General features: G+C 39.1%; 2 non-coding genes across 2 annotated transcripts; both read left to right on the top strand.

Annotated features, from left to right (window-relative positions):
• Nucleotides 1-25,005: 25,005 nt before the first annotated feature.
• LOC141597581 (small nucleolar RNA R71) lies at nt 25,006-25,112 on the top strand. Its single transcript, XR_012522809.1, has one exon. It is a non-coding gene; the product is annotated as a small nucleolar RNA R71 (small nucleolar RNA).
• A 25,380-nt stretch (nt 25,113-50,492) lies between these two features.
• On the top strand, nt 50,493-50,599 carry LOC141597584 (small nucleolar RNA R71). The gene has a single exon (XR_012522812.1). It is a non-coding gene; the product is annotated as a small nucleolar RNA R71 (small nucleolar RNA).
• Nucleotides 50,600-72,089: the final 21,490 nt, after the last annotated feature.

The following is a 72,089-nucleotide window of genomic DNA, read 5'->3' as shown; positions in this document are numbered from 1 at the left end:
CACTGCATTAGCATTTCAATAAACTCAGGTGGGAATTTGAGCTCCTCTAATAGCTGCCCTACAAACTCCCACTCCACTGTGTCATAAGCTTTCTGCAAATCTATCTTGAACAAACATCTTGGGGAGGCATGAGGTCTTTCATACAATCTTATCAAATCCTGGCAGATTAGAATATTCTCCTGAATGCTTCTTTGTTGAATGAAAGCACCTTGATTTTGTCCCACTAATTGTGGACACATCGCAAGCCTGGTACATAGAATTTTGGATATGACCTTATACACTACATTACAGCAGGCTATAGGTCGAAATTGAAGTACACTCTTTGGTCTATCACCCTTAGGAATTAAGGTTAAGGTAGTAGAGTTGAGCTGCTTAAGAAGCTGCCTATTCTGAAAGAAGTCCTGAACAGCTCTTATAACATCTCCTCCAACCTCTCCCCAAGCATCTTTGAAGAACTTACTAGTGTAGCCATCTGGTCCAGGTGATTTTATATCAGGAATGCTAAACATTGCCTCCTTTACCTCCTCTCCTGTAACAGGTCTCCTCAAGCTAGCCCAGTGAGCATCATTACATACAGGGCCTTTGTTGATAATACTCCTATGAATCTTCTTTATATCCTGGCTTGTTCCCAGCAAACTCTGATAGTATTCAAGGAATGCTTCCTGAACTTGCTCTTGGGTGTCACATAACTTACCCCTCATATCTTCTACCATGACCACCTTATTCATACTCCTCCTTTTCTTCAGCAAGCAATGAAAATAAGAGCTGTTGACATCCCCATCCTTAATCCATTCATGCTTGGATTTCTGAGACAAAAAGCTTTCCTTGGCCCTGGTTAACTCCTGTAATTGCAGTGAGGCTTCATATTCTTCAGAGATAAGCTGCATATTTGTTGGATCTTTATTAATTACCTCTTGCATATCCTCCACCTGCTTCTGCAAAATATTAGCAGAATTCTCAATGTCACTGTATCCCTCCTTGTTCAACCTCTTTAACTCAGGTTTCAACTGCTTCAAATTCTTAGCCAGTCTGAACATAGGTGTGCCAGGCCTACTTTTATCCCAATTCTCCCTCACAATGGGTAAAAACTTCTTAGATCCACCCCACATATTGTAATACTTGAAGCATCTCTTACTTTGGCCTTGATTAGAGCTTTTAAGAATACATGGTGTATGATCAAACATCCCCTCAGGGAGGAATTGTGCGTACACATCAGTGAAGCTGTCACACCAGGCCTTATTCACCAGAAATCTATCAAGCTTGCTATAAATCCTATCTTGAGGCTTCTGTTTGTTATTCCATGTAAACAATGCCCCTATATAGATAATATCCATCACCCCACAAATCGGACACACATCTTCTAAAAGGCTCCATCTCACTAGAGGGAGTACTCCCACCTACTCTCTCTGAAGCAGACAGAACACAATTAAAATCCCCTGCAACTGCCCATGGACCTGATACAGCACAAGCTACCCGTCTCAAGTTATCCCACAAAGGCTCTCTATCATGCATCCCATTAAAAGCATAAACCATAGTGAACCAAAAAGTCCTCCTATCCTCCAGAGAATCCACTTTCATATGGATATACTGAGCATTATACTCCAACACGTTCACCCTAAAGAGATTAGGCTTCCAAACTACCCAAATGCGTCCACCAGAATGATAGCCATTATTTGTTGTGATACACCAATTAGAAAAAGTACTTGCAGCCTTTGTGAAGGCCTTATTCTTTATTTTGGTCTCTAGTAAACCAAACAAACCTATATTTTGAAGTTGCAAAAAAAAATTAACATCTCGTTGTTTTCCTACTCTATTCATCCCTCTAATGTTCCAAAAACCAATCCTATCCATTAGACAAATTAGGGTTAACCTCATCACCATTTTCTCCACTTCTTTTCTTTGGCGGGGAAGTTGCTACCTCTTTGTAGGAAAAAGCTCCAAAAGTATCAGCACTATAGCCAGCTTGAACCACCTCTCTCGTGTGCTTCTTTACCAGTCGTTTCAGAGGAGTTTGATGTCCTACAGGGGATCTTCCTTCCACCTGCACAGGCTTATTAATGCTCTGAAAGGCTGGTTTATCTGGTACAGGTGCAGGAATAGCCAAAGATTTATTCACCGGTCTCCAAACCTTTTTTACAGGCTGCTGAATTAACTTCTTTTGTTCTCCTTTCCTGCACTGCTCCTTTTCATGGCCCATTCCTTGACATATCGTGCATTTAACAGGCCTCCATTCATACTCAATATCCACCTGCACTACCCCTCCGTTCTCATCTTTAAATGATATGTTAGCAGGTAGTTGCTGATCAACCATCAATTCCACCATTACCCGAGCATACCCTAACTGCACGTTCCTCCGTGGCCACATCACACTTGACATATTTACCAACAATATTAGTAATCTTCGATAAACTCTTGCCCCAAAACTTAATTGGTAATTTATGAATTTTGATCCATGCTGGGACAGATTTCACATCGTCCTTTTTCATTTCCAAATCTTTCTCCCATGCTTTTACTATCATCGGTTTATTGTCAAATAAATAATGACCTGATGCAAGAACCTTTTCTTTCATTTCCATTGTTTTGAACCTAACCAAGAAAATCCCGTTTGGCATAAAAGAGATTTTGTCAATGTTGAATTTTGTCCATATCCTCCTTATGAAGCCCTCAACTATCTCCCAAGGAGGATTGGCTCCTAGGATAAAACATATCACTGCCTGCTTCCAATAATCAATTTCGTCTGCAACATCCTCAGGCTGAATTTGCAACAATTCCTCAGTCTCTGTTTTATCGTCCTTTTCACTCTCTTCACTCCTCTGTTCCAGACTATCACTAACATATTCTTCCTCCTCCTCACTTTCAACAATTTCCTCCTCTGTTTCATCCTCCTCTTCAGTCTCTACGACCAATTCAGGGATTCCCACAATATCATGAACGTTTTTGGTTCTCCTTTCCTCTTCAACATTTGGTCCAGTGGACACGGCATTAGGGTTGCTACTATCCATTATTTCTTCTTCCTCAACTTCTGTTTCAGCACTTTTAGTCTTAACAGGAATGCTTCTTCCTCTTAGGTTCATCTCTCGCTGCTTCTGTTGGCTAGATTTCCTAGCCATCAGTTTGAAAAACTATGGCGGCACGGGTGTTAATCGCTCATTCTCTCTCTATCTCTAGGTTTTTCTTTTTTCTCTTTATCTTTATGAATATGGTTTCTACTTTTAGCGATTTATTTGAAGTTTAATGGCTTATTTTTGTAATTTTTGGTCCTTTTATGAACAATTTTATAAATAAAGGTTAATTATGGTCAAATTATTAGTGAAGACTATATTTTGAGTCCTAAGAGGTTAGGGTAATTAACTTATGCATAAATATGAGTTTATGTATTTTTGTGATTATAAAATGTTGAAATCACGCAAATCCGTAAAAACCGAGTAATATACGATATTGGCTAATTAAAAAGGCGATTTAGCATAAAATATTGAGCATGTTCATACATATTATAATGCTGCATTTTCTTTATGATTGTCATAATTTTAATTTATGTAATTTTGAATTATGTAATTTTACTTAGTATGGCCTTAGTTTTTAATTGGTATTTCCCGAAATGTATGGGAATATCGATTCGGTTGTAATTTTTATTGTGATCTCGTATCACCGTTTTGTAATTTAATAGATTTATTTTATTTTAGTTACAAATGTATAATAGGAAATTATGTAATTTATTATGTAATTTTATTCATTCCGGAGTTCCTAAAGACAGATTTCTTCAAGAATGGCGATACATAAAGACGGTGTTACCTCGAGATGCGTGCCACAACCGAAGTTCAAGGGACCAATGGAGTTGGTTTCCGAATATGTAATAGATTAATAGTTTTTCTATTTTAGGAAAGGCCATACTAGGATTTATTTATCTTTATGCTTGCATTTTATTTTATGTCACATGCATCGCTAAATCGCCATAACTAAACATGCATTGTTATTTTATCGAGTTAATCGACCGTGTCAATTCGAATTATCGTAGTTCACCGCTTTAGTTCACTTAAAACGTGATAGATAATAAATTGACATGACCTCTCGCTAAAACAATTAATTGAGACATAGCCTTACCAAATAGTAGAAACCATGAAAACCTATTTCGCGAGGGAGTGCACTCGGCTACCCCGGGGTACAAACCTTGTTACGTAGGGGAAGTGGGTGATAAATGTCTAATCCACCGAATTCATGTTGATGAGGGTTTCATCGGCTACCCCGTGCCTAAATTAATATGGGTTTGGATAATGGACACATTTATTCGAAATTTGGATTGAACTCAACAAAAGTAATTGATAAGGGTTTCATCGGCTACCCCGTGCCCTTGTTGATGTGTTTTGGGCTATAGATAAATATTAGAGTAATTTTATCGACCAAGAGTTCTAAAAGTAGAATCGATTAAAAAGTTAATCCACCGAGTTATATTGATGAGGGTTTCATCGGCTACCCCGTGCCTAAATTGATATGAATTTGGGTCTTGGAATCATTTATTATAGTTGGGTAGAGGTCACTATATAAATGTTCATATCTTGTTAAATTTGCAAGTATGATTTAAAAAGACAAATGTTAATATTTCCTTTCCTCCATATTTGTAGTGCATTACAATGAATCCATCAAATGCTACCGCACCGATAACTATTGAGTCATATCACCATGTTCTTGACGACATATGCTCCAACAATAATTTCGATACAACTAGAGAACTTCATTTCGGGATAGGTTCGGATGGAAACCTTAATTTCATCACCACTTCTAAACCACCCACTACTACTAGACCTCGTGTGAGTCCGTCTCAGGAAGACTACCTCACACAATCTATAGGGTCTTTGTCTCTGGAAGATAAAGATGCCAAAGTTAGTGGGAGCTCTAGCAATCAAGTTCTTGCTTCAAAGGGCAAGAGGTTCAAGAAGAAGGGAAATAAAATCAAGAACTTCAAGCAAGTTAATGATGAGTGCCATTATTGCTATGGCATGGGACATTGGCTAAGGAATTGCCCTATGTATTTGCGAAATATAAGGGAGGGACTCATTACTCCAAAAGGTACAATTCCTAAAGAAATTTATGTTATTGATATAAATTATACTTCCACTACGACATGGGTACTAGATACCGGTTGTGGTTCTCACCTTTGTAATCATTTACAGGGTTTAAGAGATGTGGAGAAGCTTAGCAAGGGAGATGTGGATCTTCGACTTGGAAATGGAGCTCGGGTAGCGGCCGAATCCAAAGGAACTTATGTTCTAGCTTTGCCAAACGATTTTGAGTTGTATTTGCATAATTGTTTTTATGTTCCTACGCTCTCTAAAAACATTATTTCAATCGCCATGCTAGACATGGACGGTTTTTGTTTTGTCATTAAGCACAATCGTTGTACTATTTCTAGGAATGATTTGGTTATTGGCCAAGCTTCTTCCATTAATGGCATTTACATTTTAGAGACCTCAAATCCAACAAATGATATTTATAACATTCAATCGAAGAAACTCAAATCAAGTGACCCAAGTGAAGCGTTCATTTGGCATTGTCGATTAGGTCACATAAACGAGAATCGCATAAAAAGATTAATTTCAACTAATGTGATTACACCATTTGATTATCAATCATTTGGTACATGCGAATATTGCCTACTTGGCAAAATGACTCGTAATCCTTTTAGCGGTAAAGGGACACGAGCTAGTGAGCTATTGGGACTCATACACACCGATGTATGCGGACCAATGAGTATCACCGCTCGTGGTAATTATGACTACTTTATAACCTTCACCGATGACTTGAGTAGATATGGGTATATCTATTTAATGAAACACAAGAGTGAAGCCTTTGAGAAATTCAAGGAATTCCAAAACGAAGTAGAGAACCAATTGAACAAAAGGATTAAGGCACTACGATCCGATCGTGGTGGTGAATACCTTAGTCTTGAATTTGATTCACACTTGAAAGGTTGTGGCATTATATCACAACTTTCTCCACCCGGAACACCACAACTAAATGGTGTTGCCGAAAGGAGAAATCGAACCCTACTTGATATGGTTCGATCCATGATGAGTCAAACCGAGTTACCGAACTCGTTTTGGGGATTTGCAATCCAAACTGCAATTCTATCTTTGAATAATAGTCCCACTAAAGCCACCGAAAAGACTCCATTTGAGACATGGAAAGGAAGAGTTCCTAATCTATCCTATATGAAAATTTGGGGATGTGATGCTTACGTCAAGGCTAAACCCGACAATAAGCTTGCCCCAAGATCCGAAAAATGCATTTTTGTAGGTTATCCCTTGACCTCTCGAGGTTACTACTTCTACAAACCTCAAGAAAACAAAGTGTTTGTGTCTAGTGAGGCTGTCTTCTTAGAAAGTCAATTTATTTCTAAGAGACAGAGTGGGAGAAATTTTGAACTTGACGAAGTTCAAGAGCCACAAACCGAGATAGAGACGCAAGAAGATGTTCCTTCGTCGTCTAACGCGGTTGTACCTCCTCCACTAAGAAGGACGGGCCGAGTTATTCGCCATCCCGATCGATATGTGGGACTTATCGAGGAAGATGGAACACTCGATGTGTTGCTTATGGAAAGTGACGAGCCCGCCACCTACAAAGCCGCAATCTCTAGTCCTAATTCCACCTTATGGCTTGAAGCCATGAAGTCCGAAATGGATTCTATGCTTGAAAACCAAGTTTGGGACTTGGTAGATTTGCCTAAAGGGGCAAGACCCCTTCAATGCAAATGGATATTCAAAGTCAAGAATGGCATAGAAGGACATGATGATGTCTACAAAGCTAGGCTAGTGGCAAAAGGATTTACCCAAGTCCAAGGTCTCCATTATGATGAGACATTTGCCCCCGTAGCCATGCTAAGATCCATACGGATTTTGTTAGCGATCGCCGCATTTCATGATTATGAAATATGGCAAATGGATGTCAAAACCGCTTTTCTAAATGGGCATTTAGAAGAGGAGGTGTACATGATACAACCCGAAGGTTTTGTTGATTATGAAAATCCTAACAAAGTGTGCAAGCTTAAGAGATCCATTTATGGTCTTAAGCAAGCATCTAGAAGTTGGAATCATCGATTCAATCATGTTATAAAGGAAAATGGTTTCACTCGAAATGTTGAGGAACCATGTTTATATATGAAATTCAGTGGGAGCAATGTTGTGTTCCTAATCTTGTATGTCGATGACATACTGCTCATTGGAAATGATATTCCAATGTTGTCTTCTGTTAAGAAGTGGTTAGGTAACCACTTCCAAATGAAGGATTTAGGAGAGGCACAACGCATATTAGGTATCCGGATCTATAGAGATAGACCCAAGAGGATATTGGCACTAAGTCAAGAGTCTTATGTTGATAAGATTCTTCGACGATTCAGCATGGACAAATCCAAAAGGGGTTTGGTACCTATGGTAACCGGAACGATATTGAGCAGGACTCAATGTCCCTCCGAACCCCATGATGTTGAACGCATGAAGTTGATCCCTTACGCTTCCGCTGTTGGATCAATCATGTATGCCATGATATGTACACGTCTCGATGTCTCGTATGCCTTGAGCATGACGAGTAGATATCAAGGAAATCCGGTGAGAGTCACTTTGGATTCTTTGTCAAGAACATCCTTAAGTACTTGAGAAGAACTAAGGACTCTATCCTTGTGTTTGGAGGAGACACTGAGTTGCGTGTTACAGGATACACGGACTCAAGTTTTCAAACAGATAGAGATGACATGAAATCACAAGCTGGTTTTGTTTTCATGCTCAATGGTGGTGCCGTAAGCTGGAGAAGCTTCAAGGAAGTCAGAATCACGGATTCAACAACGGAGGTGAGTACATAGCAAAGCATCGAAGCTGCCAAGGAAGTCATGTGGATCAAGCAATTCACGGAAGGTCTAAAAGTAGTACCTACCGCCGATGATCCCATCACTCTCTATTGTGATAATAGTGGGACGATCTTCCAAGCTAAGGAGCCAAAGTCTAGTAATAGATCTAGACATGTACTTAGAAAGTATCATGTAATAAGAGATTTCATTGAAAGAAAGGAAATTGCGATTTGTAAGGTTGGGACGGATGACAACATAGCCGATCCGCTAACCAAGCCTTTATCGCAGGCTAAGCATGATGGACATGTTGCGTCCATGGGACTTAAACGTGTGCCAAATTTTTGTTAGATTTTGAAATGAAATAAAAGTGTTGTTTTTGTTCATGTTCATAATCGCATTTGTCTTTTATCTTTAATTTATACTTTGTTACATCCAAACGGGTTGTGGAGACAATTGAACCCCGTTAAAGTGAACACGGATTAACATAGTATTTACCCATAGTCACTTGTATGGGGTGACGTCTCGAAGTGACTAGAGTGTGAGGCGATTGATGGCAAGTTCAAGTGCCATAGAGTCATGTGAGATGACTAGTCGATCACATAGGCAGATCATTAAGAACTTTTTGTCGGGCCTAATGACCGCTTATAGAGTTCTGGCAAATTTATATAGCCTGGTCGTGGCGAGAGCTACTATAGTATTCTAATGAGTCGATTCTTTTGACTAAAGACTATTCGCCTAAGATGGCACAGTTTCAGATTAACTTTGATTTGTGTTACTACGACCTTCGTAAATGGGGTCAAATGGGCATATTTTGGGTTATGATGGCTGTGGCTAGTCGAAGGGAATGAGTGCGATAGGAATTGTCCACCCCTAGTCAGGGTTATAACAATATCTCAGGGCCACTCGAGGAGTAATGAACTGGAAATGCGTGGCCACGCTCGGAAGGTATCCAGAGTGGATAAATCCGGTCAATCAGTTATTCTCCAGATCGAGGAAACCACTCTCGATATGATCACTTGCAAGTACGACCTGAAAGACACCTTGCATTGAGTGGGAGATAGTAATAGGACAAGAGAATTGGTGACGCACACTTGTCGAGGACAAGTGGGAGATTGTTGGGAAATGTGTCCTCAACGATAGTGCGATCACATGATTTAAATATCATTATTAAATCTCATTTTGATGAATACAATTGGGAAGTAATTTTGTTACTGTCAACTGGTCAACATATATCGGTAATGATTGGCTGACTAGAGTTTGACATTACTGTCGTGTGACGGTGGTGATCAGTTGACCCCTAGGTCATACCTAAAGGGCAATACACTTAATTGATTATTTAATTAATCGTAAAACGTTACGAGTTGATTAAATTACTTGAAAATTGACGGACGATTTTGGAAGTAAGATTTACGTATCAAATTGAAATGTGATTAAATGAGATACGGTCTGAGTAATCGAATTGTATCATTACTCGGATGAAATTATTGTTTAAAGAAACAATCGGAATTGAATGAATTATTGTAAATACGATTTATAAATTGGTAAAATATTTTGGCACAAGTAATTATGAAATTACTAAGTCGATTTTTGTATGTGACGTATTTTTATTAATACGTTGATTTTTAATATGTTAAAAATACATAACAAATATATGTGACATGTAACATGTAACATATAGACAATTGACAAAAATAATATGGAATCCATATTATAGAATGGGCCGAAAATTAGAAGGGTTTAAACTAATTATAAGTTGTTTGTAATTAGTGGATAAACACAATGATTAAAAAGCAACCTAGCCATGCAAGCCTATTGTTCCTTGTGAAGAAGAATTTCTCCATGCATTGGCTCACCCATAAAGCTCCTCTTACACGGTTTTGGGGAAGAAAAATGATCATTGTTTTTCTCTATAATTTTACCTAATAATATACAAAAGCTAGTGTATTATTTTTCATTCTAATTCACTCATCCAATATACAAGTTCTAGTGAGAAGAAAATCCTCTCTTCTTCTCTCTTAAAAACCGAAAACACATAAGAGTTTTATAAAGTTTTTGGTTCATTTTTCTCCTAAATTAATATTATACTAGATCAAATAATATTAATTAGATTAAGTGTTAAGCCTTGGGTATAATACATAGGGAGAGATCTTATTCTTAGATCTTTGTTCTTCCATAAGGATAAGCTCAAGAACAAAAGAGAAAGGTGATCTCTTTTGTGCCCTTAAATCCGAAATCAACTATGTAAGGACATTATTTCTCATCTTTTATATTATTGTTTGCATGCATAAAATTCGTTTTAATTTTATGACAAATTAATTAAACATATATGAGTATGTTAATATGTATATGAATCTACATTTCCTTCAACGGTCTCGAGAAGGACTTAGGGTGTGTGATGTGCGAAAGGCTAAGTGAGGGTGCTAGCTGACCATCTTCATCGATGTCTTGATTCAATATAGACTTCAGCAGTATTCTGTTCAGCATTTGATTTCATACTCGTTCTTGATTGAGACTCAGATTCTTGGTCTAGAATATATCTAGGATTTTGCTCAGATTCTTGATTCAGGTTTTGAAGATAACTTTGACTTTGGATATTGGCTTGCTTGATTGAGTCTTGCTCTTTTGACTCTTTTCTCTTGGATTACGGGCATAAATGCGGCCTTGAATATTTGTTTTGGTCATTTTGATTGAGCCTTTGTCTTTGGTCATGGCTCGTGTCGTCTTGGATTTGCTTGTTACCGTGGATTTGGGTCAGACTAGCACCTTTGGTGTGAAATGGGTTGGTCTTTTAGTAAACATGTTGTTTATTTTTGGGAATGGGCTTGCATTCCGTCATGGATCGTTAACAAGGGAGACGATCTAGATTCGTCCTAGAATTTCTTGAGATACGATCGTCCTAAACTGGGGTATAGTGAGGTTTCTATTTCCAGACATGGAATAGGTAAGGAAAGAACACGGAGTTTCAGGTCCTCTACAACTCGGAGTGGAACATCATTTAAGTGCACTTACATCGACTGTCATGCGTTGTTCGTTTTAAAATGTCTCAAACCAATTCTTGTTGTTACCGGAAAAAGGATAAAGGAAGAGATATGATAGAATATGTGGATTGAAAACTGTACTTTTATTGAAATGAATAATAAATGTATTTAACGTATTCTCGAGAAGACACGTGACTCGTGGGATAGCCCCCATGTTGCCACTAGAAATGGAAATGGATACGAAGAAAGACACTAAAATAATCATGGGATAGAAAGCTTAGGACTCCGACTCGGACTTTGACTCGATTTCAGATCCAGACTCGTAATCATCGGCCCACGCTTGTACATTTTCTCTTCCAGCAACTGACTTCGGCATCTGACTTTGAGCATTTACCCAGTTGAGCACCTCGTCCTCATTATTGGGAACATTGGAAGGATAATAGTCAAGAAGAGTTTCCTGATAAGTGGCATATCCATGAGGATTGCCTAACTTGCCACGTGGGTTAAAAGTTGAGAGGGACAACTTCCCGCTTTCGATCATATCCTGAATCACATGCTTGAGCTTATAGCACATCTCAGTATCGTGTCCGTTGCCCCTGTGATACTGGCAATAGACGTTCTCATCCCAGAATTTAGGTATGCGTTCTGGATCCGGTGTAGGACCGACAGGCTTCAACATTCGTCGTTCTATGAGTCTCTGAAGGGCATCGGTGTATGTAATACCAATGTTGGTAAATTTCCTAGGGGGTGTATCCTTCTTGTCGAAAGCCTTTGTGAATGATCTTGGAGAATTGTTAGGTTTGTTTGATGAAGGCTCTATGAAGCTGCCTTTATTGATTTTGATTCCCGGATGAGAAGAACTAGGAATAAATTGCTCATTTTTTGCTTTCTACTTAGGACTGTCAGGTTGAGGGTTTGGCTGGACACTTTTAATCTTGAGAGGTTGGGTCTCAAGCTTCTTACCCATTATGTTGGTAAGCCAAGAGTTTAGGTTATCAATGGCTCCTTCTAACTTGGAAAATTTATTGTTGAAGGCAATGGAAAGCACGAGAAATTCCACTTTGGGTATTGTCCTCCTCGAGCGCTTTGATCACTTTGTCATCATGAGGATCGAGGAGATGAGAAAAGTCTAGGAATAATTCTTCATCGTGTTTAGTGCTGTTAGACCCAAGAGGATCGATCCTATCGAATTGCTCAACAAATGGTGGCATTGGAAGCTTGCCCTCCTCGATCATATCCTGTATGGTGTGTTCCAAGAGAAAACACTCTTCAATATCATGGCCTCTACCCTGGTGATATAGGCAATATTTGTTGCCTTTCCAAAGGTTCACTTGCTTCTCCAAAGGTGGATCCGGAGTCGGACCTATTGGATGTAGCTTGCCTTGGGCAGAGAGTCTCTTCAAAGCGTCGACATAAGACATGCCTAAATCAGAAAGCACCCTTTTATGTCTTCCAGGTTTCTTTTCGGTTGTTTTCGGCTTTCTGGGAAGACAGTTATTGCCAGAGGTAAGCTTTGGACGATATACACTAGGAGTTTCTCTAGGTGGCGCGTTCTTTTCCACCATCCCATTTTCAAGGGTGCGGACGCGAGTGCTCAAATTTTCCACCGTAGCTTGAACTCGCAGGACTATGGCATAAATGCCTTGGAGAGACACGATGATTGTGGCTTGACCTGCTTCGTGACTTTGTTGACTGACAGAACTTGCTGGATTCCTACTCGACAGAAATGACGCGCGTTACAACTTGAGTCGACATGGAATCACGTGTACTAAGGCAATAAGCAACGAACACAGGAAGGAATAAGTAACTATGAGGATAAGACGACAAATCTAGATTGACTTGTGAATTTATGAAATGTCGTGAGCGACTTCTCGTGTTTGAATTCACGGTGATTGACTTTGACTTTAGACTCGAGTGTTAACCTTGACGGAGTGACACTATATGACTGACCTTATTGACAGGATTGATGACACGCGCTGATTCTAGACTCGAGGTTTGCTTATAGGTGCTAAGAAGACTGCTGTAGTTTAGACTCAAATATGAGGTCCATTGAGACTCGTGTGTTGAGCGTGTGACTCGAGGTGTCGAAAATGTTTAGATCCTAACTAAATTGGGGTATGGGGTCCAAAATGACGGCGTGACGCCTTAGGACTTGACTTGAATTTAAAAAGACCCAAAATGTAAAGGAAGACGAGTTCATGACTTGACAGAGTTCCGACTAGGACATAATCGGTTTGGACTTTGACTCTAACCTAGCCCAATTGAATTTACATATTTACATTTACATGGTTTGAAAGTATATTTTATTTAAAACGTTTTTTTTTCGGGTTTTGAAATCGGTTCGACATTTGGACAAAGCTTCGGCGTATTTTGCGCTGTTTTGAAAATGTTTACAATTTGAAATGGATTTTATTTTACAAAATTTCGTCATGATTTTGTTTACAAAATGGTGATCACGTCTATGATACAAATATACATATGGGCATTATAACAGTATGCTGAGTACATTTAAAGGGCTTTGGCTTAAAAGGGTAGGTTGCCATACCAAGCAATCAAACCATGGTCTGTGGAGAGGTCCGTGCCAAACAGGAGTAAGGTCGGTTCCTAGTCCATTTCCTCGAGTAGTGAAAGCTCTTGACATAAACATGAGTATGTACCATGGTATGGTTGATGTCAATCTCTATCCATCCTTAGGCCCAGATAAAAATTTGGACCGTCCAGACGGGACGATTGGTCGAATGTGTTGGGTTGGGCCTAGGAAGGCCGAATAAAACGATCTAAGAAGGTCGAGTAATGAAAACCGACAACTGTCTCATATAAACTATTCTCTAATCTTGTTCAAGTTTCACCTTGGCAACACGTAAGTGTATTACTCCTCAGCGGAGTCACCAAACTGTGGACACGAGGGCGCTTGGGAAAACAAGCGTTTGCATTTGTGGAGTCGCCACCAATTTATTGTGGAAAATTGGAAACCGTTCGAATACTTCGCGTCATGTCAAGACACAAATTAATGACATAGACACTAAGAAATCGTTACCCTTAGCATTATATGTCTAGAATGAATCTCGTGGATGCCAATGAACACGGATGTTCACAGAGATCTGGAGTAAGGGGTGAGGGTACGTATTAGGAAGCACTTTTGATCGAACACCTATTCCCGCCCGCCTCGATAGCGGCCTCTACTAATGATTAGCGAAATCATTCATAGTTGATATGTTGTCGATTATATGCATGCAATGCAACATCCAATAAATTAATCCTAGCATGTGAGAATTAACTAAGTCGGTGAACATGTAATTTAGCATACAATTAGGTCGAATTAGGGATTTAAGGTTGTTTACATATGAAAGCATACAAACGATAATAAAGAGTACAATAAATAAAATACAATAACTAAAATTACAATAATTACAATAGTTCAATGATTTATGTCAAAAATACGTTTAAAACGGATAATTTGAGAAAACAAAAGGAAAATAATTAGGGGTTAGAAATCGGACAGATTAATGGTGATATTACGATTAATAGTCGATTAATACGTAAAACTAACAAAATAGGTCAAAGCAAGAACGGAAGTTCAGAGACTGAATTCACCCCGGAACAGGCGCAACAATGCTGCGTCCCTTGGAAGAGGCGCAGATGGTCATGCGTCATTCTCGGGTGAGTTCGAAGCGTGTGGAATCGCGCATATTATTAATGTCCGTTGGTGTTTTAATGATCGATTATTAATATTCCACTCAAGTAGAAGTGATTTAACAGATTAGTTATATGTGAATTGGTCAAAAAAGCGGTAAAGAACAAACTTAAGTTAATTAGAACGAATTAAAGTGAATTATAGACTAATTATAAATTAGGTTTATTAATACAAATTAATTAGGTTTGCTATGTCAAATTATTAAGAAAGGATGGTGAAAAACAGATGAAAAATATACAAAAGGCGAATTCCAGAGACTTGATAAGAACGAATCGAATCTCTGAAATCCGGGTTTGATTTTAATGACGAAAACCCGCAAATAGTGATTATTTGGGATCTAAGCCGGATATAAAGGTGATAAATTATTATAAGCTATGTATTATAACTATGCGAGTGGAAATATGAAGAAAATAAGAAAAACGGAATAAAAGAGACGAATCAACGAAGAACAAAGGAAGAAGCTCAGGAAGAGGCGCAGCAGATGCTGCGACTCTTCAAAAGGGTGCAGCAGTTGCTGCGTTTCTTCTCGACGTCTGCCTTTTGTTAATCCGTGAAAATAGGTTTGATAAAAGTTTTATAAATCGGTTTTAAACATGCTTTCGACGCAGATCTTACATTAATTTATGCAAAAAATAAAATAGAATTATGAAACATGGGATTGACACCCTCAGACTTACATGTTTGACGAAACGAGATTAACTAAGTTAACGATCAGTTATTGCTCGACTCGAATGTATGATTAAAGTGCCCTCGTGAGAGGAATTAAATTAAATTGATTTCATGAATTCAGTGGAGTTGGTCAAATTGGTCGGTCATGCAAAACGAGACTGGTACTCAGAAGGAACTGGGCTTACGAGGTCGAAAGTTCTAGCACGTAGACGTCAATAAGCAAAGAGAGCGGTCTTAGAATGCAAAGGGAGAAGAGAAGGGCGGACACTCGCGTGAGAAATATGAGGAACGAAGGTCCATATTTATACTAATCACACGGAGGAATTAGGGTTACGGTAAAACTTTGGAAACAAATCTCCAAAAAATATTAAAATACGTAGAAAAGGGCTGGGGAAGAGGCGCAGCAACCATTGTGGCCCTGGGAAGAGGCGCAGCAAGTGCTGCGTCCTTTCCCCAGAAGTTTCCTCCTACGGAAGAAATATTTTCCGCGTTTCTGTTATGGAATTGCGGTAGATCTCAACTTCCTTATTGTTTAAAATATAATTTTGGGATATATTTTGCCAAAAGATGAAAAGAGTAAGATATGGAATAGAAATATCCGTAATATTCCAGAACATTCCGACTTGGCATTTTAAACGGTTTATTAGAAAATGAAGATGGTTTTTGACCCGGACTCCAAATGAACTCTAATTACTGTCAAAACGACCGTAATGGCGCGTAGATGACGACCAAGGCATAGACACAAGTATTTGAGCTATCACTTAATGATAAACGTATGAAATGTCATAAATCGTTCCGTGTACCAAACATGCGGCCCAATCATCACCGGGTGGCTTGCGGGGGGTGCAGAAATGAGGTATCTACAGGATCGAGCTATGAACTTACGTCAACATACCTTATCATGCAATTCTATGCACGAGGTCTATCATATTCAGCTACGCAATTCCTAATCACATATCACCGTGCTCAAATAATGCAATCCTCTTATCATTTCATCCAACAAATTCACGAGGTTCACCATTCACAAGTACTGCACCCATTGTTTTAAGCACACATCACCACACTGACTACTGCAAACCTGCACATTTGACACAAAACGCCCCTATATATCTACCCTTCCACGGTGGCTGTTTTAAGTATGATTGGGGCCGGGGTTACGAGATGAGGGCGCCTTCTCACCCAAAACCAACATAAGGGGCTCCCAACACACATACACTAGGTTCATTTTAATTGGACACCCTATTTTCATTTGGTTTATTGGTTCAAGTTCCGAAATCGTCGCTATGGTACCACTTTGTAACACCCTCGTACACCAAGGTGCCTTACCAAGGACCACCCTAGTGTATGAAGGCGTTACCATCTCGGTTTCCTGAGGTAGTCAATGCGGGATATTCGATAATGTCGTTAGGTCACGTCCGATCAAAACACAATTTATAACTTCACAAACAACTATACAATTAGTAAAGAGGCAAGTAAAGGTCGGATCCCAAGAGATGGGAATTGAGATGAATTTCTATTGAAACTAGTGGTGTCTTAGGGGTGTCACAATTTGGATTGATGTAGAAGGTCACTAAACTAAATAGCAATGAAAGTAAACAAGCAAGATGAATTAAAAGGGTTGTAAACAATTGATTAAAAGCACTAGGGTATCATGGGGTCATAGAGGAATCATGGGATTTGATCATACAAACATGTTCTCAAATTATAAGCAAGCAATTATTGTTGTGATGGATTGAGTTGGGTTATATCTTACAATCCTAGGAAAGTTTGGGTCCCGGAGCCGAATCGATTAGATTGTACAACACCTACAAGTCAACTTAATCTTCCCTACTCAACAACATGCATGGTCTAATGAGACTCGAGTTGGTTTATGTCTTACAAGTCTCATTGAAATGATAGGTGATGGGTAAAAAATGCAAGGATTCATAGGCTCGCATTTCATCAAACATAACATGTGCATGAGTCAAGATCAAAACAAACAAGCAAATAAACCATGAAAGCATATTAATTTAAGCATGAATCATTCCCCATGTTGGTTTCCCCTAATTACCCATTAACCCTAGCTAGGTGACTACTCACTCATTATCATGTTGATCATGCTAGCAAGGTTGTCAATCATACCAACAAAGTAAAACATGATGAATAAATGAAAGTAATTAACAATAATTAAAAAGGGATTAAGAGGATTATACCTACTAATGATTCCAATAATAAAGCAAGAATAAAAGAAGTACTTGATGCTTGATTGAGAGGTTGTCAATCTCCCAATAATAACCCAAATAATCTTCAATTACCCAAAATAAAGGATGAACAAAAGAGAGATTAAGGAAATAAAACTTGTATTAGAACTTGATTAATTGTTGATTACAATATTAAAGAGAGATTTGATTGCTAATTACTATACTAAGGATTGATAAGAAGAACATGATCTTCTCATTAGACTAATGGGGTATTTATAGTGGAAATTAGGGGGATGCATTAGGGTTAACTAAGGGCTAAACTAGTAATTACACTTTTTAGATTAAGCAGGGAGGAGCCGGTATTTTTCGAAGGAAGGGCTTCTTTCTTTGTAGCTTGGAGAAGACGAAATTGCGCTTTACTGGAATCCGTGCATATTGGAGTCGGGACGGGCGGATTCGGGCAGGGGAAGACGGGCGTCTTCAGGGGAATCCGTTCGGATTCAGTGGCTGCAGTCCGGGCGTCTTTGGAGGAAAAAGCACGGATTGTGCTTGTGGAGGACGGCCGGATTGTAGACAATCCGCTCGGATTGTACCTCAGCAATATTTCTTCTTCTTTTCTTCCCTTTTCTTCATAAAATCCTTGGGGATTTCCTCGGGGACTCAAGGATCCTTTCTCAAGATTGCTCATCTACTATAATATGTACAAAGGCCTTCTAATCTTGTCTCTCCTTGATGCTTGGTCATTGAATTCGATCAATTTAGTCTCGTTTTGCCATGAAAATGCAAGATTCTTACTCCTTTTCTACCAAGGGATCAAAATCTCAAAGAATATGCAAAACAAAGAACTAAAGATAATAAATGACCCAAATATGCACTAAAAAGCATGGAAACAAGGCTAATTCGGGGGCTAAATATGCGCTAATTATGGTCACCTCAAATATCCCCAAACCGAAGCTTTGCTCGTCCCGAGTAAAGAGGTGACAAAGACTAGGACCATTATTTAAACTAACCTAATAACATAGCCGATATGAGACAATCAGCGGGTCTCACTCCGCCCCTTCAACTCACAACAAGACAACCATGAGGTAGGATGCCTTCTTGCAAGGCAAGGTGGGTCTTGCCAGAATGGCGACACATCCAAACATTAAGCACACAAAATCAAATAATGGATGCATCTACAAAAGAATAGCCACTTTCCTCATCTAAGTGGCGGAAATTATGTACAAGGGAAGCAATTCAAGGGTACACACTCCTTCATAGATGCAATTTCTTCAAACTACTAAGCCTAGAAGGATACCAATAAATCACCTCCAAGTTGTGTCAAGCTAGGGTACCTTTGTCCTCAATCGTTACATGCTTTTGTCAAGAGTAGACTCCCTATGGTGTTAGACACACTGGAGGATCGCGGAATTCCCCCTCTTGCCTAGACAAGAAGAAGGGTCGTCCCCTCTCTACCATGCACAAAAATGGATACGATGGATAAAGGGATTAATAGATATTTGAGTTTCACTTTGGGAGTTTGCTTTGTTGTTTGTTTTTCCCCCCAATTTCTTGTGGCATTTGACATTTGAGAACATTTTCTTGCCATTTCTTTGATGTTTGGCAATTCAACACTTGACAACTTTTCAACTTTTGCATTTCTTTTTGAACATTTTCAAAGTCACCCCATATGTAGGGAGGGTGGCTTATATTTAAAGCATAGGAGTTCTATTTTTGCTCCTCTTTTCATTTGATGCATTTTTGTAAACTTTTTCTTTTCTTTTCATTTCTTTGAACTCAAATTGATTTCTTTTTGTGCCCATTCCCTTTGATGACAAAGATGTGGTAGAACATGGATGATGGATGGATGCATAGTTTCAAGGGTCACCTTGGAATAAACGGTAGCCAAGGAGTTATCACACCACAAGGTACTCTTGACTAGGCCTTAATCCATGGGTCAAAGGATACTAGCATGACACATCCTAGGGTGTTTTACAAGTATTCTAACAAGCAAAGTCTTAAGAACAAAAAGCATCTACTAGGGCCTATGTACACTTGTCAAGTTTCCCAAGTAGACGGTTTTGCAAAATTTTTCTAACATGCAAACTACATGCCATGATGCAACTAACATATAAACATCCTAATGCATATGCTTCTACCAACTAATATGCCATATAAACTAAATGCAATCCTAAGTTCACATTGTTTTACCAAATCAATCAAAATAAAGCCACATAGTCATTAACATAGAGAGGAAAAAGGGGATTGGAAAGATCATACCATGCGGTCTTCAATATCCTCATGTCTCGGATGTGGCGTAGTCGATCAATGTGAACAAGGATAGACAAACAAACAATATATACAACAATATATACATGACTACACTATAAAGGAAATGAACATGTTTTTGGTTTTTCAATTTTCAAATTTTTATGGATTTTCGAAATTTTTCAAATTTTTTGGATTTTTAATAAAAGTTAAGTTAGAATTCCCCATCCCCACACTAATATGGGCATTGTCCTCAATGGCCAAAATGATGGGAAATTATGCAAATATGATGCATGATTTCTACACTAAATGCAATCTACATTAATCTACACTACATGATGCATGGTTTTTGTTTATGACGGAGAGGATAATTTAGATTACCTCCCGTTGTGTATGCATTAACTTCCCCAAACCGAGTTATACACTATTGCTAATGTCCTAAGGATGGGTATAGTTCATGCATACACTATGCAATGCATGAAATTAATTTGTCATTTTGGATTTTGAAAGGCGGGAACAATAAAATGAGAACACCTCAATGGTACCGAGGTATGAGTCCTCTATGGTGCTAGGACTACTCCAACAATGATCAAGAAAAAATAATTAAAACAAAGAGAGAAAGAAGCAAACCTCAAGAGGGTAGGAGCCTCCAAGCTTGCTAATCTTCCATCATATCATCACTATCATCATCTTTCTCATTAGAAGTGGTCTCATTGCCACTTCCCTCTTCATTTTCTTCTTCATCTTCTTCTTCACCTTGCTCATCATCCTCTTCTCCTTCTTCACTTGCTTCCTCATCAATGTTATCATCAACCTCTTCATTACCAACAACCTCATTATTACCCAGAACAACCCTAGATGCACTCGGAAAAAGAAGTTCTCTATCCGCCCAACTAGGCAAAGGATATGAAGGATCAAGTAGTCCTTGCCTAGCCAAGTGTAGGAGGGGTGTATATTGAGCTAAGTAAGCATTTTTCCGATATTCAAAGGCTTGCTTGTGCATCTCTTGCATGAGAAAAGTCAAATAATCATTTCTTGCTTCAACGCCATCGGGCTTGAACTCTTGGTACTCGAAAGGGTAGGATGGTGTGACAATGGAAGAGGAAGGCATTTCAAGTTCACCCTTTTGTTGTCGGATAATGTACTCGGCCTCTTTTGAAAGGGGAAGTAGATAATTGGTCCGGTGGACGCTTAGACGACAAATATTCGAAGGCAAAGTAAACGATCTAGCCTCACTAGTGAGCCATCCATACTTGGTGTCAAGAGGGTTATGGGCAACCCACTTGTACTTGTGTATCATAGTATGCATATCAATAAGATGACCACCCTCTTTCGCCTCATACTTGTTGTCTTTGTTGAAGTTAGGATCAAAGTATTTAGCTAGGATAGTGACTAGGCCGCCATTCACAATAACGGTAGTGCCTTTCTTCCCACAATCAATGTTGAGCCATCTATCTACCAAAAGCCTTAAAGAGTTGAAAGGCTTGGTGTGTACTCTTCCAATGTTCAAAGCCGACTCAAGAAGAATAAAATCGAGTTTGGTGAAATGGTTGGTGTCTTTTCTTGCAATGATGGTGTTTCCTATGACCTTGTGCCATACTCTTATGCCCGGATGGTGGACTAAAAGAGCACGACTCGCATGAAAGTCCTCAAATTTCCTTCCGGAAATCGCTTCCCAAAGAGGGTCGGGGTCATACTTGCCATAATTCTTGAAATAACTCGGTTCATCACTAAGACCCAAAGCTTTACCCATTTCCTCAAAGGAGATGCGCCTACTAACATTAGCTAGGTGAAACTCGATGTTCTCCATAGTCTCAACCTTGTTAACTTTCAAAGAACTAAAAAATTCTAAGGTAAGGGAGGGGTATGTCAATTCTTTTGATTCAAACAATTTCTTCAATCCCATGGTTTTAAGGAAAACTCTAGTTTGCTCAAGGACACCCAACTTATCTAAGGTATCTTCACAAATAAACTTGGTGGATTGAAATGATTTTCTAGCAAACTTGGCAAAAGTGTCCCTATGGGTTTTGGAAATGAAATTTACCTCCGGATAGTGCAAAAGTTGATCAATTTCCGGAGTAGTAGATGTTGTTGCACCCATGAGAGGTTGTTGTTGTTGTTGCACATCCAAGTTTGGGCTAGCTACCACCATAGCCAATGCTTTCTTTCCTTGAAGGGTCTTTTGCCTTAATGAAAGAGTTTTTGCCTTTGGTGCCTTTGTTGCTCCCTTAGTCCTTGCCATTGAAGAATTAACCAAGAAAGAGTGAAAAATCTTCAATTTGTAGTGTACCCAAATCGATTTAAAGATGAAAGGCTTTGCCTTTATGAATTCAAAAATCGACTCAAAGGTTGAAGATTTTGTGCTTGGTTTTGATTTTTATTGAAAAAGGAGTGATTGGTTTATTGTTAAAAGGATGTTTTGATTTGATTTTGGTGAATGTTGTTGAGGAATTTTGTTTTTGTGATGGAGAGGATGAGGGTTTTGATGTTTATGAGTAGTGTTATGAATGAAGGAATGAAGAAATGAATGTGGGAGGGGTTTTATAAAACCCGAAAAATTTGTACTGCAGGGGCAAGACGGGCGGTTTCTGCTCAGGACGCTCGGATTTGGCCTGTTCTGGCTTGGGAAAAACTCGCCTAAAGACGGGCGTCTTTCACGGAAGACGCTCGGATTCGCAAACACGGGACGGGCGTCTTTGGTAGATGACGGGCGGATTCCTCCACAGGGATTTTTCTTGTTTTCCTCAGCCAAAAAGACGGGCGTCTTCTGTTCAAGACGGACGGATTTTTGAAGACGGGCGTCTTTGGTAGAAGACGCTCGGATTCGCTGACAGTCAAAAATTTCAAAACTTCAGCTCATTTCAGGACGGACGTCTTTGGTACAATATGCCCGGATTGTCTGAAGACGGGCGGATTCTGCTGAATCCGCTCGGATTCGACCCCTTTGTACCCGGATTCAGTTCCATCCGTGTACAATGCGTATCCCTTGTCATTCTTCCCTTCTTCTTTATATCTTGTGTTCTTCATTGTGGGGGCACTACTAAGGCATGAATAGCCTAGGCAATTGCTATCCCCACACTAAGCTAAAGCACTACACATCAATTGAAATTATTAGTCCCTCCCGCACTTCTCTCAAACATGACAATTATCTTGATCAAAGTATAAAAATATCCAAAGATGACAAAAATGCAATACAAGAATTGAAATGCGAGTTAGGGAGTTAGAAATATTTACAAATGGTGGTTTAGGGAGGACTCCACCAAACTCTCATTCTTGATGAGATGTCAAGGGGGCATGTCCAAGGTGTTGTTGATGTTGCTCAACACCTTGAAGAAATAATCAAAAGCTTGTTCATTATCGTGATAAAGTTCTTCAATAGACCTTGGCCCTTGTTGTCGGTCTTGATCAATAGCATTTCCAATGTAGGGATTAAAGATCCCTTCAAATTCGTCGTCCCAAAGACCACAAACTTCATTAAGTCGATCATTGAAAATCTCTTCATTTGATGGAGACAACTCTCCCAATTTCTCTTCTTGGCCAATGAGGCCATCCTCTTCTTCTTTGCTTGGTTTTGATGAGCTTTGCAAGCTCTCCTTGTCACAATTCACTTGCTCTTTGAATGGAGCATCTTCAATTTTCTTTTTCCATTGGAATTCCGACTTCTTCCTTTCATCCTTCCGGCTATAATGATCAATCATAAAGCATGGTTCATGCAAACGAGGAGCTCTCATAGTCTTGTCAAGGTTGAAAGTTATACTCTCATCTCCCACTTCTAGAGTGAGTTCTCCATGCTTCACATCAATCACCGCACCCGCGGTGTGTTAGAAAGGTCTTCCTAGAATGATTGGAATGTTGGAATCTTCTTCCATATCAACAATGACAAAGTCCACCGGGATGAAAAACTTCCCAATTCGTACGGGAACATCTTCCCATATCCCTAATGGTGTCTTTGTCGATCTATCGGCCATTTGGAGTGTGATATTGGTGCACTTAAGCTCTTCCATCCCCAACCTTTTACTCACCGAGTACGGCATAACACTCACACTAGCCCCTAGATCACATAAGGCTTTGTTGATCGTGGTGTCGCCAATGGTACACGGTATTGAGAAGCTTCCCGGATCCTTTAGTTTTGGAGGTAAACTCCCTTGAAGTATTGCACTACTCACCTTGGTGAAGGCGATAGTCTCAAGCTTCCGGATCGACTTCTTCTTTGTGAGGATGTCTTTCATGTATTTCGCTTAGGCCGGTACGTGATTGATTAATTCCGTGAAAGGAATCGAGACTTCCATATTCTTCACAATTTCCATAAACTTTCCAAGTTGGTCATCAAATTTGGGCTTGGCTTGACGACTTGGAAAAAGAAGTCTAATCACAATGGGCTCCTTCTCCTTGACCTTGTCTTCATTTTTCTTTGAAACTTGTTCTTTTGATGATTCTCCATCTTTGGAGTTTTGCACAATTTCTTCCTTATCACTAGCTTCCACAACTTCATCCTCAACTTGCTTCTTCGGTGCTTCATACCTTGTGCCACTTCTCAAGTGAATGACACTAACCGTTTCATGTCTTGGGGGATTACTTTGAGGTGGTAATTGCCCCTTTTGTCTTTGTGAGCTTGAAGATGCTAGTTGAGTCAATTGGGTTTCCAACATTTTGGTGTGAGCTAGGATGTTGTTGATGGTGATTTCCTTTGCTTGACTATCTTTTTGCATTTGAGTGAAAAATTCTTGTTGATTCTTTTGCATTTGGAGGACCGCTTTTTGAACATCCAAACTTTGGTCATGTTGTTGATTGTATGGAGATTGGTTTTGATAACCTTGGTTTTGGTTGTAAAAGGGTCTTTGGTTTTGGTTTCTCATGGGTGGTGGGGTGTATGTTGTTTGAGGGTTTTGAACATTTTGGCTTTTGTATGAGAGATTTGGATGGAATTTGGTGTTTTCATTGTAATAGTTGGAATAAGGGGTACCACTCTTGTATGCTTGGAAAGCATTCACTTGTTCGGTTGTTCCCCTACATTCACTTTGGTCATGTCCCAAAGTTCCACAATTCTCACATATCCCATTTGGGATTGATGAAGATGCCGTCATGGCATTGACATGATGCTTTGGTGATTTTGAGACTTCTTCAAGTCTAGCCATTGGTTTCTCGAACTTCAAGTTGATAGTATCGATATGGGAGCTAAGTTGAGCACCTAATTGAGTAACGGCGTCCACCTCGTGCTTTCCTCCTCTAGTAGCCTTGCGAGGCCTACTATATTTTGAGTTGTGGATTGCCATCTCTTCAATTTTGCTCCAAGTTTGGTTGTCATCAACCTCGGTGAACATCCCATTCGATCCCATATTAAGGATATTTCTTGAATCTTCATAAAGACCATTCCAAAATTGTTGTACCAAGAACCATTCGCTAAGTCCATGATGAGGACATGAGCGACAAATTCCTTTGAATCGTTCCCAAGCTTCATACAAAGATTCTTCATCCCTTTGCTTAAAACCCGTAATTTTAGCTCTTAGCATGTTAGTCTTCTCCGGTGGGTAGAACTTTTTGTAGAAAGCTAGAGCCAACTTCTTCCAAGAATCTATTCCGAGAGTAGCCTTATCAAGGCTCTTTAACCATTGTTTGGCGGTGCCAATTAGAGAAAAAGGAAATAAGACCCATCGAATTTGGTCTTGAGTTACACCGGTTTGTGAGAACGCATCACAATAGTCACAAAAAGCCTCCATATGAGAATGAGGGTCTTCACTAGGCATCCCCCCAAATTGGCTTCTTTCAACTAATTGGATAAATGCGGATTTGGCAATAAAATTTCCGGTTAGATGTTGTGGTGTGCGAGTACCATTTGGTAGGTTATACTCGGTTGGTACGGAATGTGATGAAAACTTAGGCATTGTGGGTTGATTTTGTGGTTGATTTTGTGTTGGGTTCTCCTCACTTTCTCTTGCAAAAGGGTTGATGAACTCAATAGTTGGTTGAATATCTACAACCGCACCAATACCTCTCAAATTTCTCCTAACAAGTCTTCTATTGGTTGTCAAAGTTCTTTCAATTTCACGATCAAAAGGTAACAAGTCACCTTGTGACCTTCTAGACATGCAAAATATCAAACAACTTGAAAACAATTAGAACAAACCTTCAGGAGTTTTACTTCCCCAAGGCAAAGAAATACACAACTAATAACAATATAAGGAAATCTAAATCAAGCTAACACCGTCCCCGGCAATGGCGCCATTTTTGATGCGGGATATTCGATGATGTCGTTAGGTCACGTCCGATCAAAACACAATTTATAACTTCACAAACAACTCTACAATTAGTAAAGAGGCAAGTAAAGGTCGGATCCCAGGGGACGGGAATTGAGATGAGATTTATATTGAAACTAGTGGTGTCTTTGGGGTGTCACAATTTGGATTGATGTAGAAGGTCACTAAACTAAATAGCAATGAAAGTAAACAAGCAAGATGAATTAAAAGGGTTGTAAACAATTGATTAAAAGCAACAGGGTATCATGGGGTCATAGGGGAATCATGGGATTTGATCATACAAACATGTTCTCAAATTATAAGCAAGCAATTATTGTTGTGATGGATTGAGTTGGGTTATATCTTACAATCCTAGGAAAGTTTGGGTCCCGGAGCCGAATCGATTAGATTGTACAACACCTACAAGTCGACTTAATCTTCCCTACTCAACAACATGCATGGTCTAATGAGACTCGAGTTGGTTTATGTCTCACAAGTCTCATTGAAATGATAGGTGATGGGTAAAAAATGCAAGGATTCATAGGCTCGCATTTCATCAAACATAACATGTGCATGAGTCGAGATCAAAACAAGCAAGCAAATAAACCATGAAAGCATATTAATTTAAGCATGAATCATTCCCCATGTTGGTTTCCCCTAATTACCCATTAACCCTAGCTAGGTGACTACTCACTCATTATCATGTTGATCATGCTAGCAAGGTTGTCAATCATACCAACAAAGTAAAACATGATGAATAAATGAAAGTAATTAACAATAATTAAAAAGGGATTAAGAGGATTATACCTACTAATGGTTCCAATAATAAAGCAAGAATAAAAGAAGTACTTGATGCTTGATTGAGAGGTTGTCAATCTCCCAATAATAACCCAAATAATCTTCAATTACCCAAAATAAAGGATGAACAAAAGAGAGATTAAGGAAATAAAACTTGTATTAGAACTTGATTAATTGTTGATTACAATATTAAAGAGAGATTTGATTGCTAATTACTATACTAAGGATTGATAAGAAGAACATGATCTTCTCATTAGACTAATGGGGTATTTATAGTGGAAATTAGGGGGATGCATTAGGGTTAACTAAGGGCTAAACTAGTAATTACACTTTTTAGATTAAGCAGGGAGGAGCCGGTATTTTTCGAAGGAAGGGCTTCTTTCTTTGTAGCTTGGAGAAGACGAAATTGCGCTGTATTGGAATCCGTGCGTATTGGAGTCGGGACGGGCGGATTCGGGCAGGGGAAGACGGGCGTCTTCAGGGGAATCCGTTCGGATTCAGTGGCTGCAGTCCGGGCGTCTTTGGAGGAAAACGCACGGATTGTGCTTGTGGAGGACGGCCGGATTGTAGACAATCCGCTCGGATTGTACCTCAGCAATATTTCTTCTTGTTTTCTTCCCTTTTCTTCATAAAATCCTTGGGGATTTCCTCGGGGACTCAAGGATCGTTTCTCAACATTGCTCATCTACTATAATATGTACAAAGGCCTTCTAATCTTGTCTCTCCTTGATGCTTGGTCATTAAATTCGATCAATTTAGTCTCGTTTTGCCATGAAAATGCAAGATTCTTACTCCTTTCCTACCAAGGGATCAAAATCTCAAAGAATATGCAAAACAAAGAACTAAAGATAATAAATGACCCAAATATGCACTAAAAAGCAAGGAAACATGGTTAATTCGGGGGCTAAATATGCGCTAATTATGGTCACATCAGTAGTAGATCAAATAAACAATAAAAGAACATTTACTAAATAGTTTTAAGTCTTTACAATGTAGAGCAGCGTGGCAAGATATAACGTGAATAACTACAAAGACTACTAAGCATGAGTGTCAGTGACATCTACTTCGGTAGCGTGGTGACTCTGTTGGAGTAAGTGTCCTCAACAATAGTGCGATCACATGTTTAAATCTCATGATAAGAATACGCAAGGGACAATTCAATTCTATAGTCAACTGATCAACATTAATCGGTAATGATTGACTAACTAGAGTTTGACATTACTATCGTTTGACGGTGGTGATCAGTTGATCCCTTAAGATCACACCTATAGGACAAATCCCTTAATAGATAAGTTAATTAATTATATATTGATATGATGTGAACATTATTTGCGCACATTTTGTCCCCTAATTGAGCCTATTTTGCATACTATTATAGCATTTCATGGCCATTTTATCCGTCAAAACCTTCCTATTTGCTTTTCTATCGCATTTCATATGTTTTGTAGAAAAGGAGATAATAAGGCGGAAATTCCCGTCTTTCGTGCATATTTGGAAGCTTATTGATGATATTAGATGGACTAGTATGAAGAAGAGGCAAGAATGATGACCAAAGATGTAGGAATAAAGTGTATGTAGAAGGATCAAAGGGTTAAAAGTAAGAATGACGAGAGGGAAGGCATTACAAGAAGAAATCGCTCAAAAACCGAACCAAGGGTTGCTCCTTTGGCTCTGAAAATATGCTAGATGGAACGGCATCGAAAAATCAAGTGATCTAGGCTTTTGAATCACTCCAATAGGAGTCCGGATGAGGAAATAACGTCCGTTTTACAATCCGAGCTCAAGATACAGCTCAACCCGCTCGGGTCAAATTCAACCCGCTCGGGTTGAAGCCCAGGACGCCCATATTTCGCTCGGGACGAGCGGATTCCTGGACAGGAAACTTTTCCTTGCTACGTGACCACAATCCGAGCGGATTCTCCCAAATCCGCCCGGATTGCATCTCCCAAATCCGCCCGGATTCTCCCAAATCCGCCCGGATTGCATTTTCAGAATCCGCCCGGATTCACCTTAATCCGCCCGGATTCCAACCCAGCGCATTTTCGTCTTCTTCAAGCCTCAAAGAAAGACGCCCTTCCCTCAAGAAATACCGGAGTCTCCTTGCCCAACTTAAAAAAGTGTAATTACTAGTTTAGCCCTTAGTTAACCTAATGCATCCCACCTAATTTCCACTATAAATACCCCATCTTTGTAATTAATCAAGCATGTTGTTTTTGGGTAGAAAATCCTTCTTTAGATTAGATTAGGAGTAGATTAGAATAGATTACTCTTTAATCTTTCCACAAATTACACATTAATCTCTCCTTAATTATTGTTCAAGTTTATTATTCAAGTTTATTATTGGGTAATTGAAGATTATTGGGTTATTATTGGGAGATTGACAACCTTCCATCAATCATCAAGTTCTTCTATTATTCGTTGCATTATTATTATTGGAATCTCCATAGGTATAATCCTCTTAATCCTTGTTTTAATTATTGTTTATCTTTCTTATTTGTTCATCATGTTTTACCTTGTTAATATGATTGACAACCTTGTTAGCATGTTAAACTTGATAATGAACGAGTAGTCTCTTAGCTAGGATTAGTGGGTAATTAAGGGAAACCAACATGGGATTGATTCATGCTTAATCTAATATGTTCACATGATTAAATTGCTTGCTTGTTGTGATGTCAACTTTATGCACATGTTATGTTTGATGACATGCTAAGCCTATGAATCCTTGCATTTTTACCATCTCTTATCTACTCAACTTGACTCGTAAGATATAAACCAACTCGAGTCTTGTTAGACCATGCATAGAAGTTGATTAGGAGGAAAGTAAGTCGACTTGTAGGTGTTGTACAATCTAATCGATTCGGCTCCGGGACCCAACTCTTCCTAAGAACCGTAAGATATAACCCAACTCGGTTTCTCCACACCATTAATTGCTTGCAACCTTGTAAACATGTTTGTATGATCAAAACCATGAATTCCCCATGACCCCATGATATCCTAGCACTCTTAATCAATTGTTTACATCCTTTTATTTCTTTGCTTGTTATACTTTGTTGCTTGCATTAGTTTAGACACAACTACAAACCCAAACAAATCGTGACACTAGCATAAATTGAGATAGATAGACTTAGAATCCAAAGCACACCGTCCCATGGATCGACCTCGACTTACCACTAACTAGTTGTTTGTTGAGTATTATAAATGTGTTTGATTGAGAGCCCCAACGACACTCTCATCAAAATGGCGCCGTTGCCGGGGATGGTGCTATGTGATTAAGTTCTTGCTTGTTTGTCTATTTTAATTTTGCTCTCACCTTGAGGAACTTATTCCTCAAGGATTGTTCTTACCATTTTTGTGTAGTTTCCATGCTTGTAGTTGTTTCCTTGTCTTAGCTATGATGACCCAAGACTTGACATATGGAGTATGTGGTGGATCTTTTGAGTATGACTATGGGTATGGGGAGTTTGAGAAGCAAGTCAACACAAACCTACCTTATTATTCGTACAATGAAAATCCTAACTACTACCCCAATTTTTCCCACCAAAATCGCCACATCCAATATCAACCACCCAATACCCATTTCACAATGAGCTTCAATTGCCGCAATACAACCACTTTCACACCTCCCCACAACAAAAAGATGAACCCATTCAAAACATGATCCTCCAAATGATGGGAGATCAACAAAACTTCTTCAAACAAATGCTAGAAGAGAGCCAAAAAGAAGATAATGTTCTTAAAAACATTGTTATCCAAAGAGAGGAATTAAGGATTCAAATTGCCCAATTAAAAGAATTCCAAGCAAACACTCACCACCGTTCTTTGGATATTGAGCATAAATGCGAATTTGAAGTAGTGACTTTTGATATGGAAGACGAGGAGTGGGAAGAGCCAAGTTCCTTGAGCTGTTGTGACTATGAGAGTGTTGTGTTCAATGAAGAAGACATGAGGTTGAGCAAACCAAATACTCTTAACCTTTGTGAGTATGAGGGTGTGTCCTTTGATGTGAACGTTGAGGTGTTGGAAAAAGAGCTAAATGAAGCCCCCATTTATGATTCACGTGAGGATAGCAACAATGATGATGAGCCTAGAGGAGGGACTCACAATATCACCATGCTTGAGGAGCCTATCCTTGAGGCATTTGAGATACCCTATCATGAGGAAGAACGCCCTTCCTTCACACTTCATGAAGACCACTTGACACCTATTATGGAGCCAATGATCATTGAAGAGGATATGGTAGACCTTCTCCAAAAGGCCAAAGTTTCATACAAGAGCTACTTGGTGAAAAAGCTTAAAGAGAAAATTGCTCGTGAGGCTACTTGTGGAAATTTGGCATCCACAATGCCAACTTCAAAGGAACTCCATCATCAAAGCCATGACGATTCTCCTTCCACCTTGGAAGGATTGAAAAATCAAAATGCTATCATCATCACCAAAGTTGAAAAAGAAGGTAGTGAGTGGAAGCCTCCGGGCAACCATGAACCATACTCATTACCTTATGATAACAAGAATCATGGGCCTATTGGTTTGAAGCATCGTGAATATTCTAGTGCCAAGAAGGAAAAGAAAACAAGAATGCATGACAAAGTCCCTTGGCCAAGCTTCGTCTTGAAGTTAAGCAAACCATACTTATGCTTATTTGGAGCTTGTTCACAAGCTTATGATCTTTTATTAAGAGCTTTGAGCTCCATGGATAAGAGTTTCTACAAATTGAACTAGTTTGGTGGAGTCCTACCTCAAAACCACCATTTGTAAGATATTTCTTGAACCCTTTTACTTTGTATAAAATTGTACATTTACATTTGCATTTAATTTCTTGCATGAGAGAAGAGAGAGAGAGGGTCATTTTACATGTTTCATGAGCAAATTTCAGGAAAAGATAAGGAAAAAGAGAAATTAGTGAGAAGGGGTTTGTCGTTTCATGAGAGAAGAAAGAAGAAGAGAGGAAGAAGCAAAGACGCCCGGATTCTAGCAAATCCGCCCGTCCAGGGCCCACGGGAAAACAAAAATTGAAACTGAAGAAGAATCCGTGCGGATTCAAACAAATCCGCCCGTCCCGGACAATCCGTCCGTCTTCCCCACGAGACGCCCGTCCCGTATGTCGTCCAGAAGCAGGATTTTGAACTGTGTCAAAATCCGTGCGGATTATCGAGAATCCGCCCGTCCAGATCAAGCCGTGCGTCCCGAACAAAATCCGCCCGTCTTTTCCTCGCTTCTCGGCCCAAAGAATTTCTGTTCTAGAATCCGTGCGGATTCTACCAAAGACGCCCGTCTTCTATCCCGTAAATCCGGCCGTCTCGGCGAAATCCGCTCGGATTATCATTGTTCCCTCGGATAATACGGGCTCGATCCAATCTTATCCGTTCGGATTCCCTACTTCTTCTATATAATCACCCCCTTCTCCCTCATTTCCTCACCTTACCAAACCCTAAAAACACTCATCTCAACCCTCAAAATCACCCTCCAATCCTCAAAAACACCCCCATTACCAACATGAGCACCAAAGGAAAGGCCAAGAAATTGATCGAATCATTCGGGAAGAAGCGCAAGGGATCAAGCTCTTCGACACCACGAGAGGTAGTACTACCAAGGAACACCCGACCCTTAATGAGGGGAGGCATTGAACAACTCAACAACTTCCAAGAAGTGATCTTCCTATCCGACGACCACCGCGAAAGATTCGTCGAGCTCCTAGGTAAGAAGTACGAACCTACTCAATTTGTTGATACTAGGGTGTTGGAAATCCTTAAGATAAGGTACCCTACCGAGATGTTCTTTAATGGCCTCGACATTGGGAGCTTTTTCCATGCCCATGAAGAGACTTACCTTAGTCTCACACTTGAATTCTTGAGTAGCCTTCGCATTATGGCGGATACCCACAACAATATAGGCATGGAGTTTAGGTTATGCAACCTAGGCCATGCTCTTTCTCTTGAGGAATTTGCCTATGTTTTCGGTCTTGAAGTACCCACCGACTATACCGAAAAGCCCGATAATTTCAATGTGGATTTTCTTTGGAAAGCTATCTCCGGGAGGGACTTTTCCCATATAAAGCGTTGCTATACATTTGCTATCCAACATCCGGTGATTCGATTCACCGAACGCTTTGTAGCCGGTTGCATCAATGGGAGGTACGAGCAAGATCGGTGTACTCTCATCGACTTAACTTTTCTTGAGTCTTATTTGAATGTTCGAGCGGTGAGGCGTTACAACTTCAACACGCCACTTAAGATACTTACTAGGTTCAATGATTTTGCTCAAGGGACCACCCAACTCGAAACCTTTGTGATGGGAGGTCTAATTACAATTTTGGCCAAACACCTTTGTCCCGGGTTCAATGCCCGAGGAGCCTATATTCCTCTTGAAGGGAGGACTTTGATTGATGAGCACACCATCTTCCACAGTCACCGATGGTGTAACTACATTCGAGATGGGAGTGTAGAGTGGCACACCAAGGGTTGCACTTCCATGGTCCTTGAAGGATGGAAGATACCGGTCATTGACCCAAGATTGAGTCCATACTCTCCACCACCAAGCTACCTCCTTGAAATCCAAATTCTTGATAATCCCCCTCAAAGGGAAGAGCCGCATCGCCAATTACCTCGTGAAGCACCAGGAAGGCCTATTCGCCCGCCTTCCTACGTCCCTATTCCGCCTTACCCTACTCCTTATACCGAATTCCAACCAGAAATCCCCAACACCCCGGGTATTAATGATTTGATGTCACTCATGAATAGAGTGGACCTTTGGGTGCATAAAGGGAGGGAAGACAACTACTTGGCCCTCTACCCCCAATATCATAATATGGCTCAATAAGGGTATGTTGACCCTAACGGTCCTTTGCCCTCTTGGGCACAACCGGAGCTCTTGTTCCCAAACTTTGGGGACCAAGCTTGGAATCGAGGAGACGGAGGGCATTCTAGCCAAGGTGGAGGGTACTCGGGTCAAGGAGGAGGACTTGACCAAGGAGGATATTGGGGCCAAGCACCCGGATATGATCAAGCCGGAAGCTCTCATCGTTATGGCTATGATCAAGATGAGGATGATGAGTGAAAGAGGCCTACTTCACCACTTCCATTTGTATGATACCCATCTCTCCCTTTCTCTCCTATGTATATACATTGCATTTAGTATAGCTTTCACTTGCATTTATATTATATTTCATATTGCATTTGCATTATAATATAATCCATGTAAATAGTTGCATATAAACTAGAATTCATGCATAGTTACTAATGGCCAAACCTATTCATTTCTACACTAGAAATAGTGTTTAAATCGGTTTGGGGAGGTTTGATCATAGGTGACCATAATTTACTAGAAATCATGCATCATATAATATAGTTTAGATTGCATTCATTTGTTATATATGTCATATAGAATTGCATTGAGTTAGAACATGCATTCATTCATATCATATCATTGCATTTGCACTTCAATTTCCATAAAACTTTAAAAATCCAAAAACATGTTTTCCTTTTTATTCCTACTCCTACATGTACATTGAGGACAATGTCCAAAATAAAGTGGGGGATGGGAATTTATATTCCAAAAATGATAAAAATTGAAAAATTTCGAAAAATCACAAAAATTTGTTCTTTAATTTCATAAAATCAAAAACCATAAAAATTTGAAAAATTTAAAAATCCAAAAACATGTTCATTTCCTTTGTAGTGTAGTCTTGTATATATTGTTTGTATATATTGTGTTTATTCATCCTTGTTCACATTGATCGACTACGCCACATCCGAGACATGAGGATATTGAAGACCGCATGGTATGATCTTTCCAATCTCCTTTTTCCTCTTTATGTTAATGACTATGTGGCTTTATTTTGATTGATGCGGTAAAACAATGTGAACTTAGGACTTGCATTTAGATTATTTGGCATATTAGTTGGTAGAATCATATGCATTAGGATGTATATATGTTAGTTGCATCATGGCATGTAGTTGCATGTTAGAAAAATTTTGTGAAACCGTCTATTTGGGAAACTTGACAAGTGTATATAGGCCTTAGTAGATGCTTTTTGTTCTTAAGACTTTGCTTGTTAGAATACTTGTAAAACACCCTAGGATGTGTCATGCTAGTATCCTTTGACCCATGGATTAAGGCCTAGTCAAGAGTACCTTGTGGTGTGATAACTCCTTGGCTACCGTTTATTCCAAGGTGACCCTTGAAACCATGCATGCAACCATCATTCATCCATGTTCTATCATACATTTTGTCATCAAAGGGGATGGGCACAAAAAGAAATTGTTCAAATTTGAGTTCAAAGAAATGAAAAGAAAAGAAAAAGTTTGAAAATTGCATCAAAAAGGAAAGAGGAGTAACAAAAATGAAAACTCCTATGCTTCAAATATAAGCCACCCTCCCTACATATGGGGTGACTTTGAAAATGTTCAAAAAGAAAAATGCAAAAAGTTGAAAGTTGTCAAGTGTTGAAATGCCAAAAATCAAAAAAGAAATGGCAAGAAAGTGTTCTCAAATGTTATATGCCACATGAAATTGGGGGGAAAAACAAAAAAACAACAACAAAGCAAACTCCCAAAATAAAACTCAAATACTATCGATCCCTTTATCCATCGTATCCATTTTTGTGCATGGTAGAGAGGGGACGACCCTTCTTCTTGTCTAGGCAAGAGGGGGAATTCCGCGATCCTCCAGTGTTTCTAACACCATAGGGAGTCTACTCTTGACAAAAGCATTTAACGATTGAGGACAAAGGTACCCTAGCTTGACACAACTTGGAGGTGATTTATTGGTATCCTTCTAGGCTTAGTAGTTTGAAGAAATTGCATCTATGAAGGAGTGTGTACCCTTGAATTGCTTCCCTTGTAGATAATTTCCGCCACTTAGATGAGGAAAGTGGCTATTCTTTTGTAGATGCATCCATTATTTGATTTTGTGTGCTTTAATGTTTGGATGTGTCGCCATTTTGGCAAGACCCACCTTGCCTTGCAAGAAGGCATCCTACCTCATGGTTGTCTTGTTGTGAGTTGAAGGGGCGGAGTGAGACCCGCTAATTGTCTCATATCGGCTATGTTATTAAGTTAGTTTAAATAAAGGTCTAGTTTTTGTCACCTCTTTACTCGGGACGAGTAAAGGTTCGGTTTGGGGATATTTGATGTGAACATTATTTGCGCACATTTAGTCCCCTAATTGAGCCTATTTTGCATACTATTATAGCATTTCATGGCCATTTTATCCGTCAAAACCTTCCTATTTGCTTTTCTATCGCATTTCATATGTTTTGTAGAAAAGGAGATAATAAGGCGGAAATTCCCGTCTTTCGTGCATATTTGGAAGCTTATTGATGATATTAGATAGACTAGTATGAAGAAGAGGCAAGAATGATGACCAAAGATGTAGGAATAAAGTGTATGTAGAAGGATCAAAGGGTTAAAAGTAAGAATGACGAGAGGGAAGGCATTACAAGAAGAAATCGCTCAAAAACCGAACCAAAGGTTGCTCCTTTGGCTCTGAAAATATGCTAGATGGAACGGCATCGAAAAATCAAGTGATATAGGCTTTTGAATCACTCCAATAGGAGTCCGGATGAGGAAATAACGTCCGTTTTACAATCCGAGCTCGAGATACAGCTCAACCCGCTCGGGTCAAATTCAACCCGCTCGGGTTGAAGCCCAGGACGCCCATATTTCGCTCGGGACGAGCGGATTCCTGGACAGGAAACTTTTCCTTGCTACGTGACCACAATCCGAGCGGATTCTCCCAAATCCGCCCGGATTGCATTTTCAGAATCCGCCCGGATTCACCTTAATCCGCCCGGATTCCAACCCAGCGCATTTTCGTCTTCTTCAAGCCTCAAAGAAAGACGCCCTTCCCTCAAGAAATACCGGAGTCTCCTTGCCCAACTTAAACAAGTGTAATTACTAGTTTAGCCCTTAGTTAACCTAATGCATCCCACCTAATTTCCACTATAAATACCCCATCTTTGTAATTAATCAAGCATGTTGTTTTTGGGTAGAAAATCCTTCTTTAGATTAGATTAGGAGTAGATTAGAATAGATTACTCTTTAATCTTTCCACAAATTACACATTAATCTCTCCTTAATTATTGTTCAAGTTTATTATTCAAGTTTATTATTGGGTAATTGAAGATTATTGGGTTATTATTGGGAGATTGACAACCTTCCATCAATCATCAAGTTCTTCTATTATTCGTTGCATTATTATTATTGGAATCTCCATAGGTATAATCCTCTTAATCCTTGTTTTAATTATTGTTTATCTTTCTTATTTGTTCATCATGTTTTACCTTGTTAATATAATTGACAACCTTGTTAGCATGTTAAACTTGATAATGAATGAGTAGTCTCTTAGCTAGGATTAGTGGGTAATTAAGGGAAACCAACATGGGATTGATTCATGCTTAATCTAATATGTTCACATGATTAAATTGCTTGCTTGTTGTGATGTCAACTTTATGCACATGTTATGTTTGATGAAATGCTAAGCCTATGAATCCTTGCATTTTTACCATCTCTTATCTACTCAACTTGACTCGTAAGATATAAACCAACTCGAGTCTTGTTAGACCATGCATAGAAGTTGATTAGGAGGAAAGTAAGTCGACTTGTAGGTGTTGTACAATCTAATCGATTCGGCTCCGGGACCCAACTCTTCCTAAGAACCGTAAGATATAACCCAACTCGGTTTCTCCACAACATTAATTGCTTGCAACCTTGTAAACATGTTTGTATGATCAAAACCATGAATTCCCCATGACCCCATGATATCCTAGCACTCTTAATCAATTGTTTACATCCTTTTATTTCTTTGCTTGTTATACTTTGTTGCTTGCATTAGTTTAGACACAACTACAAACCCAAACAAATCGTGACACTAGCATAAATTGAGATAGATAGACTTAGAATCCAAAGCACACCGTCCCATGGATCGACCTCGACTTACCACTAACTAGTTGTTTGTTGAGTATTATAAATGTGTTTGATTGAGAGCCATTAATTACTTAAAATTGAACAATTTATTTTTGCGAGTGAGAATATTTATATCTTATTGTAATTTGATTAAATAAGATTCTTTTAGTAATTAAAATGTCTTTATTACTAAAATTGATTATTGTTTATGAAACAATTGAGATAGGAATGAATGGTTTATTATAATTACAAAATGTTGTGAGTTGTATTAGCTTGATCAATTTTATACACAAGTAATTATGTATTACTAGTAAATTTGTTATTTGTAATTTAATTAATTTATATAATGAGATTTAATTGTTAAATATGCATTAAGTTGATTAATAACATGTTACATGCTACATGTGACATATTGTGTGACAATGTTACAATTGACAAACATAAAATGGATGTCCATTTTATGGGTGGACCGAAATTGATGGTTTTTGGGTTAGTGGGTGTCGTTATTTTTATTTTTATTGTTAAAATAAGACACAATCATTAGCCTTACACACCTATGATTTTGAGAAGAGAAAAAGGAGAATGTAGAAGCCATGCATTGGCTTTGGGACCCTCCCCAAACCGACTCCCCTCCTCTATAATGAGAAAAATGTTCTCATTTTTCTCTTATGCAATATATCAACATTCTTATATTATTCTCCTCCTTCTCTCTATAAAATTACTTTAAAATCTTATATATTGTTCAAACAAAATTCTAATATCACATCATATTATTACTAGTGTAGTAATACGAATATTATTAGAATCTTTAAGGATAACTAGTATATTAATCTAGTTAATTAATATATTAGTATTAAGGGTTTTGTTTTGGGTGCAGCAAGAGGAGAATCTCTTCACTAGAGATTTGTTTTGAAGGATCATCCATAATCTTTAAGCTCAAGAACAAATAAGGAAGGTGTTCTTATTTGTGCCCAAAATTTTGAACCATTCAACAATGTAAGGAACATTGTTTTCTTCTTTTATTTCTTCATTTTTGTTATGCATGCACTAGATCCTAAATGACTAAAGTTAAAGTATTAATTAGTTCACTATTATAAATGTCTAATAATAGGTATATGATCCCAACAATTGGCATCAGAGCATAGGATGTTGCATGCATAACCGATTTATAGTTTTTTCGAGTTATTAGTAACTTAAATAAAACTAATAATTTGTGATTTATTGGATAATGTCAGGAAATCATATTGCATGTTGTATATTCTGGTCCTAAAATATATTTGGGTCATTTTGATGATTTATGGTATTTTATTTCTTATATTAATGATTTTTAGTGATTTTAATACATTTTAATGAATAAAATGGTATTTAAAATACTAAAAATAGTTAGACTTAGTTTCTGACGTTGAAATTTTTATATGACCTCACATGCATATTTTACTTATTGTATCTAAAATTTCATATAAATTTGATTTATTTTGCATGATTTACGATTTTTGTGAGATAAAAATGGAATAAATGGAAGTAAAATGGTTAAAAATAGTTAAACTTTGAAACAGGCCATGAAATTGTAATATGTTGTCACATGCACATTTTACTCACTGTTTGTAAAATTTAAGATGAACTTGATTCATTTTGCATGATTTATGAATTTTTAGTGTAAAAATGACATAAATAAAAACTATTTTAGCAAAACCAGCTAAACGAATTACATGGTATGAGAAAATTATTCTAGGTTTAATTTATATCCCACTTACATTGATTAGAGTAATTTTCTTATGCTTTACATGTTTTATTTGATAAAACCCATAAATCGCAACTACATTTTTCTCGAAATAAATTCGAAAATTTTAACCTTGATTTTTCATGGAAATATTCCAGAATGTTCAAAAATTTAAAATTCAAATTTTGAAATTATTGTAATTTAATTTGGATTTATTTCATAAAAGTTATGATTTTAGAGTAAAAAATGAGCATAAATATTATATCAAGTTGAATTATTGTTAAAAATTGAGTAATGACTAATTTTTGAGTCCTAAGAGAGTTAGGATAATTAACTTGGGCTAAAATTAGATTTTAGTATTATTTTGCGATTTTAATAAGTTAAAAATCTTGAATTTCCATAAAACCGGGTAAAATGTACGATATAAGCTTAAATAATGCGATTTGGCACATAACTTTGCATGTTAGATACATATTATAATGCTGCATATTTCATTGATGAATGTCATATTTTCTTTATGTAATTTTGAATTATGTAATTTTATCTTAGTATGGCCTTAGTTTTAATCAATATTTTCCGTAATGTAAGGGGATATTGATTCGGTTATAATTTAATGTGATCTCGTATCACTTTTATTTTTACTAGCTTTTCATATTAAAAATGTATAATAGGAATAACTATGCATTTTATTATTATTTGTAATTCCGGAGTTCCTTCAGGACGGTGCCATTCGGAAAGGCGTTCCGACAAAGACGGTGTTCTTAGGAGGTTTGCCACTTGAAGATTCAAGGGACTAAAGGAGTAGGTTTCCTAATTTGTAATAGATTATTTGATTTTCTATTTTAAGAAGTCCATACTAGGAATTTATTATTTGCTTTGCATTTCTTTTAATATGTTGCATTCATTGCCAAATCGCCATAACAAATACATGCATATCATATCGAATCTTCGACCGTGTCAATTATAATTATCGACAATTCAACTTTTTAGCTCACTTAAAATTGATAAATAATAAATTGGCAAGACCTTTACTTTTAAAAGATTGAAACTTAGCCTTACCAAATAGTAGGAGCCCATGAATCTCAATTTCATAAGGGGTACAATAAGATTTTTCGGGGTACTTCATTTGACGCTGGGTAAGTGGGGTAATAAATAGTTATTACACTTCGAAAATTTGGTTGATCTCAACGAAAGTAAATTGCAACCGTAGCCGCAATAGATTCGGGCTAAAGATGAACTTAACGTAAATTCATCGACTGAGAGTTCTAATTGTAGAATTGGTTAAGAGGGTTAACCCACCGAGTTATATTAGTAAAGGTCTAGAGGGCTCGTTGGCTCACATCCAAGTTAATATGAATTTTAGGTCTCAGAATCGTTTATATAATTGGGTGGAGGTCATTATAAAAATGCTTAAACATGCTAAAATGTTTTCTAATATAACGATGAATGTTTGTTTTTCCCACTATTTCGTTGTTTTATGTTGTTCTTTATCATTTCTCCTATTAATATACGATATCAATTCGATTGTAACACGAGTCTCCGTTAGACCACTATTACTAACGATAATAGAATCTCCTTCTAAATCCTCAAATGAACCGTTTAAATAGGGCATGGACTAGTTCCATAGGAATCGTTCTATTCCATAGAACTCTATAGGAATTGTCCTATGTCATATAAGATTAGCATCTTACATTCCTAACATGCCTATGTATGATTTCTTGAGAAGATGTGTGAATAGAAGTAATGATTAGTCAAAATATGTTTTGATAATATCTTCTACGCACCCACGGTTCAAAAAGTCTTATTGCTCAAACTAAACACTTGTCATCAAGCACTTAAGTTATTAAGAACATGACAATGTTAAATTGGTAAATTGATTTGTTAGAAATTTTGATTAACCAAATACCACAATAGAGTTAACCCTTGTGAAAGATTAACTAGGAATTTAAATGAAGATAAGTCTTCATCAAGTAGAAATTCTTGAAGTTAGTGGGAGCAATAAGAAGTAAGTACCTATCTTAATTGATAAGGATATATAGAACTACGCTTGAAAGAGAAGGTGTTAGACACTAAAATAGATACAAACCCCAATAAGTAAAGATCAAGGAAGTTGGTCATATGACTCCAACATATTCCTTCTTGAAAATCTATGACATTGTCATTGCATTCTTATCAAATACCACATCATGAGTATTTGATACAAATTTGTGGATTTCGTCATAATATTTGGCATTATCGTGTGACGACTAGCAAGAATAAGTTTAGAAATTTGCATGAATGGAACTAGGGTAGTTGCCATTTTATCCATGAACATATGAATGTTATGGTGTACTCATTTTTGTTTTGTATTTAGAAATGTACCTCAATAATTGTTATGATGTACACAAACTCTAAATAAAAATATAATTCAAGTTTTTGTATAAAAACAAAGGGGTTTCACTATTAAGCAATTAAAACAAGCGTTGTGCCCTTATATACCACGATTAAGTTTATGGTGAGACCATACAAATCAAGGTAATTATATTCAAATTAGAAATAAATGTCATATATACAAAACTCAATTTGGAGATCCCTATCATCTCTCAATTCTCGATTGAAAATCACATTTAGAAACTAGTTTTGACTAGTCTCCCAAACCATTTGATTGGGAATATTTTGGTGTGTGCGAATCCTGTATTCAAAGCAAGTTAATTCATGACTTTTTCTGAAAAACGATTATGAATAGAGCAAGATATTCGCCCTATTTACACTTTTAAGTGTATGTGATCGGACACTTTTCGTGGTTCACAATTTAATAGATGTGGTCGTTGGGTCACGTCCGAATCAAAACACAATTTATAGCTTCACAAACAACTCTACAATTAGTAAAGAGGCAAGCAAAGGTCGGATCCCTAGGGACGGGAATTGAGATGAGATTTCTATTGAGACTAGTGGTGTCTTAGGGGTGTCACAATTTGGGTTGATGTAGAAGGTCACTAAACTAAATAGCAATGAAAGTAAACAAGCAAGATGAATTAAAAGGGTTGTAAACAATTGATTAAAGGCACTAGATTATCATGGGGTCATAGGGGAATCATGGGAATTGATCATACAAACATGTTCTCAAATTATAAGCAAGCAATTATTGTTGTGATGGATTGAGTTGGGTTATATCTTACAATCCTAGGAAAGTTTGGGTCCCGGAGCCGAATCGATTAGATTGTACAACACCTACAAGTCGACTTAATCTTCCCTACTCAAAAACATGCATGGTCTAATGAGACTCGAGTTGGTTTATGTCTTACAAGTCTCATTGAAATGATAGGTGATGGGTAAAAAATGCAAGGATTCATAGGCTCGCATTTCATCAAACATAACATGTGCATGAGTCGAGATCAAAACAAGCAAGCAAATAAATTATGAAAGCATATTAAATTAAGCATGAATCATTCCCCATGTTGGTTTCCCCTAATTACCCATTAACCCTAGCTAAGTGACTACTCACTCATTATCATGTTGATCATGCTAGCAAGGTTGTCAATCATACCAACAAAGTTAAACATGATGAATAGATGAAAGTAATTAGCAATAATTAAAAAGGGATTAAGAGATTATACCTACTAATGATTCCAATAATAAAGCAAGAATAAAAGAAGTACTTGATGCTTGATTGAGAGGTTGTCAATCTCCCAATAATAACCCAAATAATCTTCAATTACCCAAAATAAAGGATGAACAAAAGAGAGATTAAGGAACTAAAACTTGTATTAGAACTTGATTAATTGTTGATTACAATATTAAAGAGAGATTTGATTGATATTAACTACACTAAGAATTGCTAAGAAGAACATGCTCTTCTCATTAGACTAATGGGGTATTTATAGTGGAAATTAGGGGGATGCATTAGGGTTAACTAAGGGCTAAACTAGTAATTACACTTTTTAGATTGAGCAAGGAGGAGCCGGTATTTTTCGAGGGAAGGGCTTCTTTCTTTGTAACTTGGAGAAGAGGAAATCGCGCTATAGAGGAATCCGAGCGGTTTTGAGTCGGGACGGGCGGATTCTGGCGGTTGAACATGTGCGACTTTGAGGGAATCCGGGCGGATTGTGGTGGCTGAACCCGAGCATCTTGGGATGAAACCGCACGGATTGTGCATGGTAAGGACGGCCGGATTGTGGTCAATCCGCACGGATTGTGCCTCAGCAAGATTTCTTCTTCTTTTCTTCCCTTTTCTTCATAAATTCCTTGGGGATTTCCTTGGGGACTCAAGGATCCTTTCTCAACATTGCTCATCTACTATCATATGTACAAAGGCCTTCTAATCTTGTCTCTCCTTGATGCTTGGTCATTGGATTCGATCAATTTAGTCTCGTTTTGCCATGAAAATGCAAGATTCTTACTCCTTTCCTACCAAGGGATCAAAATCTCAAAGAATATGCAAAACGAAGAACTAAAGATAATAAATGACCCAAATATGCACTAAAAAGCATGAGAACAAGGCTAATTCGGGGGCTAAATATGCGCTAATTACGGTCACATCAAATATCCCCAAACCGAACCTTTGCTCGTCCCGAGTAAAGAGGTGACAAAGACTAGGACCGTTATTTAAACTAACCTAATAACATAGCCGATATGAGACAATTAGCGGGTCTCACTCCGCCCCTTCAACTCACAACAAGACAACCATGAGGTAGGATGCCTTCTTGCAAGGCAAGGTGGGGCTTGCCAAAATGGCGACACATCCAAGCATTAAAGCACACAAAACAAGTAATGGATGCATCTACAAAAGAATAGCCACTTTCCTCATCTAAGTGGCGGAAATTATCTACAAGGGAAGCAATTCAAGGGTACACATTCCTTCATAGATGCAATTTCTTCAAACTACTAAGCCTAGAAGGATACCAATAAATCACCTCCAAGTTGTGTCAAGCTAGGGTACCTTTGTCCTCAATCGTTAAATGCTTTTGCCAAGAGTAGACTCCCTATGGTATTAGAAACACTGGAGGATCGCGGAATTCCCCCTCTTGCCTAGACAAGAAGAAGGGTCGTCCCCTCTCTACCATGCACAAAAATGGATACGATGGATAAAGGGATCGATAGATATTTGAGTTTCTTTTGGGAGTTTGCGTTTGTTTTTCCCCCCAATTTCTTGTGGCATATAACATTTGAGAACATTTTATTGCCATTTCTTTGATGTTTGGCAATTCAACACTTGACAACTTTCAACTTTTTGCATTTTTCTTTTTGAACATTTTCAAAGTCACCCCATATGTAGGGAGGGTGGCTTATATTTGAAGCATATGAGTTCTATTTTTGTTACTCCTCTTTTCTTTTGATGCATTTTGCAAACTTTTTCTTTTCTTTTCATTTCATTGAACTCAAATTGATTTCTTTTTGTGCCCATTCCCTTTGATGACAAAAATTTATGGTAGAACATGGATGAATGATGGATGGATGCATGGTTTCAAGGGTCACCTTGGAATAAACGGTAGCCAAGGAGTTATCACACCACAAGGTACTCTTGACTAGGCCTTAAACCATGGGTCAAAGGATACTAGCATGACACATCCTAGGGTGTTTTACAAGCATTCTAACAAGCAAAGTCTTAAGAACTAAAAGCATCTACTAGGGCCTATATACACTTGTCAAGCTTCCCAAATAGACGGTTTCGCAAAATTTTTCTAACATGCAACTACATGCCATGATGCAACTAGCATATATACATCCTAATGCAAATGCTTCTACCAACTAATATGACATATAATCTAAATGCAAGTCCTAAATTCACATTGTTATACCGCATCAATCAAAATAAAGCCACATAGTCATTAACATAAAGAGGAAAAAGGAGATTGGAAAGATCATACCATGCGGTCTTCAATATCCTCATGTTTCGGATGTGGCGTAGTCGATCAATGTGAACAAGGATGAAACAAACATAATATATACACAACAATATACATGACTACGCTACAAAGGAAATGAACATGTTTTTGGTTTTTCAAATTTCAAATTTTTATGGATTTTCGAAATTTTTCAATTTTTTGGATTTTTAATAAAAGTTATGTTAGAATTCCCCATCCCCACACTAATATGGGCATTGTCCTCAATGGCAAAATGATGGGAAATTATGCAAAAATGATGCATGATTTCTATACTAGATGCAATCTATACTAAGCTACACTACATGATGCATGGTTTTTGTTTATGACGGAGAGGATAATTTGAATTACCTCCCGTTGTGTATGCATTAACTTCCCCAAACCGAGTTAGACACTATTGCTAATGTCCTAAGGATGGGTATAGTTCATGCATACACTATGCAATGCATGAAGTTAATTTGTCATTTTGGATTTTGAAAGTGGGAACAATAAAATGAGAACACCTCAATGGTACCGAGGTGTGAGTCCTCTAAGGTGCTAGGACTACTCCAACAATGATCAAGAAAAATAATTAAAACAAAGAGAGAAAGAAGCAAACCTCAAGAGGGTAGGAGCCTCCAAGCTTGCTAATCTTCCATCATATCATCATCATCATCACTTTCCTCATTAGAAGTGGTCTCATTGCCACTTCCCTTTTCATTTGCTTCTTCACTTTCTTCAGCTTGCTCACCATCTTGCTCACCATCCCCTTCTCCTTCGTCACTCGCTTCTTTATCAATGTTATCATCAACTTCTTCATTATCAACAACCTCATTGTCACCCGAAACGACCCTAGATGCACCCGGAAATAGGACTTCTCTATCCACCCAACTAGGCAAAGGACATGATGGATCAAGTAGTCCTTGCCTAGCTAAGTGTAGGAGGGGTGAATATTGAGCCAAGTAAGCGTTTTTCCGATCCTCAAAGGCTTGCTTGTGCATTGCTTGCATGAGAAGAGTCAAATATTCATTTCTTGCTTCAACCCGATCGGGCTTGAACTCTTCGTAATCGAAAGGGTAAGGTGGTATGACAATGGAAGAGGAGGGCATTTCAAGTTCACCCTTTTGTTGTTGGATAATATACTCGGCCTCTTTAGAAAGGGGAAGTAGATAATTGGTCTGGTGGACACTTAGACGACAAATCTTCGAAGGCAAAGTAAACGATTTAGCTTCACTAGTGAGCCATCCATACTTGGTATCAAGAGGGTTATGGGAAACCCACTTGAACTTGTGTATCATAGTATGCATATCAATGAGATGACCACCCTCCTTTGCTTTATACTTGTTATCCTTGTTGAAGTTAGGATCAAAGTATTTGGCTAGGATAGTGACTAGGCCGCCATTCATAATAACGGTAGTGCCTTTCTTCCCACAATCAATGTTGAGCCATCTATCTACCAAAAGCCTTAGAGAGTTGAAAGGCTTGGTGTGTACTCTTCCAATGTTCAAAGCCGACTCAAGAAGAATAAAATCGAGTTTGGTGAAATGGTTGGTGTCTTTTCTTGCAATAATGGTGTTTCCTATGACCTTGTGCCATACTCTTATGCCCGGATGGTGGACTAAAAGAGCACGACTCGCATGAAAGTCCTCAAATTTCCTTCCGGAAATCGCTTCCCAAAGAGGGTCGGGGTCATACTTGCCATAATTCTTGAAATAACTCGGTTCATCACTAAGACCCAAAATTTCACCCAATTCCCTAAAGGAAATGCATCTACTAACATTAGCTAGACGAAACTCGAGATTCTCCCTAGTCTCAACTTTGGTGACTTTCAAAGAACTCAAAAACTCCAAGGTAAGGGAGGGGTATGTCAATTCTTTTGATTCAAACAATTTCTTCAACCCCATGGCCTTAAAGAAAACTCTAGTTTGCTCAAGGACACCCAACTTATTTAAGGTATCTTCACAAATAAACTTGGTGGATTGAAATGATTTTCTAGCAAACTTGGCAAAAGTGTCCCTATGGGTTTTGGAAATGAAATTTACCTCCGGATAGTGCAAAAGTTGATCAATTTCCGGAGTAGTAGATGTTGTTGCACCCATGGGAGGTTGTTTTTGTTGTTGCACATCCAAGTTTGGGCTAGCTACCACCATAGCCAATGCTTTCTTTGCTTGAAGAGCCTTTTGCCTTTGTCAAAGTGTCTTTGTCTTTGTTGCCTTTGTTGCTCCCTTAGTCCTTGCCATTGATGAATTAACCAAGAAAGAGTGAAAAATCTTCAATTTGTAGTGTACCCAAATCGATTTAAAGATGAAAGGCTTTGCCTTTATGAATTCAAAAATCGACTCAAAGGTTGAAGATTTTGTGCTTGGTTTTGATTTTTATTGAAAAAGGAGTGATTGATTTGTTGTTAAAAGGATGTTTTGATTTGATTTTGGTGAATGTTGTTGAGGAATTTTGTTTTTGTGATGGAGAGGATGAGGGTTTTGATGTTTATGAGTAGTGTTATGAATGAAGGAATGAAGGAATGAAGGTGGGAGGGGTTTTATAAAGCCCGAAAAATTCGAACTGCAGGGGCAATCCGGGCCTGTTTCTGCTCAAGACGCTCGGATTTGGCCTGTTCTGGGTTGGGAAAATCTCGCCTAAAGACGGGCGGATTCCAGAGAAAACGCTCGGATTCGAAAACACGAGACGGGCGTCTTCTTCAGAAGACGGGCGGATTCTTTCACAGGGATTTTTCTTGTTTTCCTCAGCTGAGGAGACGGGCTTCTTCCCTTCAAGACGGGCGTATTCTCAGAGACGAGCGGATTGTTGTTCAGGACGCCCGGATTCTCTTACAGTCAAAAATATTTCAAAAGTTCAGCTCAGAGGGACGTGCGTCTTCTACCCAGTACGCTCGGATTGTCTAAAGACGGGCGGATTCTCCTGAATCCGGTCGGATTCTACCCCTTTGTACCCGGATTCAGTTCCATCCGTGTACAATGCAAATCCCTTGTCATTCTTCTTCATATCTTGTGTTCTTCATTGTGGGGGCACTACTAAGGCATGAATAGCCTAGGCAATTGTTATCCCCACACTAAGCTAAAGCACTACACATCAATTGAAATCGTTAGTCCCTCCCTCACATCTCTCAAACATGACAATTATCTTGATCAAAGTAAATAAAATAAATCCAAAGATGACAAAAAATGCAATACAAGAATTGAAATGCGAGTTAGGGAGTTAGAAATATTTACAAATGGTGGTTTAGGGAGGACTCCACCAAACTCTCATTCTTGATGAGATGTCAAGGGGGCATGTCCAAGGTGTTGTTGATGTTGCTCAACACCTTGAAGAAATAATCAAAAGCTTGTTCATTATCGTGATAGAGTTCTTCAATAGACCTTGGCCCTTGTTGTCGGTCTTGATCAATAGCATGTCCAATATAGGGATTAAAAATCCCTTCAAATTCGTCGTCCCAAAGACCACATACTTCATCCACTTGATCACTAAATTACTCTTGAGTTGATAGAGACAACTCTCCCAATTTCTTTTCTTGGCCAATGAGGCCATCTTCTTCCTCTTTGCTTGATTTTGATGAGCTTTGCAGGCTCTCCTTGTCACAGTTCACTTGCTCTTTGAATGGAGCATCTTCAATTTTCTTTTTCCATTGGAATTACGACTTCTTCCTTTCATCCTTCCGGCAATAATGATCAACCATGAAACATGGTTCATGCAAATGGGGAGCTCTCATAGTCTTGTCAAGATTAAAGGTTATGCTTTCATCTCCCACTTCTAGAGTGAGCTCACCATGTTTCACATCAATCACCGCACCCGTGGTGTGCAGGAAAGGTCTTCCTAGAATGATTGGAATGTTGGAATCTTCCTCCATATCAACAATGACAAAGTCCACCGGGATGAAAAACTTCCCAATTCGTACGGGAACATCTTCCCATATCCCTAATGGTGTCTTCGTCGATCTATCGGCCATTTGGAGTGTGATATTGGTGCACTTAAGCTCTCCCATCCCCAACCTTTTACTCACCGAGTACGGCATAACACTCACACTAGCCCCTAGATCACATAAGGCTTTGTTGATCGTGGTGTCGCCAATGGTACACGGTATTGAGAAGCTACCCGGATCCTTGAGTTTTGGAGGTGAACTCCCTTGAAGTATTGCACTACTCACCTTGGTGAAGGCGATAGTCTCAAGTTTCCGGATCGACTTCTTCTTTGTGAGGATGTCTTTCATGTATTTCGCATAGGCCGGCACGTGATTGATTAATTCCGTGAAAGGAATCGAGACTTCCAAATTCTTCACAATTTCCATAAACTTTCCAAGTTGCTCATCAAATTTGGGCTTGGCTTGACGACTTGGAAAAGGAAGTCTAATCACAATGGGCTCCTTCTCCTTAACCTTGTCTTCATTTTTCTTTGAAATTTCTTCTTTTGATTCTTCTCCAACCTTGGAGTTTTGCACAACTTCTTCCTTGTCACTAGCTTCCACAACTTCATCCTCAACTTGCTTCTTCGGTGCTTCATACCTTGTACCACTTCTCAAGTGAATGGCACTAACCGTTTCATGTCTTGGGGGATTACTTTGAGGTGGTAATTGCCCCTTTTGTCTTTGTGAGCTTGAAGATGCTAGTTGAGTCAATTGGGTTTCCAACATCTTGGTGTGAGCTAGAATGTTGTTGATGGTAATTTCCTTTGCTTGACTATCTTTTTGCATTTGAGTGAAAAACTCTTGTTGATTCTTTTGCATTTGGAGGACCGCTTTTTGAACATCCAAACCTTGGTCATTTTGTTGATTGTATGGAGATTGATTTTGATAACCTTGGTTTGGTTGTAAAAGGGTCTTTGGTTTTGATTTCTCATGGGTGGTGGTGTGTATGTTGTTTGAGGATTTTGAACATTTTGGCTTTTGTATGAGAGATTTGGATGGAATTTGGTATTCTCATTGTAAGAATTTGAATAAGGGGTACCACTTTTATATGTTTGGAAAGCATTAACTTGTTCGGTTGTTCCCCTACACTCACTTGGGTCATGACCCAAAGTTCCACAATTCTCACATATCCCACTTGGGATTGATGAAGATGCCGTCATGGCATTGACATGATGCTTTGGTGATTTTGAGACTTCTTCATGTCTAGCCATCGCTTTCTCGAACTTCAAGTTGATAGTATCGATATGGGAGCTAAGTTGAGCACCTAATTGAGTAACGGCGTCCACTTCGTGCTTTCCTCCCCTAGTAGCCTTGTGAGGCCTACTATATTGTGAGTTGTGGATTGCCATCTCTTCAATTTTGCTCCAAGTTTGGTTGTCATCAACCTCGGTGAACATCCCATTCGATCCCATATTAAGGATATTTCTTGAATCTTCATAAAGACCATTCCAAAATTGTTGTACCAAGAACCATTCGCTAAGTCCATGGTGAGGGCATGAGCGACAAATTCCCTTGAACCGTTCCCAAGCTTCATACAAAGATTCTTCATCCCTTTGCTTAAAACCCGTAATTTGAGCTCTTAGCATGTTTGTCTTTTCCGGTGGGTAGAATTTTTTGTAGAAAGCTAGAGCCAACTTCTTCCAAGAGTCTATTCCGAGAGTAACCTTATCAAGGCTCTTTAACCATTTTTTAGCGGTGCCAATTAGAGAAAAAGGAAATAAGACCCATCGAATTTGGTCTTGAGTTACACCGGTTTGTGAGATCGCATCACAATAGTCACAAAAAGCCTCCATATGAGAATGAGGGTCTTCACTAGGCATCCCCCCAAATTGGCTTCTTTCAACTAATTGGATAAATGCGGATTTGGCAATAAAATTTCCGGTTAGATGTTGTGGTGTGGGCGTACCATTGGGTAGGTTATCCTCGGTAGGTACGGAATGTGATGAAAACTTAGGCATTGTGGGTTGATTTTGTGGTTGATTTTGTGTTGGGTTCTCCTCACCTTCTCTTGCAAAAGGGTTGATGAACTCAATAGTTGGTTGAATATCTACAACCTCACTAACACCTCTCAAATTTCTCCTAGCAAATCTTCTATTGGTTGTCAAAGTTCTTTCAATTTCACGATCAAGAGGTACCAAGTCACCTTGTGACCTTCTAGACATGCAAAATATCAAACAACTTGAAAACAATTAGAACAAACCTTGAGGAGTTTTACTTCCCCAAGGCAAAGAAAGACACAACTAATAACAATATAAGAAAATCTAAATCAAGTTAACACCGTCCCCGGCAACGGCGCCATTTTTGATCGGACACTTTTCGTGGTTCACAATTTAATAGATGTGGTCGTTGGGTCACGTCCGAATCAAAACACAAGTTATAGCTTCACAAACAACTCTACAATTAGTAAAGAGGCAAGCAAAGGTCGGATCCCAAGGGACGGGAATTGAGATGAGATTTCTATTGAGACTAGTGGTGTCTTAGGGGTGTCACAATTTGGGTTGATGTAGAAGGTCACTAAACTAAATAGCAATGAAAGTAAACAAGCAAGATGAATTAAAAGGGTTGTAAACAATTGATTAAAGGCATTAGAGTATCATGGGGTCATAGGGGAATCATGGGAATTGATCATACAAACATGTTCTCAAATTATAAGCAAGCAATTATTGTTGTGATGGATTGAGTTGGGTTATATCTTACAATCCTAGGAAAGTTTGGGTCCCGGAGCCGAATCGATTAGATTGTACAACACCTACAAGTCGACTTAATCTTCCCTACTCAACAACATGCATGGTCTAATGAGACTCGAGTTGGTTTGTGTCTTACAAGTCTCATTGAAATGATAGGTGATGGGTAAAAAATGCAAGGATTCATAGGCTCGCATTTCATCAAACATAACATGTGCATGAGTCGAGATCAAAACAAGCAAGCAAATAAATTATGAAAGCATATTAAATTAAGCATGAATCATTCCCCATGTTGGTTTCCCCTAATTACCCATTAACCCTAGCTAAGTGACTACTCACTCATTATCATGTTGATCATGCTAGCAAGGTTGTCAATCATATCAACAAAGTTAAACATGATGAATAGATCAAAGTAATTAGCAATAATTAAAAAGGGATTAAGAGATTATACCTACTAATGATTCCAATAATAAAGCAAGAATAAAAGAAGTACTTGATGCTTGATTGAGAGGTTGTCAATCTCCCAATAATAACCCAAATAATCTTCAATTACCCAAAATAAAGGATGAACAAAAGAGAGATTAAGGAACTAAAACTTGTATTAGAACTTGATTAATTGTTGATTACAATATTAAAGAGAGATTTGATTGATATTAACTACACTAAGAATTGCTAAGAAGAACATGCTCTTCTCATTAGACTAATGGGGTATTTATAGTGGAAATTAGGGGGATGCATTAGGGTTAACTAAGGGCTAAACTAGTAATTACACTTTTTAGATTGAGCAAGGAGGAGCCGGTATTTTTCGAGGGAAGGGCTTCTTTCTTTGTAACTTGGAGAAGAGGAAATCGCGCTATAGAGGAATCCGAGCGGTTTTGAGTCGGGACGGGCGGATTCTGGCGGTTGAACACGTGCGACTTTGAGGGAATCCGGGCGGATTGTGGTGGCTGAACCCGAGCATCTTGGGATGAAACCGCACGGATTGTGCATGGTAAGGACGGCCGGATTGTGGTCAATCCGCACGGATTGTGCCTCAGCAAGATTTCTTCTTCTTTTCTTCCCTTTTCTTCATAAATTCCTTGGGGATTTCCTTGGGGACTCAAGGATCCTTTCTTAACATTGCTCATATACTATCATATGTACAAAGGCCTTCTAATCTTGTCTCTCCTTGATGCTTGGTCATTGGATTCGATCAATTTAGTCTCGTTTTGCCATGAAAATGCAAGATTCTTACTCCTTTTCTACCAAGGGATCAAAATCTCAAAGAATATGCAAAACGAAGAACTAAAGATAATAAATGACCCAAATATGCACTAAAAAGCATGAGAACAAGGCTAATTCGGGGGCTAAATATGCGCTAATTACGGTCACATCAGTATGGTCGAATACAATTTCAATCAGAGAAGGTCATTACTTCTTCATCTCTTTTACCAACGAATTAGGTAGATACTTGATATCCACTTAATGAGGTAAGAAGAAAAATTCTTTGAATAAGTTCAATGTATGTTTTAAAAAGTATCAAAACCTAGAGAGTATAAACCAAACTATTAGTACTTTGTTAAAATGGGGAACAATAAAGTGATGACTTTTATCTGCACCAAAAAGAGTGTGATATGGTACCACAAGTTCACTTTCATTACGATATGATAGAATCTTTACAATATAGTTGGAGATAGTTTCTGTCATAAAATTTGTCTGGTATTTAATATTCCTCTAAAATAAAACATGTGTAAAGCAATCATCCACATTTCATATGAGATATGGTTAGGCATGGTACCTAAATTGTAGCTTGTTTCGATAGTAAACATGTGCTCTCTTTTCCTACATGATCATGAGAACAAAGGGTTTGTGGCTTGTGATGTTGTCTATTAAAGAAAAGAAGTTTATTTCTTAAAGACAGAGTGGGAGAAAATGTTCAAGAGCCAGAAACTGATGATAAGACGTATGAAGATGTTCCTTCTTGGTCAAAATCTGTAAATATTTCTTCGAAACCTAAGTTGACAGGGGTCATGAACAATCCTGTAACTTATTAAGATGCTTTATCTAGTCTCAACTCCACAAGAGTCCGAAATGAGCATAAACATGAAGATGTTTACTTAGCTTGGTTGATTGGTAGCAAAGGGTTTTGCACGCAACAACAACGCTTTATTGAATTCGGATGTGATTTGATAGTTGGATTTCAAAATAATCATGCATGAGTTTTGATAATCGCAATTATCCTAAGGTAGGGTGCAAACTTAAGAAGAAGTCTTAAGTTGAGGTTAAGATGTTAAATTGTATGTTTTGATAATGTACATGAAGTTTAGTGGGAGTAATGTGGTGTTACTAGTCTTATATGTAAGGGACATATTGATCATTGTGAATGATGGAATACTTAGGAGAAGAATAATACATCTCTAAGGCATCCAGACCTATAAAGATAGTTCTAAGAGGATATTAGCGCTAAATGAATATTCTTATATTGATAAGAGTCTAGACAAGTTCAAAGGTATTGAACATGTAGAAATTGAATCCACATGTTTTCGCTGCGGGATTAATTCATTACGCTAAGAAGTATTACCATTCTTAAACTTCGTATACTTGGAGTATGACAAGAAGTTATAAATCGAATCGTTAAGAGAAGTCTCTATATAGCCATATAGTTCATTGTTTAGCACTCATGAAGCACTAAAGAGATGAAGCTAAAGTGATTAGAAATGATATGGATTTATGTGCAAGGTGTTACACGGTAACCACATTCTGAACACACAAAGATGGTTAGAGAACCATCTTGGCTATATATTTTCAGGAGGAAATCTGCTAGAAACGTCCTAGGTAGTTGAACAATGAGATATACACAACGGAAATTGACTACACTTGCAATAATGAGATATGCAAGAAGGAAGGGATGATATTAGGATCTAGACACGTACTCAAAGAAGTTCATATAATACAAGATTATACACAAGAATGGGAAATAGTATATAGTAAGGTTAGGTAAAGTGCAAAGTGTTGCTAAAACTTGCTAACCAAGGCCTTTTCATAGGCTAAGCATGATAAGTCATGCCATTTCAATTGAGTTGATATGTATAGTTATATACAATATTAAGTATGGATTATAGATTATGTAGAATTGATATGGTATCAATTTTACATATGTGATAATGCATTCATCGTTTGAGTTTTATTAAAAATTCTTTTATTACTTTGTTAAATCCAAATAGGTTGTAAGGACAACGTTTGACTCTATTAAAGTGAACTGGATTAACATAGTATTGGCCCTTAGTTGGTTATATGAGGTGACGTCTCCAAGTGACTAGAGTGTGATGCGATTGATGGCAAGTTCAAGTGACATAGGGTCATAAGGGATGACTAGTCGATCACATTGGCAGTCTGTATGGGACACTCTGTCGGGCAGTGACCGCTTATAGAGTTCTAGCAACATTTATATAGCCTGATCGTGGCGAGAGTTACTATAGTATTCTTTTGAGTCGAATCTTTGACTAGAGACTGTTCGCCCAAGGTGGCACAGTTTCTGAGTGAATTTGATTTATGCTCTACGACTATCATAACTGAAGTCATATGGGTGCATTTTGGGTCATGATGAACTATGGCTATACGAAGGGAATAGTGCGATAGGAATTGTCCACCCCTTTGTTAGGGTTGTTTGAAATCTCAGGGCCACTCGAGGAGTAGTGAACTAAAAATGCGTGGCCACGCTCAGAAGATATCTACGGTAGATAATTCCGGTCAGACAGTTACTCTCCAGATCAAGAAAACCATTTAAGATATGATCAAATGCAAGTACAACCTGCAAGACACCTTGCATTGAGTGGGAGATTGTAATAGGACAAGAGAATTGGTGACGCACACTTGTCTCAGACAAGTGGGAGATTGTTGGAGTAAGTGTCCTCAACAATAGTGCAAACATGTTTAAATCTCATGATAAGAATACGCAAGGGATGATTATATTATATAGTCAACTGATCAACATTAATCGGAAATGATTGGCTAACTAAAGTTTTACATTACTGTCATTTGACGGTGGCGATCAGTTGATCCCTTAAGGTCACACCTATAGGACAATTCCCTTAATAGATAAGTTAATTAATTGTATATTGATACAAGTTAATTAATTTCTTAAAATTGAACAATTTATTTTTGTGAGTGAGAATATTTATATCTTATTTTAAATTGTTTAAATAAGATTATTTTAGTAATTAAAATGTCTTTATTACTAAAATTGGTTATTGTTTATGAAACAATTGAGATAAGAATGGATAGTTTATTATAATTACAAAATGTTGTGAGTTATATTAACTTGACTAATTTTATACACAAGTAATTATGTATTACTAGTAAATTTGTTATTTTTAATTTAATTAATTTATATAATGATATTTAATTGTTAAATATGCATTAAATTGATTAATAACATGTTACATGCTACATGTGACATATTGTGAGACAATGTTACAATTGACAAACATAAAATGGATGTCCATTTTATGGGTGGACCGAAATTGAAGGTTTTTGGATTAGTGGGTGTTTTTATTTTAATTGTTAAAATAAGACACAATCATTACCTATATTGCTAGCCTTACACACCTATGATTTTGAGAAGAGAAAAAGGAGAAAGTATAAGCCATGCATTGGCTTTGGGACCCTCCCCAAACCGGCTCCCCTCCTCTATAATTAGAAAAATGTTCTCATTTTTCTCTTATGCAATATATCAACATTCTTATATTAATCTCCTCCTTCTCTCTAAAAAATTAGTTTTAGATCTTATATATTGTTCAACCAAAATTCTAATATCACATCATATTATTACTAGTGTAGTAATACAAATATTATTAGAATCTTTAAGGATAACTGTAGATACCCAGTATCTGCTGAGACTCCAACAAACACCCGATGATTATCGGACTACAACATGTTTTGGAATCGCGGCGTTTGATCGACAGTTTGTGTAAAACTTTACGTCGGAAAACTTAAAACGATTTCGAAAATAAAACATTTCAAAACATTTCAAAAATACCTGGAGTGTTTAATGAACGACGACGGGGTCGCAATGACACTAACTAGAGTCAAAACCGACACCGGACCAAAAACCGACTCAAAAATTCAAATCCCGACTCCAACAACGAGTCAAACCGAGTCAACCACCAAAAACAGAACATTTTAAACCTTATACCTTAAGTTTTCCCGGATTTATGTTTGGTCAAGTACCAAACATATGACTACAAAACCTAGGATAGAACAAATCATGATTGCGTTTGTGTGAAAGCGACAACACACCTCGAAGACCCGCAACGTGGCTCGTGCCTCTTTGAGCAGCCCAGGTGGCCAGGTCGCTCAAAACTCACACAACCACTCATTTACCTATAAATACCCCTCAAATGCCCCCCATTTGAGACTTACGCGAGTGTCCGCCCCCTCTTTTCTCCCTTAAAATTATCGACTCGACTTCTTAAGTCACAATTCGACGCGTATTTACGACCTACCGATCGTAAATACAAGCCTTACACATTGTTTGGTACCGTCATCGTGCATTAAATCACTTGACCGACCACTTCGACCACTACACCGTCACAAAACTTAAAACACTCTTTTTACTTACCAAAACGGTTTTAAATCGAGTTTTTTCCGACCAAACGAGTTGTTACACTTACGTCGGTCACTCGCCATAACCAAACATGTAAGTATGAGGGTGTAAAAATCCTCTTTTTATCATGTTTTCATTTGTTTCATGACTTTAAGATGCTAAAACGTGCATAACATGAACCAAAACATGGGATAAACGAGCCAAAACTGATTTTTGGCCTCAGACAGAAGCCCCTTAGGTTGCAGGCTTGCCCGCGCCTAAATGGGGTGTCTAGGTCAGAGATCAACCGTGTTTGTTCTCGTCTTTCCCCTTTAATTCATTTTCATATTTGTAATCGGTTTTTACCATTTCAAATATTTTCGAACCCTTTTTATTTTATTTCATTTGTTTTAACCATAAAATATTTTTCACCTTTGGTTCCTCATACCATGACGGTTAAATCTGTGTTTCGGTGATAATATTTGGTTAATAACATTAAAAAGGTGTTTTAAAGCCTTTTATTTCATTTCTTTATATTTTTCAAAATAAACATATTAGTCACCAACACAAAGCCATCCTTGGTTCTACATACCACGCCGGATTTTAACCCGGGTACGATGATGAGTATCGACTAATGATATTCAAATGAACTTAAAACAATTAGTTCATAATCATTTTCAAAACTATTCATGTCAAGCTCGTCAAGTCGAACCCGACACCGAATATTATCAAAACAATGATGATTATTCGAGTCCCGTTCCTCAAATCAACAAATGCGGTCAAAACGACCCTTTCAAACCAAATCGGGTTCAAACACCCATTTTTCAGCACGTTTTATAACGTTTTTCAAATGGTCAGAATACGGCATATAACCGTAGGCTGACCCGCACCTCAAGCAGGCCTTTTATTTCTCATTTCCAGAACCAGGGGAGGCCCCTTTACACCGCCGGCTGGCTCGCGCCTCATGTAGCCGTCTGGTACAGGGGTTGTTCCCTTTCCAGCATTAGTCTAGGACGATCCCAACTCCGGTTAGCCCGGATATAGGACAGATCAGATGGCTATTTTCTTATTCAAAATCACATTTGCAAAATGCCTTACTAAGACAAATGGATCACGTTATGCACCTGTAGATACCTCATTTCTACACCTCCCGCAAACCATCCGGTGATGATTGGGCCGCATGTTTGGTACGCGGAACGATTTGTGACAGTTCGGAAGTTTATCGTCAAGTGATTGCTAAAATATTAATGTCTACCTCTTAGTTGTCATCTACGTGCCGATACGGTCGTTTTGGCAGTAATTAGAGTACATTTGGAGTCCGGGCCTAAAACCGTCTTCATTTTCTGATAGCCGTTAAATCCCGAGTCAGAATGTTCTGGAATGTTCCGAATATTTCTATTCCATATTTTTATAAATATTTCATAATCTTTATTCTTTGGTAAACAATTTCTCATAATATTCACACAAAATATTAAGGAAAACCGAATTATCCCTTTATTACATATTTTAAACACGGAAATCTTTCTTTCGCAGGAGGAAACCACTTGGGAATAGACGCAGCACGTGCTGCGCCTCTTCCAAGAGACGCAGTGCTTGCTGCGCCTCTTCCCAGGTCCTTTTCTGCGTATTTCTTGTATCTTTTTCATATCTTTCCGAGATTCACTTCCAAAGAGTCTCTGAAACCCTATTCCTTCACGTGATTAGTATAAATAGGAGCCTTCGATCCTCATATTTCTTACGCGAGTGTCCGCCCTTCTCTTCTCCCATTGCATTCTAGACCTTTGTTCTTACTTTTTGGCGTCTACGTGCTTGAACATTCGACCACGTAAGCTCGGATCCTTCTGAGTACCACCCTCGTTTGCATGACCGATCAATTTGACCAACTCCACAATCAATCAACTTAATTAATCTAATCGTTTTCCTCTTACGAGGGCACTTTCTTTACATTCGCGTCGAGCATCACTAATCGATATCTTAGTCCTTCTCGTTTCGTCAACATGTAAGTCTGAGGGTGTATAATCCTTATTTTATTATTGTACTTTATCTTATTGTATCATAATGTAAGGTTTATGTCGAAAATACCAATTAAAACCGATTTCTAAAACCATTATAAAAACCTCTTTTTTACGGATTTCCAGAAGATAAACCGTCGAGAAAGGACGCAGCAACTGCTGCGCCTCTTCGAAGGAGCGCAGTTCCTGCTGCGCCTCTTCGTGAGGCTGTCGCAGTTCCTGCTTCCTTTCTTCTTCCTTCGTCCTCTGTAATTCGTCATTCTTATTTGTTGTTTGTTTGTTCTTTAATTCTTTGACACGATAACATATTAATTCACATGTATATTGTATATCATTCATTAACACGTATAATTCATTTAAATTCGACTTAAATCCCTTATAATCTATATTTGCGGGTTTTCGTCATTAAATTCAATCCGGGTTGTAGAAATTTGATTTGTTCATATTGAGTTTCTGGAATTCGATCTTTGATATATTTTCATCTGTTTATTGTCATATCCGTCATTAATTTGCCGTTAATTCATCATGTTTAACCTATTTTGTTCACCCATGTTATTAATCAATCGTTCATTCATGTAATTAATTCGTTTAATTCCGTCTCATCCATGTTTTATTGTTTTATGACCATCATTCACATGTAAATAACCTATTAATCACTTTCATCCGAGTAAATAATTTAATCAATTATTAAATTCACCAACGAGTATTAACAACACGCAATTCCGGCTTCACAGCCAGAATTCAGGTCAGGAACAGACGCAGCAACTACTGCGCCTATTCCAAAGGACGCAGCTCTGTTGCGCCTGTTCCGGGTTGAATTCTGTCTCTGAACACCGTTGTTGCCTTGACATGGTTTAATTAGTTTACGTATTAATTAACTATTAATCGTATTATCACCTTCTGTTTGGTTCGTTAACTTATTATTTTATTCGTTTTCTCAAATTATCCGTTTTAAAACTATTTCCGACATAAATCGCCTATCCCAATGTAATTATTGTAATTTTCTTTATTGCAATTTTCTTTATTGTATTTATCATATTTCTTGTATCACTTGTATGTTTTCACATGTAATTTAGCATTAAATCCTACTTCGACATTAATTGCATGCTAACTAATTGTTCACCGACTTAGCATTAATTCTCACATGTTAGAATTGAAACTTGGATGTTGCATTGCATGCATATAACCGACGATATATCGAGTATAAATAACTTCCCTAATCATTAGTAGAGGCCGCTATCGAGGCGGGCGGGATTAGGTGTTCGATCAAAAGAGCTTCTTAATACGTACCCTCACCCCTTACTCTAGATCTCTGTGAACATCCGTGTTCATTGGCATCCACGAGAGTCATTCTAGATATAGAATGCTAAGGGTAAAGATTGCTTAGTGTTCATGTTACTACTTTGTGTCTTGACATGACACGAGGTATTCGAACGGTTCCAATTTCCCATAAAAATTGGTGGCGACTCCAACAAAAATGCAAACGCTTGTTCTCTTCCTCCCAAGCGCCCCCGTGGGCCCCCGCTGTCCACAGTTTGGCGACTCCGCTGGGGAAAATACACTTACGTGTAGCTAAGGGTGAAACTTGAACAAGGTTAGGGAATAATTTGTACAAGATAATTGTCGGTTTTCATAACTCGGTCTTCCTAGATCGTTTCATTCGGCCTTCCTAGGCCCAACCCAACCCATTCGACCAATAGTCCCGTCTAAACGGTCCTAATTCTTATTTGGGCCTAAGGATGGATAGCGATTGACGTCATCCATACCATGATGCTTACTCATGTTTGTATCAAGGACCTTCACTACTTGAGGAAATGGACTAGGAATCGGCCTTACTCCTGTTTGGTACGAGCCTCTCCACAGACTTCGGGTTTGATGGTTCGGTATGGCAACCCACCCTTTAAACCAAAACCCTTTTAAATGCACTCATCATCCCGTTATAATGCTTGTATAAATGTTTGTACCTTATGTGATCACCATTTCTAAACGAAACCATGACGTTTTTTTCAAAAAATCAAAACCTTTTTTTTTCTATCAAAATTTCGAAAAAGGCCTAGATTAGCGCAAAGCCCAGTCAAAACTCTGTCCGTTTGTCGAGTCAAAATTCGAGCCCAAGCCCATTTTAAAGTCTCACTTCGAGTCCACTCCTACAACTACACTATAGTTGACTAGGATACACATTTTCAAAATTTTGTCATTTCTTCAAAACTCACTCAACACAAGTGGCACACACCCACTTCACAAGTCAAAACATTTCTTCTTTTAGCAAGTGTGTTAGAATGGTCGATTGTGTTTTGATTCGTCATCGATCTCTTATCCAGTTTTCAAGATGCCTGAATCTAGCGAGACAAACCTCCACCAAATTCAAGATGGTAATGATCGAATCCTAGCCGCGCTAGCCCAAATCCAAGTTACCCAAGACCAAGTCTATGATCGCCTTGAGACCATCGAAGGCCGGATTTATGCCGTAGAGGGGAGATTGCCTGCTTATGAAAGTGAAGTAATAGGTGACTACGCGGATGAATCCAGGGAAGACAATCCTCCCATGGGACTGACTGTAGCCGAGAAAAGACTCCAATACTTAGAGGAGCAATTGATGTACCTAAAAGGGGATGACATTTATAGGGAAAACAATCGCCAGTATGAGGCCGTCAATTCCAAATTGCCAACTAACTTCAATATGACGGATATCCCTAAATTCAAGGGGCACGAAAACCCTTTGAACCACATTCGTGCCTTCAAGGATTACATGTCTATCAAAGGCATCAAACCCGAGATGTTCTTAAGGATCTTTCCTTCATCTCTTGACACCATCCCAAAGAAATGGTTCTACTCTTTGGACCACAAGAAGATCGCTACTTGGGAAGATGCCGCAATTGAGTTTGCCGAGCAATATGCGGATAATGCCGAGATTCAAGTTAACATGCGCACTCTAGAGGTTCTTACCCAAAATGACAAAGAAGGATTCACCGACTTCCTAAGTAGGTGGAGGAAGACTAGTACCCAACTAGTTAAACGCCCGGATGAGACCACCCTTGTAGAGAAGTTCGTGGATAATCTCAAACCCATCTATGCCAACCATTTGAGATATCAAAACACCAAAAGTTTCAAGGACTTAATCGTACTAGGAACAAGGATTGAAGATGACATCCGTAAAGGGCTCTTGTCCAAAACGGTAGGTCGATGATATCAAGGCTCAACAAGTCGTTCATACGGCTCCACTAGCAAGACCGACGAGGTTAACCTTCTCGAGCCATCCAAGAAAAGTACCCCACCAAGGAAATTCACAAATCTAGGGGATACTTACTCCAACGCTCTTAAGAGGTTAATGAAACAGGGCAAACTCCAACCCATTGGACCTACTCCCGAACCCGAAAGGAAATCCAAATTCTGGGACGAGAACTCGTACTGTGAATACCATAGGGGCAAGGGGCATGACACAGAGAAATGCTACAAATTGAAAAATGTGCTTCAAGACATGATTGAAGATGGTCGACTACCAATACCGTCGGGAGTTAAACCCAACAACACTCAGAATCCTCTTGGAGTTCTAGTGATTATAAGTGACGAATCTACCTTAGATTGTTCACACCTCATTTCTCCAATTGAAGATGAGATCCATGCAATCGAGAACGAAGGGTTCTACTCTACTATCTCCCCTACCACTTCCGACTTCATCGTATGGGCAAGGAGTGTGGATAGACAAGTTTGGGAATTAAAAAATGTGGTGACAACTTTACATGATCCCAACGCAACACCTAAGGAGCATATACCACCAATCTTCTCTCAAAATGCTACTATGCAAGAAATAGTCACCGTGGTTGATAAACGAGTCGACCAAATCATACGACTAGAAGATGATATCATGAAAATGAGGCAACTAGCTACGATCCATGGAGTTTGGGCCGATGATGATGAGGACGAGTATCTCATTGAAAACTCTCTAGTCAAAGAAATAGTCCAAAATGGTGAAGACCAAGATGTGGACCACCTAACCCGTTCGGGTCGTCCATATCAAAACACTACTCAAAATGGTCCAACCAACGTTGTCACACCAAATGATAACGAAGATGACTCCACCGACCATTTGCTCAAGCAATTACAAAAAACAAAGGCTGATCTTTCAGTCTGGCAATTAGTAGCAAGCTCATTCCCACATCGCCAAGCTTTACTGCAAGCTTTGGCCAAGCTAAATGTAGCACATAACTCGACTCCCGAAGAGGTAGTCAACTTGGTCTTCCAGGAATCACCGAAGCTAAGTAATCCTATTACTTTCTCAGACGAAGATTTGCCACCTTTTGGCGCTAGTCACAACCTAGCTCTTTACATCACTATCATTAGTCTAAAGAAAAATGTGCCAATGACCTTGGTAGATGATGGCTCTGCGGTCAACGTCATACCCCTTAAAACGGCATACAAATTAGGCATGAAAGAATCGGATTGGACCCCTACCAATCAAGGTGTTCGCGCATATGATGGTACACGACGAAAGGTAATAGGACTTGTTAACCTAACCATAGCCACAGGGCCAATTGAGCGAAAGGTTAACTTCAAAATAGTGGACATTGAAGCTTCCTTCAACATACTTCTAGGAAGACCTTGGATTCACGCTTTCAAAGCGGTGACATCCACTCTTCATCAAAAGATCAAGATCCCACTAAATAACAAAGTAGTGACGATCACTTCGTCACCCATCAAAGCAATAATCGAGAAGAAATCAAACAATCAAGTCCTTGCAGACCCGGTATATGAACTTGGGGGCTTCCAAAGCATAAGCGTCATAGAAAGCGAATTGGCACCCTTATACTATGATCCATACTCTAACTTGGTGGTCAACCACATACTCAAATCCCAGGGATACTTCCCCGGAATGCCTTTGAACCCTATTCGGAAAAACACCTTCGTACCATACAAGGAAGGCAACTCAAAGAGGATACCACTTGGACTAGGGTACAAACCCACTAAAGAGGAGGTTCTCGAAATGCTTGCTCAAGTTCAAAACCGTAAGTATGTAGGAGTTCAAATGCGACCCTATCTCCCCACCCTAAATGGGTACTTTGTCAAAGAAGGAAGTCTAGAACTCTTTCACGGATTTCCCAAGCCTTGGCACTATCTCGAGAGGAAGCTAGCCAGAATCGAGATCTTTCACGATTGTTATTTCATCCCCCCAAAAACGGTTCCTACCGTTAAAAATCGTCAAGCACCTTGCTTAGACGAGCACGTTGTTAGTCTTTTGTTTGGAGAGGATCGATTTGTTAGAGCTGCGCAGGATGAGATCATTACCATGATACTTCAAGACGATCACTTCAACCCTACCGCGTTAATCACAGAAACTAACGCAAGTCAGCAGAAAGGATGGAGAAAATCAATCAAGTGGACCAACAATCAAGGAAGACTCTTCAAGCTCACCACCGGAGAAGGAGAGATGTTCAAAGGAGAACCAGAAGATGATGAGTTCGAGTCGGAGTCGGAGTCAGAGTCAGAGTCAGAGTCTAGAGAAGTCACTAGGGAGTCTCCTCCTGTCGTCATCCCCATTCCCTTTGTTTCTCCTAGCTTAGTCTCGAGTAGTCACAGTAGTTCGCAAAATGTCCCAACCACTGTCCCTTTGCCGCCACTGACCACAGATCAGATGGCTTCTTTGTTTCAACTTTTCTCAAATTTTAATATGAATAAATCAGGTTCTGCTTACTCTTTGCGTTATCTTGAGTGCAATTCTGTGTACGATGATACTGAGGATGACCAAGACCCAGACTCAATCGAAATACCTCCCTACGTAGCCAAAGAAATACTACAGGAAGGGGAAGGGGGACCAGTAATAGAGGACACCGAACCCATCAATGTAGGAACCGAACTAGAACCCCAAGAACTTAGGATAGGGACCACCTTGAGCTCTACCGAAAGGGCCGATTTCATAGACCTCCTAAACGAGTTCAAAGACGTTTTCGCTTGGTCCTACAAAGACATGCCGGGGATCGACAGGGACATCGTCGAACATAGAATCCCGATTAAGCCAGGTTTCAAACCTGTAAAGCAGAAGCTTCGTCGCATGAGAACAGAATGGGCTCTCAAGATTAAGGAAGAAGTTGATAAGCAATTCAAAGCCGGGTTCATCAAAGTTTCCGAGTATTCTGACTGGGTAGCCAATATAGTACCTGTACCCAAAAAGGATGGGAGAATCCGTGTTTGTGTTGATTTTAGGGACTTAAACAAAGCAAGCCCTAAAGATGACTTCCCTCTACCACACATCGACATATTGGTGGACAATACTGCAGACCACGCATTACTATCCTTCATGGATGGATATGCGGGATATAACCAAATCGAGATGGCCTTGGAGGACATGCATAAGACCGCCTTTGTCACTCAATGGGGAACCTATTGCTATACGGTCATGCCGTTCGGATTGATCAACGCCGGAGCTACATATCAACGCACCGCAACTACACTCTTACATGACATGATGCACAAAGAAGTAGTTGAGGTATACGCATATGACATGATTGTCAAGTCCAAGGAAAGAGAGGGGCACATTGCGAACCTTCGCAAAGTTTTCGCAAGGCTAAGAAAGTACAACATGAGGCTCAATCCTCAGAAGTGCACATTCGGAGTAACATCTGGTAAACTCCTGGGATACGTTGTTAGCCAACGAGGTATAGAAATAGACCCTTCCAAAATCAAGGCTCTGATCGAAATGCCACAACCCCAAACAGAAAAAGAAGTCAGAGGATTCCTGGGAAAAGTGCAATATATAAGTCGATTCATATCGAAACTCACCATGATTTGCGATCCTATCTTCAAGAAGCTCAAGAAAACAGACCACACCATGTGGGATAATGATTGTCAAAAGGCATTCGATCGAATCAAAGAGATATTGGCTAAACCACCAGTGCTCATGCCACCTCAACGAGATCAACCTCTTGGTTTATATCTCACAGTAACCGAAACAGCCATGGGTGCCATGCTAGCTCAAACCGTAGGAAGTGAAGAAAGGGCTATCTACTACCCTAGTAAGAAGTTCTTTGAGTACGAGTGTAAATACTCACAACTCGAAAAGACGTGCCTCGCTCTTGTGTGGGCAACAAAGAAGCTACACCATTACATGCTTAGCTACTCCGTCAAAATATACTCCAAAATAGATCCAGTCAAATACCTCTTCGAGAAACCCGTCCTCAACGGACGCCTAGCAAGATGGACCTTGATGCTCTCAGAATTCGATCTCAAATACGTGCCTCTGAAAGTTATAAAAGGTCGTGCCGTCGCCGAATTCTTCGCAGAAAATCCCATCAATGATGCACAAACAATAGACACTTGGTCATTTCCAGACGAGGACATACTTCAAACTGATGTAGACTCCTGGGACCTTTACTTTGATGGAGCATCAAATTTAAGAGGATTTGAAATAGGAGTGTTGCTCATTTCTCCTGAAGGCGAGCATACACCAATCTCTGTCAAACTCGACTTCGAGGTGACGAATAACGCTGCGGAAAACGAAGCTTGTCTCATTGGATTACAAGCGGCAGTGAGCCTAGGCATTAAGAACCTCTGAGTACATGGGGATTCATCACTGATCATCAATCAAAGTTACGGGATCATGGAAAATACGAAGCGAAAGCCTAGCACCTTATCAAGCTAGAATAGACCAAGTTGCCCAATTCTTCGATAACCTGACTTATCTACACCTACCTCGGGAAGAAAATCAATTTGCATACGCTCTTGTGAAACTTGCATCTTTGATAAATATGCCAGATAACATGGTGGAAATGCCTTTGTGCATCGCACGACGGTCAGAGCCAGCTTATGTCCACCAAATCACCAATGAAGAGGAAATAGCGCAAGAACCCTGGTTCCAAGCAATCCTGAACTTCAAGCTCAACGGTACCTATCCACCGGATATGGACAAGAGGGGACAACGTGCTATACGCTTACTGGCTTCCCAATATGTTCTCATGCAAGGAGAGTTGTACAAAAGAACACCTCTTGGTGTAATCCTACGTTGCCTTGATCATTCACTGGCGCGGAGAGTGATGGAAGAAGTCCACGATGGAGAATGCGGTCCTCACATGAGTGGGCCCATGATGGCAAAGAAGATCACACGTTTGGGGTATTATTGGACCACAATGGAATCCGATTGCATCAAATATGTAAGACATTGCCACAATTGCCAAATCTTCGGGAATGTACAACATGTCCCTCCCTCATTGCTCTACACGATGACATCTCCTTGGCCATTTTCTGCCTGGGGAATTGACATAATCGGGAAGATAACCCCAGCCGGAACAGGAGGTCACTGTTTCATCCTAGTGGCAATCGACTATTTCACCAAATGGGTAGAAGCGGCTTCCTACACTAGTCTCACGGCCAAAAACGTGGCAAAGTTCATACAAAACAACATCATCTGTCGATATGGTTGCCCACATGAGATCATTAGTGATAATGGATCACATTTCCAAGCTGAGACTGAGCAATTACTAGCCAAGTACAAGATTAGGCATCACCACTCTTCGCCTTATAGACCACAGACTAATGGCGCGGTAGAAGCAGCGAACAAGAACGTTGTCACAATTCTCAAGAAAATGATTGACAACTATCGAGATTAGCCAAGCAAGATACCCTTTGCTTTGTGGGGATATCGTACATCTGTTAGGACGCCCGCTGGGGCTACTCCTTTCTACCTGACATATGGCATGGAAGCTGTACAACCAGTCGAGCTAGAAATACCATCCTTGCGTATTTTGCTCGAAAGTCAAATCCCAGAAGCCGACTGGATAAGGGATAGATATGAAGAACTCATCCTCCTGGATGAACGTAGGCTACGCGCCTTGCATAATGTCCAAACATATCAAGCACGTATCAAACGAGCCTTCAACAAAAGAGTTAGGCCAAGAAACATCAAGGAAGGAGATTTAGTACTCAAATCGGTTAGAGCTCTTCTACCTGTTGACCCGCGGGGAAAATTCAAACCTAGTTGGGCCGGACCATTTCTAGTCAAATCCATACTTCCAGGGGGTGCGGTTAGAATCACAGACTTAGACGGGAATGAGTTTTCCAACCCAACAAACCTCGACCAACTAAAACGGTATTATGCCTAGAATAGGAACAAAAAACGCGCCTCGCGTAACCCCACGTGTCGCTCCTGTGGCACTAAACAAGCGGCCCCTGGCCAAGCTGAAATAAGCGAGTGTCACTTTGCTCTGGCATTCTGATAAATTTGTCATCCTCATATCATCCAATAAACTAAATTCGCACCTTCAGAGTAAGTATAAAGCTCATGCTTATTTTCTAAGTTCATTACAAGCTCTTGCTTAGAACAATTATTCTTTTATATTTACTCGAACTACGCGCAAGGGTTTGATTTCATTTTCTAAATGAATACGTAGGCAATCCTTCACAAGATACAACCCATTATTTTGAAATGTAAATAGAAGGACATTTGCATTGCATTTGAAATTCGACAAGAATAAAAAGAAAATCGCAACGGTTTCATAACCATTTAACCTTTTTATTTCATTCATTTCTAATAATAATAATACGTTACATAATAAAAATAAAAATAATAATAGAAAAATAGGCTAGGATTCTAAAAACCCCACTTTTTTTACAACAATAATAATAATAATAATAATAAATAATAAATAAAGACTCGGGCTATTCTTCCATCTTCCCTTTGCCCTTTTCATTCTTGTCATACTTCTTGTCACGACCTCGAGTTAGACGCTCTTGCACCACTTCAGACCTAATCACCAACGGTGTTTCTCAAGGTCTCGACTTCCCGTTCTTGCCAATCACCATCTCCACGACAGGAGAGGTCTTTGGTTTCTTCGAAGGATGAACAACTCGAAACCCGGCTTCCTCCTCTCCCTTAGTCAGATGTTTCTCTTTCTCCTTCTCCACCTCGCGCACCTTGTAATCAACAGGCTCGCGCTTCCTCAATCTCTCGCGCTCTTCCGGAGTAGTAGCTTTCCTCCATCGCAGATAAGAATCCGACACCCATAAGGCATTCGCAGAAGAGTTCAAAAACCACATGTTTCTTTGAGCCCATTTAATGGCCCACTCCCTTCGGCTCTCTGTAGTAAGCGCCACGGCAATCTGCGAGACAATATCAAGCTTCGGGATAGTCTGCTTTAGTCCAACTTGTCTCATCAGCCTTTCCGGGAAGATGCACACCATGAATTCCAAGCCAGGAATGCGCAAGGATCGAGAGGGATCCAAAGAAGACACTCCAGTGACAGATTTGAGGTGCCACCGCGGTACAATCCACCTAATCAAAGGGCCGTCATCACTCTTCAGTTTGTTCTCCCAGTAATTGCAGACTCGGGTGAAATCCACCATGTAAAGCCGGGTCCTCATCGCAATCGAACGGGCATGATAAGAAGGAACGTGAACTGGGGGCTCGATCAATCGAAGCCGTTCCATAAGCCAAACCTACCAAAAGCAGGTATTAGACATCATCAAAAAAAAACGAACACAAAAAAAAACAAACGAAAAAAAAAAACGAACGAAAAAAAAAGAAGAGAAAAGAAATAAAAGAAGGAAATTTTCTTTTACCTGCAAAATAACGGGACTCCCCAAATACGGTAGGTCACGGTTGGATTTCCTATTATCCAAACCCAACAAGATCTCTCCTAGACATAAACAAGCTGGGCTCCTGCGCAGCTCCATTTGCTCAACAAGGCCCAGAAGACGGGGGTCACCCCTCAAGTCTTCATCAACATGCCCTTGGAAGACGTACACATGCAACAAACAAAACCCGAATGCCCTTCGCCTAGCAACATAAGAAACGGTGGGGTCGGCCCTTTTAATAAATCGGTCTATGAAGTCCAACATTCGCACTCCCTTCGAGGTCACTAGACGGTCAACCTCAAGCCTAGTCAACCCCAGCAAGTCTCTAAATTTTCTCTTATACCCTTCGGAAGTAGAGGGAATGGCAGGCAAATGTTCAGGGTCCCACCCACCAATAGCAGCAATTTCTTCAGGAAATGGGCAAATATCGCCTCCAGGGAACGCAAAAACATGGTAATTCGGGTCCCAATAATCAAGACAAGCATCCAAGAACGGTTTAACAACCTTGATAAGCTTTAAACTCAACAATGATCCAAGGTTATAGGCGCCCATGTCATATTTCTCCACGTTTGAAAATTCGTTGGTCCATTCTTTTAAACAAATCTCCAAAGTATTCATGATGAAAGATTATTTTGAGAAATTCTATGTAATAAGACGAAGAAAAGACGGAAGAATTATGTGAATAAAAGCTCTATCGACGTCTCTATTTATACTAATTTCTGTTTCCAAAATCGCTGCGAACAGAACAAATTGGGAACAGGCAAAGACACCGCTTTGCGCCTCTTCAAAGGACGCACTCATCGCGCCTATTCCTCAGTTACACTTCTGTGATTTTCCGCGTTGGATCTTTCCTAATTCCATGACGCATAATTTCTATTCATACGGGTTATTATTTTGGTAAATACGTAGAAATTACCATATTTCATGTTTCCTATTTTCGCGGGCACACATTTCGAGGCAACATCGACATTTTCGCCGTTTTACCACAATTGCACATTTTCATTTTAAGAAATGATTTTCATTTTAATTCTTTTTTTAGGAAATAATTTTCATTATAATTTAATTCATTTCAAAATGTATATACTTATTTCATTTATTCTTTTTTCATTTCATTTCCAACTTATAGGTTTTTCTTTTTTTTCTTTTTTTAGGGGTAACCCTCCCTACCGTCCGGTCATTTCCGGCAAATTTTTGCATTTTTTTTCGTGCTTTTGAGTCTTTTGTTTTGCGCTAATTCAGGACACGTGTATATACAAATATATGTTTTGCGTGATTTCTATGTAAATTTCGGCAGCATGACGGCGTAAACCGTCATCTACCAAATCTGTTCAAAGCTAACCTGCAGATACAAGCAACACAACCCAGCAGCAAAGGCACTCAGGCCATCTTATATACAACCAAAAAGAGAAATGTACAACAAACTGGGGGCTCTCGCCCCAAACAAAGTCCGAAATGTCCAAAATGAAGGTCCAAAATGTACAAATGTGCAAAATACAGCCAACAAACAAACAAAGACTAAACAAAACTACTGTTGGTCGCCCTCCAGCTATGCGACTCTTGCCGCAAGAGCGGCAATCTCGGCGTCTCGAACCTCGAGCTCCCTCAGCAAGCGAGCTGTCTCCTCCCGAGACTGAGCCAACTCTCGCTCCAGCTCACGGTTCCCCTGTAAACAACAGAATTGGCTCATGTCAGTCATTTCAAGCAATTACAAGAAAATCGGAAAATCAAGAATTCAAAAATGAAACAGGCACAAGGTTCATACCTGACGGCCTCGACCACCGACAAGAGCCTCGATGGCAGTAGCTCGTAGCCGGTTGGCCACCCTCCATAACGCCACAAACCGAGACGGCGCAACCTGCATTTTCAAAAAGAAGTTCTCAACAATTGAATAAAATTCAACCAAATGTGTTCTTACACAAAAATCATGCAAATTAGAGGTTCAACCTCCGAATCAGATGCTGCCAATCGTCCAGGCCAGCATCTCTAACAGCCACGTCAAAGTCACGCAGCTCGGAGAGCGTCGTCCTCCCGCTCGCGTCAGTGTACTCGAGGGTCTCAGGGTACTCTGGGGGCTCGATGCCCGCCGCCTCAACCTCCTGCAAGGTCAAATGGTTCTCGTTAATCGATGATCTTTCAACGTAGTTCTCAAAATCAAGAATAAAGGAGAGTAAAAATGCTCACCACAACCGGCCAGTACGCCAACCTCCCGTAAAGGAACGCCGAGTAGTCCTCGCCAGGAAGAAGGAGGGCGTCCCCA

Source organism: Silene latifolia, chromosome 8 (genome assembly GCF_048544455.1).
Source record: "Silene latifolia isolate original U9 population chromosome 8, ASM4854445v1, whole genome shotgun sequence".
NCBI lineage: Eukaryota > Viridiplantae > Streptophyta > Magnoliopsida > Caryophyllales > Caryophyllaceae > Silene > Silene latifolia.
The sequence above is the reverse complement of the archived record's forward strand: the minus strand, read 5'-3'. Positions and strand labels throughout refer to the sequence as shown.